Source organism: Saccopteryx leptura, chromosome 2 (genome assembly GCF_036850995.1).
Source record: "Saccopteryx leptura isolate mSacLep1 chromosome 2, mSacLep1_pri_phased_curated, whole genome shotgun sequence".
Classification (NCBI taxonomy): domain Eukaryota; kingdom Metazoa; phylum Chordata; class Mammalia; order Chiroptera; family Emballonuridae; genus Saccopteryx; species Saccopteryx leptura.
In genome coordinates, this window is record NC_089504.1 from 119598853 (window position 1) to 119670941 (window position 72089).

Consider the following 72089-nt stretch of genomic DNA (forward strand, 5'->3'; position numbering starts at 1 on the left):
ACATCTTTACAGAGTGGAATCTGTTGGCTGGGTTCATTTTCTGGCTCCTGTGTTTTCATAGCACAGAATTTCAAAGACAGTGTGAAGCCAACACATTTAAAATTCTTGGTCTCTATCAAAACAAATCTGCCATTTCCTGCTTGCCTTTCAGTGAGGATTATTACAGCCCCAAATTTGAACCTCATTAGAGAATAAAATATACACCTGTCTTTAGATCATTCTTGAAGACTAATGCTCTCCTATTTTATAGTAAATGCTATTGTATAGAAGCTTAAAATATATAATTTATATTACTGAGTAAAAGTGTTATCAGATTTAATTTTTATACTAAAAAGAAAACGTGTGTAAATTCTCGCTTCACTGCCCTTTAAATATCAAACTGAAGTTCAATTCAGGAGGAAACAGGCCAATACTAATTAAATTTTTAACCTAGGCCCTGGTTATGCAAAAGATGTTTTTGCAAAAATAGCATCAGCATCACATGAGAGCTGATTAGAAGTGTGGAATCTAGAGCCCTATCTGAGATCTACCTTTTCTTGATGGACATTTTTAGAAGATTCCCAGGTAATTTGCAGATATATTAAAGTTGAAGATATGCCAATCTAAACCACCATTGGAAAGCTATCTAGCAACACAAAATGTTTCATCTCTTAAAATATACTCTTGTGTGACTAAGTTAGTTAACACTAGTTTTTACAATCCTCAGGATTACAGCATTCCAAGTTAATTCTTTGAACAGGACAGTTATGGAAGAAATATTCTTCAGGAAATTAAATCAAAATGTCAAATACATAACCAAGTAATTCATAACTGTGTTAAGATACATATGCAAAAAACTTAACTACCTAATGATCAAATGAGGACAAGACGACTGGTGGGATTCAAATAATTTAACAACCAATTCTCTGCCCTAATGACCATTTTAAGTATAAAAAAATGATATACCACTGACCAGGTGGCGCAGTGGATAGAACGTCAGACTGGGATGCGGAAGGACCCAGGTTCGAGACCCCGAGGTCGCCAGCTTGAGCGCGGGCTCATCTCGTTTGAGCAAAAGCTCACCAGCTTGGACTCAAGGTCACTGGCTCAAGCAGGGGATTACTTAGTCTGCTGTAGCCCCACGGTCAAGGCACATGTGAGAAAGCAATCAATGAACAACTAAGGTGTGGCAATGAAAAACTGATGATTGATGCTTCTCATCTCTCTCCATTCCTGTCTGTCTCTATCTATCCCTCTCCCTGACTCTCTCTCTGTCTCTGTAAAAAAAAGAAAAAAATGATATACCAAAAGGTAGTTTATTATTTCATACATTTAATATTAAATAAGAACAATAAAAGAGGTACACAAAACTAGATTGTTATAAGAAATAGTTTTAAGATATTAATGAAAAAATATTAAATAATACCTGACAAAAAAACAACAAAACTGTTATTTAAGGTACCTATTTCCATATTGCTTCTTGATTGCATTCTCACTTAAAATTTTTTCCACCTATGGATGGAATGAACGTTATTATGGGTGCTTAGAATATGTTGTTGTGCAGATGAATATTAAAAAGTAAAGAATGTAAATTAGTGATTTTCACATTGAGTATCTACCCAGGCACCCACCTTCGAGAGAACCCTGATTACAAGTGCCATTTTAACAATCAGTTCGCCAAACTCAACAAAAAATTAGGTATCCGTTCTGCTGAACCAGTGCGCACTGGCTGAATCCCACCACTGGACTAGAGTATGATTCAACTAAAACTGATTCAACTAAAACCAAAAGTTTTAGTTGAAAAAGAAAAGAATTAAAGACTCAAAAATAAATAAAACTGGCTCACTTTGTTTTCACTTAATAAATTTTTATTGATAATTTATTTTTAATGAAAATTAATCTTTAATAACATAAATTTATTTCTAAAATAACATACTCATTTTGTTGTTGTTTTTTCTTTCTAAATAGATGTTCTAAAATGCAATACTAAAACTTTATTTGTATATTCAATAAATATTATTCAATGTCAGTTAACTGCTGTAAGTATTTGAGATATAATCAGTGTAAAAAACAAGTCTATCTTTTTGGAGATTATGTTCTTGTGCGCAAACATAGGCAGTAACTATAAAACCTGATCTCCCAGTGACCAATAGAAAAAGAAAGTAAATTGTGTAGTATGTTGGGAGCAGTGAATGCTGTAAGGAGCGGGAGAGGGTTGCAATTTTAAATAGGACTATCAATTATAAAGATACCATTTGAGCAATGCGAGAAGGAAGTCAGAAAAGCAGGAGAAAATAAAGAGAGGCTCAATTCTTTTGGCCAGTGGATGATAAATATCAACTGTTTCACAGTATTTACTATTTTTTTTTACACTTAGGAAAGAGCAGGGGAGGAAAGTGTTCTTTTCCTCACTTGTAATATGATCAATGATCCTCTGCTTTAGTAATAGTAGAGAACCTCACTTTATAATTTTATATATCATTCTTTCTGGTGAGCCATATATATTCAGTGGGGAATAAACTCGGGTTTTCAATTTAAAGTTGCATTTAATGCACAAAAGTGAGATCCTACTTTAAACATAATTACATCTAGAAATTAAAAACATGACAATAACTTTATTATATGCTTACACAGTACAACACATTTCTAATCTAGGGAGGAGATAAGATAATACAGGGTATGGTGAGTCAAGCCCCGAGGTTAGAGAACTGTGCTAGGGATTCAAGCAAGAATTAAAGCCAAAGTCATGGTCCTGGCTGGTTGGCTCAGTGGTAGAGTGTCGGCCTGGTGTGTGGAAGTTCTGGGTTCAATTCCTGCCAGGGCACACAGGAGAAGTGACTTCTCTGCCTCCCCCCACCTGTTCTCCTCTTACAGCTATGGCCCAAATGAGCAAGTTGGCCCTGGGCACTGAGGATGTTTTCATGGCCTCGCCTCAAGCATTAAAATAGCCAGGTTTAAGGAACTACTTAAGGTATTCAGTGCAGGGAAGTTAAGAAATAGTCCATCAAAAACATGGTACATTTAAGAGGTGGATAAGGAGTAATATCTGGACTATGAAAGCTGGGAAGCCAGGACTATAGCAATACTGCCTCTAGAAAAGAGGGTTCAGAAACCAAGTACATTGCATGTTAATACAGACCTGCCTTTTCTGCCTGCCAAGCCCCCAGCAAAGGACCTGGACTGGGTGATATATCTATTTAAATCCATCTTTGCTGGGAGGTGGGGGAAACAACTTCCTCTCTCAGATTTGGAAATGAATCTTAATGCCCCTGGTCATTGTAAGCAGCTGGCAAAATGAGAAGGAAATGGAGAACTAAAATATCAGACAGCACTGTGAGTAGCTCTAAGTACAATAAGCTATTGATAACAGAGAACCTGAGTCATCAAGAATACATTTAAGGAACCAGAGATACTTGTGGCATATAAGAAAGCTTTTTATTTAAAATAGTTAAACTAAAAGTCTGGGACTTGATCTGGCAAGTTTTCTGAGCCCTCTTGGAGAATGCATTTTATGTGGAATTCTCATTTCCGACAACCCAAATAAATCAGGCAAAGCTGTGATAATATTCATCTCTGTGCTTTATAATGAAGCTGCCATGGTAACTCAAAAAGTCACTTTAAAAATGCACAATATTAAAAGTTCATTTCTTACAAAAAGATTAGCACAGCTGTAACATTCATGATCATCTAATAGAGTTGAAAAGAACACTCGGCTCAAGAAATATATATATATGGACTGTTCAGATCTCACAATAGCACAGTCCTTCTGAGAATGATGTGATCTACCCATGACTTTCCTAATCAATGAAAAAAGGGGAACATTAGGTCGGAAACTGAATTAAATGTTGATGTGTATAACCCAGCAGCAGAACTCATTCAGCTTCTACTTAGCTCAGGATGCTTGCTAAGTAAATCACAGAAACACTTGCATAGAAAATTTTATGTACTTGTCATTTTCATAATTTAAAAAGCTAGGTATAATAAATGTTCCCAGCATTACTTATTTAGGAAAGGTTGACTGTACCTTTTACAACTGGTCACAGAAATTCAGATCGAAAGAAAAACAAATGTGACACATGGGAGTTGGGTATATTTCCAAAGTAAAGCCCTCCATCCCTGGCTCCACCCACCACAGCTTTTTGAGAGGAAAACGGCATAAATCAATGCCCAGGGTGTCTGTACCTTATTATGAAAAACATTTTTCTTTTTTTCCTAAAGGAGATTGTAATTTTTTAAAGTTAATTGTTTTTTGGATAATAAATCATGTGTGACTGATATAGAGAGATGTCAGGCTTAAGAAGCGCCTGCTCTCTCTGGGACCCCATGAGCACCAGAAACAGGCACTCCTAGAGGAGTGAGCTGATGAATTCTTGAAGGGGCATGTGGAATTGGAATGTCTTTTTCTCCATTTTTCTTTTTCTGCTTACAATTTAGGATTGAGGCTCTGGCTACAAATTCAAATAAGTCAAATTTAATAAATCTTTATTTAAAAAGTCTTTTATGGCCATCTGCATCCACATTGCTCAGAAACTGTCCTACAAAGTTTAGGTAGTTATTAAACTCACAATTGCCTTTTAAAGAAACTAAGCTACGTGGTCCAGGAGTCAGAGAATTCGACTTCCTTACTTAGCCTTGCTTGCCAAAATACCCAACAGTGATTTGATGATCAGTTTTACCAATGTAGATAAAGAACAATGAAGCTCTTACATGATATCACCTCTCCCCCAGCACACACACAACACAATTCCTTCTATCGTAAGTTTAACCAGTTGTTTGACGTTGTGTGGAAAAACCAATAGAAATATTTTAAGTCATCTGTTTGACTTCAGGTCAAACCAGCCTTGCCATCAAAACATTATTTTGGTTCTCTCAATAATTTTAAAACATGCTGGTGGCAGTGGAAACAGATAGTGGTGGATTGGTGGATAAGTTTCTTTGAAGCTGATTATGTTGCACATAGTAGAAAATAAGTTGAAAACCAAATTAGGCCAGCCAGCATGTTTGATAGACTTTCAGACATATTTGGTTATCAAGGGACCAGGAAATGCTAGCTCGGGCTTCTGCCCTGACAATAGGGGCAGAGTCATTCTACCTCATACACGTAGAAGTTGAAACTTTTATGGGCATCATGCTAGTTTCTTGGGGTTCTTCATTACTCCCATAACTTGAACACTGAGTGATTGGAAAGTTTTACTTAAAAGGGGGAAGCAAGAACCAGTAAACTCAGTGTTACTGCCATTTCTACGTCCCGTATAATCCACGGTTTGGTAACGGCTGGAAAAACTCCACCTCAAGAATTTATAATTAATCACAATTACCCGGTCCTAGATTGTGTTTTAAGTAGTGGGATGCAGGAATGAAAGAGACAGACTCTTACTTTGTGGGAGCTTACCTGTAGGTGAACAGATGATCACTGTTACAGTGGTAGAAATGGACCCTCTTTCCACTCAGCTATTCATACTCATCCATCCCCAGGCACCTTGCTTTCCACCATTTTCCAAATGTTATACTTATTTGCCTTCAAGCAAACCATTGCCTCCTCAATTTTACCAAGAGATCTTACCAACTATTTTATCCGCTGGAAAAAAAAATAAGCCTGCAAAATCACGGATTTCCCTACTTTATGTCTCCTCTACTTCAAAATGTATATCTTAGCCTAACTTCACTCAGTTCCTTTCCTTTGATGCTATCCTTCTCCTTTGCAAGACTGTTAGTCATACTCGTGCTTATGTTCCATATTGTGACCCATGGACACATTCAACTGTTTCCTACCCCAGTACCGCTTTGAACTCTCCCGCTCAGCCTAGAACAGTCTTTCTCACATTTACCCTACAGGAGCATTATTAGTCAAATTTTACAACCCATATTCTGCTCTTCACCCTGTTCCCCCAGTTCTGATTCATACTGAAGTTTAGTGTGTTTTGTTTTTATTTTTGTTTTTTTTACAGAGAGAGAGTCAGAGAGAGGGATAGATAGGGACAGACAGACAGGAACGGAGAGAGATGAGAAGCATCAGTTTTTCATTGTGACACCTTAGTTGTTCATTGATTGCTTTCTCACATGTGCCTTGACTGTGGGCTTTCAGTAGACTGAGTAACCCCTTGCTCAAGCCAGCGACCTTGGGTCCAAGCTGGTGAGCTTTGCTCAAACCAGATGAGCCCACGTTCAAGCTGGTGACCTCAGGGTCTTGAACCTGGGTCCTTCGCATCCCAGTCCAACGCTCTATCCACTGCGCCACCACCTGGTCAGGCCATATTGAAGTTTTTAATACTACTGACCTTAGCTTATTGTAACTCTTCTTAACTCCACTGACACTGTTCTTTTTTTTTTTTTTTTTTTTTTTGTATTTTTCTGAAGCTGGAAACAGGGAGAGACAGTCAGACAGACTCCCACATGCGCCCGACCGGGATCCACCCGGCACGCCCATCAGGGGCGAAGCTCTGCCCACCAGGGGGTGATGCTCTGCCCCTCCGGGGCGTCGCTCTGCCGCGACCAGAGCCACTCTAGCGTCTGGGGCAGAGGCCAAGAAGCCATCCCCAGCGCCCGGGCCATCTTTGCTCCAATGGAGCCTTGGCTGCGGGAGGGGAAGAGAGAGACAGAGAGGAAGGAGGGGTGGTGGTGGAGAAGCAAATGGGCACTTCTCCCATGTGCCCTGGCCGGGAATCGAACCCAGGTCCCCCGCATGCCAGGCCGACGCTCTACCGCTGAGCCAACCGGCCAGGGAAGACACTCTTCTCTTACCGTTCATTTCCACGTCTTAGTCTCCTAAGAGAGGTGTGCTTTCTGCTGGGAAACTGCTGAACACTGTCAATTCATCTCCTGGATGCTTGAGGCATATTTCCTATGCCCTGTGCTTCTTTTTCCCTTCCATTTATCACCTGCCCTTCACACTTAAGACTATCAAAACTGATCTTATTTTCTTAAAAAAATTATTCCATTCTTCATCCAATCGAAGTGAATGGCATTACCACCTACCCAGCCATCTAAATTATTTGAAAACTTTTTATTTTCATTGAGAATATCCTTACACAAACTACTTTACTTTGTGTAAAACATCACATCCTCCCAACCTCAGAACACATGTCTCAAATATGTTCTTATTCACGTAATTTCTATTTCAGCCACTGGTATTGAAAACTATCTGACTTCCCCAGCCAGAAATATTAGTGTTGTCCTCAATTCCTAACACCGCTTCTTCTTCCACTTCAGCCAACCATGACTTCCTGCCACTGCGACTTCCTTCCTGCCTACCTCTGTCTCCTCTGCCCTTCTTCACTTCAGGTTCTCACACTCCCTGCCTGTTATTGCAGTGGTCTCTGGAAGTAGGTTGAATACCATTTTACAAAAATGCATATCTACTTGGAACCTCAGGATTTGCCTTTATTTGAAAATAGTGACTTTGCAAATGTACTAAAGTAAGAATTGAGACAAGGTCATAGTACCAGATTAGGGTGACCATGTCCAATAAAAGACAAAAAAAAAAAAACAAAAAAAAAACACACGCAGAGACACAAACAGAAAAAAGTCCATGTGAAAATGGAGGCTATGATGGGAGTGATACTGCCACAAGCAAAGAAATGCCAGGGGCCTGAAGCTGGAAGCGGCAAGGAAGGACCCTGACCTAGAGCCTTCGGAGGGAGTGCTGTTCTATTGACAGCTTGTTTAACTTTCTTAAACCATAAAGTTTATGTTAATTTGTTATGGCAGTCTAGGAAAGTAATAGAACTCCCAAGTGGCTTTCTCCATAAATTTATCCTCTGTGCTTCTGCCAGAACTATCAGGCCATGCTATGCTATGTCTCTGATTAATGTCTTTCAATAAAATACGAACAAGACTCTTCCCGACCTGGCTTCTCTTCCTTTGCTTGTCCTCTTGACCACCTGTGACCCCTGCAGACAAGTTCTGTCTACATCTGAGTGCCTTTCTGAATTCTGCCTCTCTGCTTGGAGTTTCCTTACCAACCTCTCTTCCTCATGCTGTTAGTCATCTGTCAACACCTAGTCCAGGCATCACCTTCTCTGCATGGCCCTTCTTGACTCACCTCTGTCATGTTCATATCTTGTATTTTCTTCTATTATCACAATTATCATCCAATGTAACTCTTGGTTTATATCCTCTTATTCACCTTTAAGGTCTTTTTATTTTTTTGGCAGAGGACCAAACACATAGCAGGTACTCAATAGATGTTTGTTGAATAAAAAAATTCATTTCCCCTTATAAATGACACATAATTAAATATGTATCAATTTTAATTCAGAAAAATAATTTTTTCATTTTTCTCCCCAATTTGTTTCCAAATATTGTTGGGATTTTTGGTCCAAGAGGTTCACCATCTCTCCTGAATGGTTTTCCTACGTCCATTATCCTTTATTTAGTTGTTTCTCCTTTTGCCATTAATAAAATATTTCTGAAACTCATCAATGATCCTGTCATTCCTTCAGGTGAAAATTTCAACAACCTCTCATTAGTTTCAGGGTAGAGCCAAATATTATTGGGATTTATAAAGTCGCTTCAATCTCTCTCTATCATAAATACAGTTTCCAAATTTCACTAGATTTCTTACAAATCCTTAAACCCTTATCTATGTTTGTGTTTTTATATATTTTTTCTTCAGTTTTTTCTTCTCAGTGTAGTCTCTTCCTCCTCAGTGGGGCTCAAGCTTTGCCTCCTCTTTGAGATTCTTCTTAACCTCTGGGAATGGGCATGAGCTAGAACCTTACTTTTTCTCTTATCTTCCTGCAAAACTCTATTCCAACTACTTCATTAAACCTTAACACAATGTAGTGTAGCTGATTATATATATTTGTCTCTTTCTCCTTGACTTATCCTGACCCAAATTGTAAGAACCTTAAACCTTAGGATTTTATTCATAACACTTATGTCTAGCACAGTGTCTCACATTAGTGTTGCTTCACCATTAGCTATTTTTCTCTATTAAAGAGTTTTCTAATTTGTTTTCAACCATACGTATAAATATACAAACATATGTAAGATAGTTGTGATGGCTAATTTTATTTTTTTATTTTTTTTACAGAGACAGAGAGTCAGAGAGAGGGATAGATAGGGACAGACAGACAGGAACAGAGAGAGATGAGAATCATCAATCATCAGTTTTTCATTGCAACACCTTAGTTGTTCATTGATTGCTTTCTCATATGGGCCTTGACCATGGGGAACAGCAGACCGAGTAACCCCTTGCTCAAGTCAGCGACGTTGGGTCCAAGCTGGTGAGCTTTTGCTCAAATGAGATGAGCCCGCGCTCAAGCTGGCGACCTCGGAGTCTCAAACCTGGGTCCTCCATGTCCCAGTTTGATGCTCTATCCACTGCGCCACCGCCTGCTCAGGCATGATGGCTAATTTTATGTGTCAACCTGTCAAGGCTACAAATTATTCTAGATAGCTCTGTAAAGGTATTTCTTTTAAATGAGATTATAATTTAAATCAGTAGACTTTTAGTAAAGCACTTTATCCTTCATAATGTGGGTGGGCCTCATTCCATCAGTTAAAGATATATATAGGAAAAAAAAATTGACCACCTCGAGGAAGAGATAATTCTGCAAGAATACAGCCTTTGCACAGGAACTGCACCTCTGCTCTGAACCCCCAGTCTGCTGTTTTCCTCTGAGGTCATTGGATTTGTCAACTCTACAATATCATGAACCAGTTCCTTAAGTAAATCTTACTCTCTATATGCAATTCCTATTGGCTTCATTTCTCTGGATACCCTGACAAATAAAATAGTCAAGATATACTTATCACCTGAAAAATTTCATTAGTCCTCTCCACACAAAAGTTTCTAAAATAGAATAACACACACATACAAATATTTATAAATAAAACCCATGAGTTTAGATTTGGAAGTGTTTGTTTGTGAAGTGTATGTGTGGCCAAGCAGCCCTGGAGTCATCCCTAGTCTGAATTTGAATTATGGCTCTAACAGCTAGGTGACTATGGTCAAGTCACATAGCTTCTAGGATTTCTGTGATTTTATTTCAGAATCAGGTTAACCTTACCATGCTACGTGATTGCTTTTGTAAGAATGAAATCAATAAAAACATGCAATGTGCTTAAAACAGTGCCTGGCAGATAGTAAGTGCTCAAAGAATGTGAAGTGTCATGGTTAAGAAGCCTCTCTGTTCATCGAGTTGCTTCAGTTCACTTACTTCCCCTTCCTAATTTACCACTAAGAAAAAATAACCGTTATGGTTGTCTTCCACTTTTCCAGACTAAAAATTGACACACAATAATGAATTCACTTGTTTAAAATTCAAGTATTAAATTTTTTGGATGGTTTATGTTGCTTGATATAGTCATATTATTTATGTATTTCTAAGGGGATATTTTTGGTTACTTATTGTTTAAACAAAACTTTTTTCATTCTAAGATATAAGAAATGTGGGAAGGTCAAATATATTGGTAAAAATAAAGGATTTTTTTTTTACTAAAGCTATAATCAAGACAGCTGCATTGATTAAATTATTACTTAAGGAAATAAAAATGTTGTTTTTGAGTTTGCTAACTATTCTTCCCCGCCAAGAAGTTGTTAGAGTTCTGTGTTGAGGTACAACATATGCAAATACATATGCAATTAGAGCCAACTCTGCATTTTCTTACTTATGAAAGAAAACTGTAATTGGAAAAAAAATCTCAAATTATGTTTATTCTGGAATTGTACCACATGTTTTAGGAAAGAATTAGTAGATTTATTTGTGAGTATGTATGTATGTATGTTTTAATGCTTCATCAAAAACATGGCTATGCCTGACCTGTGGTGGTGCAGTGAATGCAGCATCGACCTGGAACACTGAAGTCCAGGTTTGAAACCCTGGGCTTGCCCTATCAAGGCACATACAAAAACAACTATGAGTTGATGCTTCCTGCTCCTTCCCTCTGCCTTTCTGTCTATAGTCAATAAATAAAATCTTAAAAAAAACAAGGCTAAATTTAATCTTTATTTTTTTAGCACATGCTTGCTATTGTGTAAGAAGTATTTTAGAATTGTCTTAAGAAGACAATGTCAATCAGGAAAGAAAAATGTGTGTGTGTGTGTGTGTTTCACACACAAATCCCATAAGACATTGCTTTTGCCTCATTACTTCCTGTTTTCCATGGAGGATATTGAATTCCTCTTGCCCTTTCTTGATAAAGTATCAAGTCCCTAAGGCATATACTGGTGTTGAAAGAAAATATCCTCCCTGCCCCTTCTTTTAAGTATGTGAAAGATTGATGATAGAGACAAGTTCCATCTTCTTTCATGTAGTTCTTTCTTTAAATCATTACTAGTAATTTGGCAATCAAATGCACTTGAAAGATGTAGATGAAACAATCTTCATTCTTTTTATCAGAGGCGAAGGAATTTCTGATTTTCAAGTGGATCAAGAAACATATGTACACTTGATTTAAATGTATTAATAACTATGCAAAGGATATATAAGTATAAATGAAAAATGAACATAAAGCAATATAAACTAGAAGGGATCATATTCCTGAAGACATTTAAGTCATCTTCTGTCTTCCAATTAAGCTTCATTAAGTCAGTACAGATTGATGAATGTTTATCTCATCTTTGCAAATTTCCAGGAAGGAAGATGTGTCATTTAAGGAGTAATCATTGCTGATATAGGGGTAGTCATTACAGATATATGTACATATATACATATATATGTCTTATATATATATCATATATTATTTAAAAAAAATAAATTTAGTGACTGGTCAATCCAATTTTTTTTAATTTAAATCATTGTTTTACAAAACTATTATGAATAAATAAAAAGCCTCATATAGCATAATTTTTTCTCTTTCATACCTTACCTTTTACATCATAAAACTTACTTAATTCTTTTTAAAAAAGCTGTTTATAATCACATTCCACTGATGCAACATGTTAGGTCTTCATTGTTCATTAATTAATGCAACAATTAATTTAGGTCTTCATTGTCAGCATTTCAGTATGTAAAAATAAGGTTGGTTTGAAATCTTTGCTCTTGACATTTATTAGGCTTGCTAACTAGTGTACATTCATCTGGTGAATTTCCACAGCTTCCAAAAGACTTGAGAAACAAACCCACAAACCCTTTGAAAACCAAGCTCACTCAATCCTAAATTAGTTGTCTGATGTCCATGGTCAGCTGAGTTTGGCTGCTCTCCAAAGGCTGGGATGAGAAACATTCCCTGATAGTTCAATCAACTCCTTCCTTCATGTCTTCCCTTAATTGGGTTCTTCTTAGCCTTCACTTCCCAGCTTTTTCTCTCCGCCTTGACCCCACCCCAACTTTTCTGTTTTTTCTTCTGACCTAATACTAATATCTTGGGTTCTGGTTTGGCATACGCTCATGAAACCCATTTCCCTTTGACTGATAAGCAGAACCCTACATTGCCTTTTTATTTTTCTACTTTGCCTCTCAATGCACACTTTTTCAACTAGGTCTTTCTTCTAATCACTGTTAAGCTCCATTTTCTCCTTCAGCACAAAAGGAGTTTCCCTTAATGTGTTCAACAGAAGCTCCTTCCCAATGCCATCTTTTCAGAGTCCTGAAAAGTGCTCTATTGTGGAGCCTAGCGTACATGCCTGAATATACAAACACAGCAATACCTCTTTTCTTTATTGACTTGCACTGAAATCTGTGCCTATCTTAAATAAAACACTTCGCCATCCCAGTTTTAGACTGCCCATGTGCTGAGACATTTGTCTCCTCTAAATGCATCAGAACTTCCCAAGTTTGTCTCCAACAGTATTCTAACAGATAACATGCTGCCAAAACCTGATCAAACACTTTCCAAATCTACTCGACAGCATTACTGATGACAGATGGTTAGCCTCCATATTTCACCAAACCATAGGGCAGTATTAGAAATAACATCGCCTCTGTATGATTATGTAGGAGGATAGCATATGTAATTCTTGTTCAACTCTTGACCCAGGCAAGAACATAAACATTTAGAAGAGTTCCAAAATACCAGAAGAGCTATAATTGCACATGGATTTATGTGAACTGTTTACTTACTGGTCCCTTAGCCTTAGCCAAAGGAGAATTATTTATTTATTTTTCTTTTCATAGGAATCATAAGTGTCAGTCTACTATATTTATAATGTTCATTCTCCGAGGTTGCCAAGGAAGGCAGTTAATTTTCCATGAGTGAAAATGCTCTGAAAATAGATGTACTCAGGGCTTGAAAAAGCTATTTCTCAGAAGTCTGTTGTTGTTTCCAGTTAGAAATTTTTTAACCAGAGATAAAATAATATGTCATGTTTCCTAATTTCTGTTTAGTCCTCTGTGAAAGTTAATCCTTCATCTGTAAGCATGGAAAAGGTAAAATAACAGTTCATAAAACGTGTTTGTATTGTAGCTACTAGCTGCTTATGTAAAGAATTTAAAATTTGTATGAAAGTTATAAATTGGAATAAGTCTCTTGGGCAACAACATATACTATCATGATAAATAGCTTAAGCTATCATGATACTTGAAATGATTGTCTTTTTTGTAGCATACTAAGTACCTCCGAATATTATCTTCCTGGATTATAAACACCCTGAAGGCAAAGATTATATTTGTTTTGTTTACTTTTGTGTTCCCATTGAGAAGCATAGAATCTGTAACCATAATAAGTTTCAGTAAATGTATGATGACTCTGGATGAATAAATAGGTTGATAAATGATTAGATGGATTTATCTTATGTTAAAGCATATTCCCATGTTCAGCTTTTCTTAAAGAATAACATAATGAAAGTTAGTACACATTATGAGTAAAAGTCTGGCTTTAACTCTGCTTATAGTTATTAGCTTTAAAAAAATGAAAGGTTTTTAAAATCTAGTGCCTCAAATTTCTCATCTTTAAAATGGGAGTCATGGCCTTGGCAAGGTAGCTCAGTTGGTTAGAATGTCATCCTCCGATACACACCAAAACCACATACTCATTTCTGGCCATGGTACATACAAGAATCAACTAGTGAATACATAAATAAATGGAACAACAAATCAATGTTATAAAGTCAATAAAAAATATAAAATAAAATGGGAGTAGTACTACTTTTTACAACACAAGCATATAGAGGTCGTATTGCAATGGCCATATTGCACTTTTAGTCTGAGAAACATGAATTCTATATTTGAATTCATGTTTTATATGTAATAGCTATGTTACCTTGCTCAAAGTTTTTGTGAGAATTTCGTCAGTTTAATCAGCACTTCGGGCTTAGTAAGCGCTCAAAATAATGCTATTTTCATTGTATAATACTATTTTTTTCTTTCTTGGATCAAATGAGTTTTTTAAATTCTTTCTCACTGTAATTAGATTTTAAAAATCACTAGTGTTCATTTAATAACTGTAAATATGAATTTATCAGTCAAGTTGCAAATGTAAAATAAAAGGGTTTTTGGGCTAGGAGTGGTGATTGTAAAATAGCTCTTCCATGTCATAGGACTTTACAGGAAAAGGTTAATTTATTTTCTCTGTCCATCTACTCATCTACTTCACTCATGCATTTATTTATTTAACTATGTGCTGAGCCCTGGCTCGACCGCAGACACTATTTTAGGTGCAACAACTATAGGCAGCAGTTAACAAATAAACATAGTCACAGACTCAATGATGCTTAGAACCACGGATGTTTTGTATATTGTGTGTGTGTGTGTACAGAAAACAGCATGAGCAAAATAAGTACATATATAGTTGATTAAATTCATTTAGTAATTTATGTTAAGGAGAAAGCACCTCAGAGAGGAAATTTGGAGTTTTGTGGTACAATGGAATGATTTTGCTGTCACTTGTAAATCTGAAGGTTTTTAGCAGGGAAATAAAATAATTAAAATTTGGGCAAGATTATTTTAGTTACTGTTTTGAGAATATACAATAAGGAGAGCAAAGGTGGTCACAGTCAGAAGACTTTTGTAGTCATCCAAGAGAGACGATCCGCTCACGGACTAAAATGTTACAGTGAAGATTGTCAAACGTGGACAAATCCTGAAGCTATTATGAAACTAAAATCAAGAAGATTTATTGAGAAAGGAAGCAAGACTTCTCTGAATGTATACTATGTTATGTTTTTATTTTGAAGACATTTAATGTTTTACAAAATTTAAAAAAATAAAAATTTAAAAATTACTAAATATTAAATAAAAAATTAGACAGATGATTTTAACTTTATATACTATGAAAGATAACCACACAGAAAATAAAATCATATTTTCATGAGTTAAAATGCAGTGTTTTACTGTATAACTCTAGTAAAGTGTATTCTAAAGATAAATACATATTTTTAAAATATTTGACTGAATTCAGTAGACTTCTCTTTAGTTCTATTACTGTTAATTTGAACATAGTGTTAGTTTTTTAGGAATCAATATTTTTGTACATAAAACAATTATAAAGTCAAAAAATTTAATTTAAAACCTGTAATTTGAAATGTGATCTGGCAAACCTATAAAATCATCATTAATCCTCATTTTTCTATATTTATGTATATTTGTTTAGCTCTATCAACCAAAAGTTCCTGGAAACAATGACAACTATTATGGACATCCCAAAACCAGACTGTAGTCTCTAACTACTACATTTAAAAAATATTTTATTGAAGAGATTAACACCTGCCTATGATACAAATTATAATTTTTTTCATTGTATTTATTGTAATCTTTGCACTGATATTTTGTTATGAGACTTTGTTATTCTTACATATTTAAATTTATTTTTCAATTAAGATTTCTGGACTTTTATTCACAATTAAATAGGATTTTTTTCTCTAAAGTCATGAAAAAATTTATTTATTTATGTTTTAATCTAGTACTTCTAGGATTTAACTTCTTGATTTTTTATTTTTACACATTTAGAGACTATCCCAGTATATGATTAGAGCTATGCATCTGATTTTGTCTTTTTTTCCAGCTGGCTGCCCAGTTGCCTCAACAACATGTATTTTTAGTCCCTCTATTTGAAAATGCCATCTTGCCTGACCTGTGGTGGCGCAGTGGATAAAGCGTCAACTTGGAAATGCTGAGGTCGCTGGTTTGAAACCCTGGGCTTGCCTGGTCAAGGCACATATGGGAGTTGATGCTTCCAGCTCCTCTCCCCTGTCTCTCTCTCTCTCTCTCTCTCTCTCTCTCTCTCTGTCTCTCTGTCTCTCTCTCTCTCCTCTCTAAAAAATGAATAAATAAAATAAAAATTAAAAAAAAAAAGTTATGAAAATGCCATCTTTATAACAAGCTAAATTTCTAGTTCTGGACTAGATATTTGGATTTAGTTCCGGAATTTATATTTTGTTCGTATTGGTCTACTAGTGAATCTATTTTTTATTATAAAAGCTTTAAAATATAATTTAATATTCACTCAAATTAATACTAATAATTTCTATCATTTTTTTATAGTTTTCTAACATATTTTTACTTTTAAAAAGTTTTAATATGTATTTTTAGACTCACCTTTCTTAGTTCTAAAACAAATAAATCAACAGCTACAAAACATAAACAACCCCTCACATACAAACAGCCTAAAACACACACACACATAAAAAGGCCTGTTGTTCCCTTTGTCAGGTGTATTTTTGTGTCTATCAGAAATGTTCTAAAATTTTCCCACAAAAAGGTTGAGTATTTCTTAAGTATTTCTAACAGTTATTAATGCTGCAGAAACCCCCAAGCTTTGCAGTGTAAAACTACCACTTTGTTATGCTCATAGCTTTTGTGAGTCAGGAATTTAGAAAGAAAAGGGTGGCATGGTTCTCTGTCTTTTCCATGATGTCAGTGAAAAGAATGTGAAGGCTGGAGGTGAATCAAAAGGTAGGACGTCTCAATGGCTGGAGGCAGGAATCACCTGTAAGTAATCTTCATTCACATGTCTAGTAGTTGGTACTGACTATTGCCAAGAATCCCAGCTGGAACTATCACCCAGAAACCATATATGGCCTTTCTATGTCACCTGGGCTGCCTCACTGGATAGTGGCCTTGAACATCATATCTGGTACTCAGGACACAAAAGGCAAGTGTCCCAAGAGAACTAGATAAAACTGTGTAAACTTTGACAACATAGCTTAGTACGTTACTGTATTTCCCCATGAATAAGATGCACCAATTTTCGAAAAATTGGGGGTTTAAAAAACTGGTTGTGTCTTATACAGTGGTTGTAGATTTTTTTTTACTTGCATTTCCTGCTTTTTCATGCAGCTGAGAAATTGTATGAATTTTATGATGAATAAATTCTGAGTTCAATAACTTTATGTAATACATTTTTTTTCTTCAAATGTTGGGTCCCAAAATTAAGGTGTGTCTTATACATGGGAGCATCTTATACATGGGGAAATACAGTACCTAGCATCACTTCCACCATAGTCACAGCCATCTGATTTCAAGAGAGGAAGCATGGATCCCATCTCTTGATAGGAGGTATGTCCAAGTAACATTTATCAAAGATAATGCTGAAGTCATTTTTAGAAAATACAATGTGTCAAAATATCTTTTTTTGACTTATTTTGTTGCCTTTATAAATTGGTCTCTTATTTATGTCCCAAATACTTGTTTATTATTTAATACATCTTTCTGATTTTTGCATATTACTTCTATACCCTACAAATGAAACAGTCTGGGCATATCTTCAGTTATTTTTATGAACTCCTACCTACCTACCTAAGTTTAAAGCTGCTCTTCAGCGATTCCCCAAAGAGCTTTACTCTGCTCATGAGCTGGTCATACCAGCTCACTGCAGTGAACCTAAAAAGTAAGAATGGTACCCTGCACTTTCATGGAGAACCAGAGCCTTGTATAAACCAGACCCTGGCAGCGGTTCTGGGAGCGCTCTTCATTAGTGTGCGCCCTCTTAATGCTTCAGCTCTCTCCCTTTCTTCTTTTCCTCCACTTTGTTTTCAGTACCCCCCTTCTTTTGTATCAGTTGCTGCTCCTCACTTGATTTCTATCTTGAGAGTGGGAGTGGGGTGGAAGAACCTCTTGGCTGGTGACACAGCTCTATTGAATTCTATCACTTTATTTTTTGTGTGCGTTTGATTCTCTTGGGTTAGCAATTACACAATCAGATAATCAGCAAAAAAGAGTTTTATCTCTTTCAATTCATTTTTGGGGATTTTTTTTTTACTCTAACTTCCACAATTGTGTTGCACAATTGTGTTTCACAATTGTGATGGCTATAAACCTTAGTGTAATGTTAAATGTAATAGTTACTGTGGATAGCCTTGCCTTTGTCTGGACTGTAGAGGAAATGCCTGTGTTTCATTAGTTAAAATGGTGCAATTATAAAGAAAATATATTCTCTGTGGTCTCCCATTTTCAAAGTTGTAGTATGTTATATAATATATAATCATTTCTATTATATTTTCATTGCTAATTGAAATCTTAAGTATTATAAAATGCCTTCCCTTTTCCTTCCATCCTTTGTTCCTTCGTTCCTTCGTTCCTGTTTTCCTTCCTTCCTTCCTTCCTTGCTTCCTTCCTTCCTTCCTTCCTTCTTTTTCTTATCTTTCTGTCCTTTTTTTCTTTCTGTCTTTCTTAATACTTTTTGATCTAATTACTTCTTAATCTGATATTAAGATTATCAAACTTGCTTTTCTATTATGGTTTATACTTTCTTCCCTTAAATATCATGTAGGCATTTCTCCACTGTCTCCTAGCATTAAAAGACAATGTAGGAAAAGTGCTCTAACCTGTTTGGGCTGCTATAACAAAATACCAGAGACTGGGTAGCTTATGAGTAACAGAATTTTATTGCTCACAGTTCTGGAGATTGGATCTAAGCTCAGGGTACCAGCATGATTCGGTAAGGCCCCTCTTGTGCATTACTTATTGTATGCTTACATGGGGAAAGGACTAGGGATTTTTCTGGAGCCACATTTATTAGGGCTCCACTCTCATAATCTAATCATTTCCCAAAGTTTCTGCCTTTTAATATCACCATGTTGAATGTAGAATTTAACGTATCAATTGGGGGAGGCAACACAAACATTGAGCCCATAGAAGATATTGTTTATACATATATTTTTTCCATAAGAGTATTGATGTTTTTGTTTGCCCTGTGAATTTTTTCTTTACCTTTAAAGCTCAATAATTTTATTAGGATGGCCTGGCTGGTTAGTTCAGTCAGTGAGAAAGTCATCCTAAAATGCTGAAGTTGCAGGTTCGATCCTCAGTGACAGCATATAGGTGAAACAGCCAGTGAATGCACAAGTGAAACAACAAATAAATGTTTCTCTCTCCCTCTCTCTCCCTTCTCTAAAATCTCTCTCTCTCTCTCTCTAACATCAAGCAATAATAGTATATTAGGATATGTGTTAGGGCCAATTTGTTTTGGTACACAGATTTAATGTATTAATTTCTATCTTCTTGTAGTTCAAATAATTTTTGAATAACATTTTAAAATATGAACTCTTTTCTATTGTTTTTCTTGGAACCCTCAATTATGCTTGTAATAAATTTCCTTTAGCTGTATTTCATATTTATCATTTAATATTTTCATTTTTTTCTTCTTGTTTCTTTTTTTTTACTATATTTTCATGTCATCCTTCTCTTTTATTTTTCAAATAATTTTGTTCATTTGTTCTTTGAGTGTTGCTAATTACTTTTTAATTTTTTCCCAGTTTTCTGGTCATCATTTTTTTTTTGACAGAGACAGAGAGAGTCAGAGAAAGGAACAGATAGGGACAGACAGACAAGAAGGGAGAGAGATGAGTGTTAAGCCTAATCCAGAGAGACTTGAAACAAACAAAATTGAAGACACAAACAAAATCCGTCGATTCCACACCAGACCTATATTGTCTAGCTTGGCCAAGCGGTGGCAACTCCCACAGAGGTCTGAGGGAGAGCGCGCCGGCCCTTTGTTCTACCTAGTTTTTATAGTTTTGCAAGTGGGAAGTACAGAAGCAAAAATTGCAATTAGATGCCTTTTTACCACTATTGGTTATAGTCATATGTCCTTTAACATGATAGGACCATGTTCAATTTGCAAGCCATACATCATTTTGGAGAAAACAAAATTTATAAGTCAACACAATGGTAGAAAGATGTCTCTTTACATATTAAAAGGCATTCCTATATTCTCTAATGTTTATCTGCCATCTATCTCTCTGTCCAAAGTCACATACATTAATCACATGCATTCTCATAGGAGAGGTAGTTTCTGTGGGGACAAATGCCCACAAATGGCTCATTGCTATAAGAAAAGGTTTATTTTGGCTTTTCTCTTCCTGCACCTGGCTAGCCATTCACCCCTTTCCCCACAGGTGTGGTGGAATGTCTGGGAATCCATGTTTTCCTTCCCTTTGCATTTACAATACAATGCCAAAGGCCATCCTGGTTTTAGGCCAATCACACAGTACAGAGATTATTCTCAAAATTTCTCTGCACACCTTAACCCAAATTAATAAAATGTTCTTTAAGCCTCTTAAAATATTAATATTAATTTTGCAGCTTTTGGTACTTGACAACACCTGAGGCTGAAGTAGCGCAGTGGCTCCTCAATGAGAACCATCAATTTTTTGTTGCGGCATCTTAGTTGTTCACTGATTGTTTGTTCATTGATTGCTTTCTCATATGTGCCTTGACCAGGGGGCTACAACAGAGTGAGTGACTCCTTGCCCAAGCCGGTGACCATGCGGTCATGTCTATGATCCCACACTCAAGTCAGCAACCCTGCACTCCAGCTGGTGAGCCCAGGCTCAAGCCAGATAATCCCGTCCTCAAGCCGGCAACCTCAAGGTTTTGAACCTGGGTCTTTCTCTTCCAAGTTCAACGCTCTATCCACTGTGCTACTGCCTGGTCAGGCTGGTCATCACTTCTTGCTGTCTGATTATGTTATCCAGATCTCTTGTATTTCTGTGTTGTGATCTTCCTTTTTTATTGTTTCAATATTTTATTGTTTTGATATTATTGGTTTTAGGTGTTCAGAATAGTGGTTACAGAATCATATACTTTACACAGTGATTCCTCTAAACTGATCTTTAAAAATTCTTATTGGCATATTAGATTATAGTTTTTATCTGCTACATGGTAAGATAATCTTAGTGAGTGTTTCTTCCTTGTTGAAAAATTTTTTATGATTTTTCACATTTGTTATTACACTATTTTTATTTTTTTGTCTTTACCTTTTCCTTTCTTGGTTCTCATTTACAAATGAGAGTAAATGTTCCTGGAAGTGAGTATGAGGTGAAGAAGGATGAGCAGGAATAGCTTTTCTCACTCACAACTCAAGCTCTTATAGTATGGGTACAAGTATAGGTGCTAACCCATTTAGAACAGGTATCTCAGTCAACCACTAAAGATCTTGAGAAAAAAATAAAAATATTCAGAAATGAGTTTCTGTTGCAAATCAACCCTAGGTTCAAACATCTTCTATGTAGGCATTCTTCCTTTGCCTCTGGAAATCTAACTTGGCTTTTCAGGGCTCTCTATCCCAGCTGTAAACCTCCTTAGCTTATCTCTTCTGTTGGCTGCTGTTATCCAGGGACACAGGTTTGCTTTCCAAAGTGATTCACTTCCTTTTAATAAGTAGAGTTTTACTGACATTTAAAAAAACAATTCTCCTCTGCTCTTATCTAGGTAATTTTGGAGTCTTCTGACCTTTTGCTCATACTCAGTTGTCTTTCAATGCTGTTCAGAGCAGCTGGCACAGAGTTTTGGTTAGACAACTCTTATTGGAGAGTAAGTATTTATCTTGCTCTTGGTTTCTAGGATTGACCTCTCTAAAGCCAGTAGTCCCCAGTTTTCTCTATCACTGCATCATGGCTGCTTGAGCTTTTCTGCCTCGCTTTGCTGGTCTTCATTGGTTTTGGCAGCATAAACACATACTAATTGGAAGTTTGTGGGTTTTCTTTGTTTCCTATTTCAAATGCAAATGGAGCTTGTGATTCTTTTTCCTTTTCATTATCTTGTGGCTCTATTTCTAGAAGAAACAAGGAGATTCAGAATTAAGCTGCCACTAGGTTCTTCCAGAATGATAATTAATATAATTGTTTTTGTCATTGTGAAAATAGGAAAGATATTCTCATTTAAGTCAAGTAAATAAACAATGGATTTTTCATGCAAAAATATGAGACTTTCAAAAATGGATCCCTGAGCAAAATGTATTTCCCACCCGTGAGTTTTCAAGATGTGCTCTTGAAAAGAACATAATTGCGAGAGGGCAGGTCAATAAACTTATTAGATAAGCAAATCTATGCAGGGAGTCTGTCACTCTCTGAGAAATGAAACTGGGTAAAGGAAAAAGAATCAGATTTACATGTTACAAAAATGCTGTTCTTTATTTTAATCCACAGAATTGGATTAGGCTCTGGCATCAGCATGCATTTCCCATTGTTTTCTTTTTATATTAACTACAGGAGACTCATTAGAATTTCATGGATGTAATTGTTTCTGGGTTACATCCTCAATTAATGACTATAATTGAAAGAGATTGGATAGGACTGGGATGACGTGACTATAATTTAAGTGTAAGATGTCTGGGCCTCTATTTACATCACATTTGTTATTTTTTCTTCTACTGTGGAGGGGTATTTACGAGAGGCAGCAAGAAATGCATTTCAAATAACAATGTCTCAATCAAAAGAATATGCATACTGTGTTTTGGGTATTGTTTTTCTGGACTATTTTGTGACTCTGCAGCCCTCTCAGCTGGCTATGTGTGCATAAAAGAGCTTGCACTCAGATCTTCTGGAAGGACCTACGGAAGGAGAGTATGCTTCCACAAAGGTGAAGAGAAGGCTGTCTCTGTACTTTAAGTTTTGTGTTATAACAGCTATTCAAAATCCAGCATCCCAGCCTGCACTTGCCAAGGAGTCCCTAAATAATTTTAGATTATGTTATGGGGAAAGAAAAGAGAACTCCACTCCAATCTCTTAATGAGGGCTTTTCTCTGCTTTCTTTTCCTTATATTTCCCCCCAAAAGTAGATAGTAACTGTATTAGCTTTTTGAGCAGTGCATGGTTGATTATCTATACACTGGCCTTGAAAGCAGCTGTTAGAGCAGCTGAACAATTTTCTGGGTTTGTAAGATTTGCTCCAGATTCTGGAGACATAGAAGTCTCTAGAATGGAACTCTTGTTTTCAGGGATGTTCGCCATTTCTCCACCCAATGTCAGATGCGAACTGTGTAACTAGTTTTGTGCCTTTTTCAATAGTGGGTTGTACGGCCAGTAGTTGAGGCCATCACGGCCGCCTGGCCTGTGCAGGTTTACATTTGATTCGGATCGACGGTAATGAAACAACTGAGCCAAGAACTGGTGGGCCACCCTTTATTCTAGCTTGCAATAGGCTGATGAGAAAATACACACAAGCATCAAAACCCATTCACATGTCTTCCCATTCCACAACCAGAAGAATCTTTCTGGTCTTCCCTAGAATCAAAGGCCCCACCTCTGTTCCCCTTCAGCTCCCACCATCTTGCTCCCTGCCTCTCCTCTGCAACCATATGGCCTTTCTGCCCTGCAGCAACATGGTCTCCTCTCAAAATGACCTCCTGGCTCCTCCTTTTAAAACTTTTCAGTGCAAAAGTCCTCCTCCAGCACACATTAGCATAACCAAGCCCCTTCCCAAGCAGAAAGGTAATTAACCCTATCACCTGGGCGAAGGCCATTCATGTGGGTAGTGCCATTTTTTTTTTTTAAAGATTTTATTTATTCATTATAGAGAGGGGGGAGAGAGAGAGAGAAGGGGGGAGGAGCAGGAAGCATCAACTCCCATATGTGCCTTGACCAGGCAAGCCCAGGGTTTTGAACCAGCAACCTCAGCGTTTCCAGGTTGTCGCTTTATCCACTGCGCCACCACAGGTCAGGCGGGTAGTGCCATTTTTAACAATAAAAGTGAACAAAACCAGAAAACACAGATTTTACAAACTTACCTGCCCAACATAGGTCTATTAATCTGGAAGGATTGGCAAAGATAACCACATGGTTGAAGGTGTGATAGATGAGCTGGAGAAGCCAAGGAATGTGGCTGACCAAACCACCAAGGTAAGGAAAAAGAAAGTGGGACAAAGCACAAGTCAAAATACAGAGGTAGGAGACAGAGAAGAGAAGGGGAGGGCCACTGATTCAGAGATGACTCAACACTAATAACTTTTATAGCTCTCATGCTGATACAATGAGCTGAGGAGAATTTGCCAATATGCCACTTCTACTTCACAACACAAGGGTGTTTGCTAGAATGCAGATCATCCAAGCTCACCACAGATCTACAGAAATCAAAGTTTCTGATCATGAGCCCAGGAAACTGTATTTTCCCAAGATGCCAGGTGATTCTGTCACACAGAGTTTGAGAACAACTGGGAAAGAAGCAGTGGAAAGTGGAAGGTGCAATGGTAGTGACAGGTCAAAGAAGGTGGCTGGGAGACAGTGGGCTGATTCATCAGACAGACAGTCAGTACTCACAGATCAGGGGCTAAGAACTAGAGGAGCTCAGTCTCTTTCCATAAGCTATGCATCTAATAAGTCGTAGAGCTATGGTTTATATTTCTAAGTCCAAAGCTCTTTTATTTTTGCCATGCTTAAGTCAAAAATGAAAAGTGCTACAATTTGGATGGCAGATTACAGTTAAAAGACAACATGGTTTGGGATCCAGAATTTGAATTAGTTACATGCTGAGATAAGAATACCTTTCAAGAAAATTGTGTGGAAGAAAAATATGTTTTATTTTTTAACCTCATATTTTGCATTCATCTTCTATTTGACTCCTCATGGATATTTTTGTATATAGTTGCATATTAACTGTAAAATTATACACTCAACTATTTTTTGTTAAATTGATACATTTAAAAAATTTATCATGGTTATACCTTATATTACAAAACCATCATCTTAATATATTAAGGCTTTCTAGCACAAAGTAGCAAATGCTTAACTAATATTTCTTAAGAAAACTACCTGGATGCTAACTTAGAATTATTCAGCCAATGGTACTACACATACTGAACTTTGGATATGTGCTTTAACAGTTTTGCCTTCTGCTCCAAATGGATGCCTCTTTTCACTGCAACCCGGCATTGTCTAGGACCCACCTGCCCAATCTCAAGCCTCCATGTTCACTGGACTGGCTCTTTCAGCATTGCATTCCTAATGACACTGACGTGGTCTCCCTCTCTCCTCCGTATTCTACTTGTCCGTCTCTCCATTTTTCTATTGAGCTTCTCCTTATTTCTGGCTGCATTGTACCCAGGAAATTTGGAGCTCTCTGCCTTAGTGGTCCTAACAAGCGCCCTTCCCTCTTCACCTACTGAATGTGAGAACCTTATGAATAGTCTTCAGTGATAATGCCCCTTGATGACATGGTGTCAGTGAAATATTTGATTGATAATAAATTAATAAACTATTTCAGACAACCGAGTAATATATTTTAGGTGGCTTTTTTTTTCTGTATTTTTGTATTTTTCTGAAGTTAGAAGCAGTGAAACAGACAGACTCCTGCATGCTCCTGACCGAGATCCACTCAGCATGCCCACCAGGGGGTGATGCTCTGCCTATCTGGGGCATTGCTCCATTGTGGCTAGAGCCATTCTATCACCTGAGGCAGAAGCCATGGAGCCATCCTCAGCACCTGGGCCAACTTTGCTCCAATGGAGCCTTGGCTACGGGAGGGGAAGAGAGAGATAAAGAGAAAGGAGAGGGGAAAGGGTGGAGAAGTAGATGGGTGTTTCTCCTGTATGCCCTGACTGGGAATTGAACCCGGGACTTCCACATGCTGGGCCAATGCTCTAACGATGAACCAACCAGCGAGAGCCTTTTAGGTGGCTTTTTAAGTAATCAGATACCAAGCATTAAAAATAAAGAAATAAATATAATACTGATACTTTCTATGAAGAAAATAAAACAAAATAAAGTATTTGAGAGAGAGAAAGAGAGCCCAAAGGTTTTTGCTCTTTATATAGAATGGATGGAGAAGACCTCTTGGAGAGAAAAGGCTTGAATAATGACAGGGAACCACTACGATGGTGATGGAAGAGTGTATGGTGGAAGGGTGTACAAAGACCAGAGATGGGCATGAGTGTGAAGCCCTGGGGGAAACAGAAAACACATTTCCAGAGAGGAAAGTGGTAAGAGGGAAGATGAAAGAGCTAAGCAAGCAAAGTGTCTAACTGTTCTTACAGACCCCAGCAAGGAGGATGAAGTATGCAATAAGGGCAAGGGAAGCCACTGGAGAGTGTACCAAAGCAAGAGCCTTGATCTCTCCTCCCCATCCAGGTTCAGGGGACCCTGGACCCTGAAACTCGCTGAAGGTCCCCTTACTTCAGGTGCCTCAGTTACCTTTGGGTGTGACATTCTTCTGCTTGGTTTTCTCTCCTTAACTCCCTAGTTTTTCTAGTTCATCTTGTTTCTTTTTGACTATAGACTCCTACTCTAAAGAAGCATGATTAATTTTGTTTAGTTTCATATTTATCAAACTTATGTGACCACAGACTTTTTACCTGAAATGTGTATTACTTACTATAGGAAAGCATTCTAGACATTTAAGCCATCCTAGTCCTTCTATAATATGTATAGTTATAAAACGGATAACTAATTCTTCTCTGTTGCTTACCTTTTGTGTCTGTGTGTGTGTTTGTCTGTGTGTGTGTAGAGATTTGATTCACAAGTCCTAACTCTACAGGCTGGAGACCCATAAAGTAGCTAACGTTGCAGTTAAAGTCCAAAGGCCTTTTGTTGCAGAATTCTGTCTTGTTCCGGTGAGGTCAGTTCCTTCTATTCAGGCCTTCAGCTGACTGTATGAGATCCACCCACATTAGGGAGGGCAATCGGTTTTACTTAAAGTCCACTGTTCTAAATGTTATTGCATTCAAAACATCTTCACAGATATATCCAGAATAACATTTGACTACATATCTAAGCACCGTGACCCAGACAGGTTGACACATAAAATGAACCACAACAGTTTCCCTATAAGACATGACAAAAGAAGAAAACATATTTTTATTTTATTTTAAGAACTAGTTTTGTATTTCATCACAGGTAAATTTTGAGATATATACTCTTAGTGCCGCCAGTAAATCAACAACAATGAAATCAATGATATCCTTCCAATAAGAGTTGTATTTATTAAATGCCTTCTCAAAATAAATGTTCAGAGTATAGTTATCAGACTGGAAGACTGAAGTGAACAAGAATAGACCAAGGGTAGAAACATAGACTAGGTCAGTATAAAATAAAAATTAAAAAATTGAAATTTATTGATGAGATTCCTTAGTAAAAGGGACTATAGCCAACTAGTTGTAATCTAAGTTTTGATGATGTAGAATGAGATAATATTTTTTTATTTGCTTGTTGTTGTTGTTTAGAGAAGCTTTAATTAATTAGCACTTTACATAAATGGGTAATGTAGGTGAATCTGATCAGCATGCTGAAAGCTCACAATTATTCAAATGATACAAATGTGTGGAAATCAAAACAACAGAGAGCCAATAATTCCTATTCTGTTCCCCAGAATTGTAGAGTTTTACCCACACTTGTGATAGAAATGCATTTCAACTTTGAAATTAAATGGAGAACACGGCGTGGTAATTTGGTCACCCATTCACCATTTAATTGTTTTAAAGGTGATTTAGGCAAATGTACAACATTGAAGTATGAATATTTTCAGTCTGCAGTCCATATTTATTTATGTCTTGCATGATGGATTCAGAATTTTAGATCATTCTAGTTAATAGAAAATGTATTAAATCAGTTTAATAGTGGTGTTTTGAAAAATTAAAAAAAAATGTTTAATCCAAGCATCACTTTTCCATTCTGAAAAGCTCGAGTGCTTGCAAAGTGAATACATTGGACATGGACTATCTCCTGAACTATATATTTGTATTTCCTGAATTTGAATCCATCTTTCAATCTGCAGAAGACCTTTTCCTTTTCTTTCTCCCAGCCTTCCCCTGCATCAGCATACACCAGTGACATCAATAGCTTAAGGCAGTGGCGCCAGCCAGAGTCCTGGAGCATCACTGAGGAGACTGGCCCTGGAGAATGTTGGTTCTTCACTGAACTGGAGGAGCAATTTGCATCAGAAGGGCCATCTGCTACTTCCCTTTGAGCTGAGTCCCAATTACAATGTGGTCACTGAGACCCCCTTTTATGTGTCCCAATAAAGTTTCATTTAAAGATGTCAGGAAAATGGCCTAATGGTAAATTCTGTCACATAAGAAATAGTAGGGTAAGAGAATATGATGACCTGGAAAATCTACTGCCACTAGTAAGCTGTACAATCAAGGACAAGTTATCAATCTTTCTGTGTTTATATTCTTTCATCTGTAAAATGGATACAACTATCATTTTTGAGGGTGTATTATGTGCTATATAATTTTCATACTGTGCCTCTCCTGATCTTCACAGTAATATTATGAAGTAGGCATAATTATCCATCCATTTTGTAGAGAAGAGATAACTGAAGCTGAGAGATTTCACATATTGCTTGGATCTCATAAGTGGGGAGGCACAATTTGAAAGCAAGCCCTTCATAAGGCTTGACCTTCATTTTTGCACCAACCCTCATATTCTAATTAACAGCTACCTCATAGATAACTTTTTTATTTACCCTCTTCTAACATTCTTCTCATCTTCCTTCAGTGTAATGAATTCAGTCAGCATTACCTAATGGGTGTTTGTCCATGTAGTCAAAACCTTTCATTGTTTCCATTTATTTCATGAATGGACATGTTTTCTCTACTGTTTTAGTTGTTTTATGCAAGGAAAGTCAAGAAGCAACAGGTTCTTGGGTAGAAGAAGCTCAGAATAGATTTTTAGCTCTTCCCCTGGACTTTGAGGGAAACACCTTAGAAGTTCAGTTTTGTCATTTCTGAAAAGAGAATAATGAAGAAGACTTTGAGACAGAGATTTAAATATAAGAATCTATTTGGTAATACTCTTCAGTATGACACCCACAGGGATGAACTAAGAAGTAGGTTTGAGCAGAGGGAAAAGGTGGCTTTAATCAGTTTTAGGAAAGGGCTGAGATGACTCTGTGGGGCACTATAAAGTGGGATGATTCTTCACAGTTGTTTCAATTCAGGAAGAAGGGACTGAGTCTTGCTAACCCTACAACAGCCACCTTGGATGCAGGCTGCCCCCGGAAGAAGGCATGGTTTTAGGTGAGTTGGCTTTCTTTAGACAAGAATAAGTTCCTCAATTGACTGACAGAGTATTCATAGCTACTAGGGAATTATGCCCCTTAAAGGAGCCTGTGATGCTTTCCTATTATGGGAAGCATAGTACAGTATCCACTAGAAATAGTGATGGTCCTGCTTTATCAGATCTATTTATGAATCTCATCTACATCTTCCTCACAAATGATTATGCAGACTCAGGAAGTCATTACCTCATGACTACCTGTTTACAGATATAACTTCATTATATTATGTTGAACCATGTATTAAACTGAAATCTAGCTCCAAATTCCTCAATCCTTACAAGGAGAAGATTCTAAAGAAACTGAGTGAAGAGCTCAATCTGGCATTGAAACAAAATGAGAAGTATAATACTTGGAAGTTATAAATGCTTTATGGAGGAATAAATTGTTGAGTGAAATGCAAAATTTATGTAGCTCATGGTTATAGCACCAGTCCTTACTTACAGTCCAAGTCTTCAGTCCCTGAGTAAAAATATTTATTGAATATTCACTACATACTGGTCACTATGTTAAGCACATTATATTAAGTATTTTGATATTACAGTAATTCTTTAAAATGGGCTTTGTAACCACATTATAAAACACATTTCATAAATGAGAAAGCAGGCTAACAGAGGGTAAAATTTATCCATATATTCACATGATTAGTAAATACTAAAAACTATAACAGTCTCTTACATTTTGTAATGGAAATGATAGTAAAGAAAATTGGCACCTTACATTTTAATTTTGCTCATCTTCCTAATCTTTTTTGTTTCTCTTTGCCATGTGTATTAGTTTCCTGGTGTTACCTTAACAAAGTATCATAAATTGGACAGCTTAAAACAACATAAATTTATGCCCTCACTGTTCTGGGGTACAGAAGTCTGAAATCAAGATGTTAGCAAAGTTGGATCTTTCTGTAAAGCTCTTAGGGAAAGTCTGTTCCATGTCTTTCTCTTAACTTATGGTGTTACCAGCAATCCTTGTCTTGCAGACACATCATTCAATCTAGGCTTTAATTGTTGTGATGGTGTTTTCCCTATGTTTATTTTTTCTGTATTTTCTCTTCTTGTAAGGACACTGGTCAGGATCAAGGGCCACCTTAACAGAGAATGGCCTTATTTAAACTTGATTGTATCTGCAAAAACCTTATTTCCAAATAAGGTCACATTCATAGGTAACAAGGTTAGGAATTCAACATATCCTGTTGGGAAATGCATTTTAATCCATATCACCACATAATGTTCAAGATCAATCTCAGGGGAAACATTAATTTTATTAATATATATTTCTTATGTATCTAAAATGTGTCTAGCATTGTGCTAGCCACTAGAAGTAGAGTGGTTAACAAAACAAACTCTCTACCAGTCAGTCAAAATATGTATTAAGCATCTAGTTTTTATCAGGCACAGGCCCAAGAATTAGAATATAATAATGAGCAGAATAAAGTCTCATTCTCAAGGAGTTTAAGTGTGATAACGTGGACAATAAACACATAACAAATAGGATTATTTCTGATACAAAAAGGTACTATGAAAAATAAAGTAGGAAAATAAGAAGAAGAGTGACTGACTGTGGCAAAGTCGGGCAAGATCTCCCTGAAGGGTGACATTTGAGTTGAGACTTAAGTAACTAGATAGAAGGAGGCAGTCATGCAAAGAACTTGGAGCAGAGAATTTAAGCAGAAGGGCAGCCAAGGGTGCACACCCTGATTGGGAATATGCGTAGAATGTTTAGGAAAGAGAATCCTAAACACTCTATCCTAAAGTGTATGAACTAAGAGAAAATGAATAGGAACATGCTAGCGAAGTAAGTGGGAAAGGGGTTTGGCTTTTACTATTCTTTCTTTCTTTATTATTATTTTTGTGTGTGTGTGTATTTTTGTATTTTTCTGAAGCTAGAAACGGGGAGACACAGTCAGACAGACTACTGCATGCGCCCGACCCGGATCCACCCGGCACGCCCACCAGGGGCGACGCTCTGCCCACCAGGGGGCGATGCTCTGCCCCTCCGGGGCGTTGCTCTGCCGCGACCAGAGCCACTCTAGCGCCTGGGGCAGAGGCCAAGGAGCCACCCCCAGCGCCCGGGCCATCTTTGCTCCAATGAAGCCTTGGCTGAGGGAGGGGAAGAGAGAGACAGAGAGGAAGGAGGGGTGGGGTGGAGAAGCAAATGGGCGCTTCTCCTATGTGCCCTGGCCGGGAATCGAGCCCTGGTCCCACGCACGCCAGGCCGACGCTCTACCGCTGAGCCAACCAGCCAGGGCCTTTTACTATTCTTTCTATTGAAAGTTACTTATGGGGTTAAAGCCAATGATTTGAATATAAGTTTTAGAAACATTCTTCTGGCTGCTTGATAGGGCAGATTATAGAGGGATAAGACAAAGACAAGAAGGCCACATAGGCAGCTACTGTATGAATTCAAACAAAAAATGATGAGAAATTGGGGCAGAGTTGTAGGGGTGAAGTTGGTGAAAAAGAGTTGGAACAGAGATATACTGCTCACAGAAATTAGCGGATCAGGGAACGTGCAGACACTCCAGTACTTTCAGCCTTTTGTATAGTGCATTTTCACCAATGAAATAAAAGTTGGTTTTGCATCACATTTGCATAACCAAACAATTTTCTTTGACTTGTCTTTTGCTTTTTTGATGTTCTTGTTTAATTTTTAAAAAATCAACTGTTTCTCTTTTTTTATTGCTTCATATTCATTTTGAAATGTCCCCTAAGTTTTGTGAGCCACAGAAACTTTCTCATGAATGAAAAAAAAAAAATCAACTATGAGCCTTCTCCATCAAAGAGCCCACAGTATAAAAGGAGAGTCACAGAAAGAGGAAGTTTGAATTTATTTTAAGATGTACTACAATAAGAATAAGTCCAGATGAATTTCCCCAAACTATTTGGGAAACCCTGAAAGGAGGCTAGAGTTCTCTCAAGAGTAGTGGGCGTATACCTTTCATAGCTGGTATTTTGTCCTACTCTCATTTCAAAGGCTGCTATGCCTATGAGAAATAGGTTATACATCAAAACACCATATCTTTTGATACAGACTCCTGTTTCACATTTCCAGAAATATGATGTGTAGTATTGTAGTATTTGAAAACCAATTGATGAGTGGACAATGGGTTAGAATCAGAACATGAGATTGACCCTGATTGTCTCTCTCTGATTCTAGAAGAATAAGACTTGAGGCAGTAGGGTGCTGGTCTTGAAAGAAACCTCATGTGAGAACATAATAGACAGACACAGTTCATCTAGGGCCAGCTTCTCAAGATACTGTGTACTAAAGAACCCTCGGTCTCTATAGTGTGTCAACAAAGGCACTGTCAAAATGTGTGATATTTTGAAGAGGACAAAAATGTTGCCTAACTTCATAAACCCCTAAGTTACATTTCTCTAGACAGAATCATCTGTATCAGTATACAACAAACTATTGATAGCATTGTCATTATCATTATAATTGCTCTGTATTAATCATTCTAAAGGGAGAAACACTATTGCCAAATCAGGCACAAAAATTTCTATAATACTTAAACAGATTGTGTGTGTGTGTGTGTGTGTGTGTGTATGTGTGTGTGTGTGTGTGTGTGTATGCTGCCTCGTGTTTAGCTCATTTTATCTTTCCAACACCAAAGATTTAGTTTTACCTTGGCCCAGGATATTAGCTTATTCTGATGCTCCTTTGGGCTTTTGACCACTCAGTCGTGGGTTGCTTCCCTTGAGGATATTTCCCTTTCACGACATCTTTCCTAGCACTGGCCGTCCCACTGATGTGTTGTTGTTAGAATCAGAGACCGAGGGTTCTTTAGTACACAGTATCTTGAGAAGCTGGCCCTAGATGAACTGTGTCTGTCTATTATGTTCTCACATGAGGCTTCTTTCAAGACCAGCACCCTACTGCCTCAAGTCTTATTCTTCTAGAATCAGAGAGAGACAATCAGGGTCAATCTCATGTTCTGATTCTAACAACACTGGGGCTATATTTATCTTGCTGCATCTGTAAGCTAGTCCAACATGCTTCTTGTCTATCTGTGATTAAGGGGGCAATTTCTATGATATATATGTATAAAAATATATTAAGTCTTTCAAACAAACCATGACCTCTTGGAACTCTGCCTAAAATACAAATTGTTATTATCATTTGGGATAATGTGGTACCTTTACTATTCATCTGTCTTGTCACAGATTAGAAAGCGAAGCATCAATCGATATTTTTATCATCAAAGGTGCTTTTCTATAAAAGAAAATTTCTAAATAAAATAATCAGTATAAATATCAAAGAAAGCAAGCTCTAAAGAGAAGGTCTAGAAAAAAAGGTAAAATGGAGCAAGATTTAAGCAATTATGATTGGGTAGACACAGATGAATGCATTTATTCTACTCTTAACCATATAAATATATATATACACATATATATAATGCATATAATATATGTATATATAAGATGAAGCAAAAGTAGGTTTATTGTTCTTTGTATGAAAATAATGCAATAATTATTAAATAATGATACAAGAATAAACTGTTTTGCATATTCATGACTATAAATGCACTTTTGCAACACTCTGTATATATCTATATGTCTACATATTTATATATGATCATATATGTATATGTAAGTATATACAATCAAACTTCTGATATTATCTCAGAATTCATTTCTATATTGTGACTTCTACTCTTGAAGTTCATAAATCTTTCAGTTTTGTGCTCAGAATCTAGTAGTATTGGAAAGCTTAATGTATATCTACTTTTATATAGGTACTCAATCTTTAATTAAGTAAAAAGTATTTAGCATTTTTATAATTTCAGTTCTCCCATTAAGCCTTCAAGTACCTACCTATGGCCACCGTGTTTTCATTGATAAGGGAAACAAAAATAAATCTCGGTGTAGTTTTCTCTTAAGGTGTATGGAGAACAGATAATTAATGTGTGTCAATTATTTTTTTTCTAGGACTGATTAAAGAAAACTTTGTGAATTCCAGGTATTTGTCCACTTTCTTAATTTTTGCTTTTACTTTCTACTTCTGAAAAATGATCATTAGTTTTCCTTTAACAACTTAAGCCAAAGCTTAAACCCCTGCCACTTAATTTTAAAGACAATAAACTCTGCCATCATGAAAGTTTTAACACATCCTAAGAAAATCATACAGCAATTATTTTAAGTGAAACCATAGAATGCTTTACCCTAAAACAGTAACTAGTTTTCCCAATGGAGATAATTATGTCTTTCAGTACAGTTAGGAATAAAAATTAGGACCAGCAGTTTAGAGCAGTGTTTTTCAACCACCGGCCCGCAGACTTTTCTGCCAGAAATTTCATGCTAGTCCGTGAAAGAGCTAACTACCCAGGACATTATTTGCTGATTACGGACCCAATAATCTTAGTCAAATTTGTTTATGCTCAGGGTGATTTCTGACTTAGAAATTCCTTAAATAATTTTATTTTCACTGGTCCCCAAGTGTAAAAATGTTGAAAACCATGAGGATAAATAGCAATATATTGTAGGTTGTCTAAGTTTTGGTGAGTACAAGCAGGATCACATTCAAAATCAAGTAGAAATTATAAGTAATATATATTTTATAATGTGACCTGAAAGCCTACTCTAAGACCTTACAATTTCTAAAAGGGAAATAAATTTCACAGCAGCATGTATAGGAATTTTAAAAAAATCTGAATACTTAAGATTTACTTCAGGGAAACAACTACTGACTTATAGAATCTTGGACGTTACTGCAGCCAATCAGAAAAACCAGATTTTCCTAGAATATCAGATTAGAACATAATGCATAATTAAATTCAAAGGCAGGCATCAGCCTTCCTGCCACACACCTCTCCTGAAAAGCAAAAGATGAGCTGGAAGGATGATGACATGGTAGCATGGAGAGGTCATCTAAAGGAATCGTAACTAATTAAGCAACCACCATTAAAAATGTATTATTCTTGTGTTGTCACTGTGCACATTCCTATTAAATGATCTCTTAGATATTCAATCATGTCTAATCTTTTCCTGCAGGTGTTGGTGCTTGATGCTTTTTGATAGTAAATGAGAAAAAAATAAAGAGAAAATGACATTGTGCATTAAGTCATCTAATAAATCCTTCAAGAAGAACACTATTTGAGAAATGTTTATTTCCCACATCCTTGTGCCCTTTTGTACACTGCTCTGTATTAACTGTCAAGTACTGTGTTATTATGATTTATAAGAAAAATATTTATTTGGTCACTTAGATAACCTAAATACATTTCTCAAATATATTTGGTTTTAGTCCAAGGTTACTGGCTGGCTCATAGCTCACAAATCCTCTGAAATTTCTAAGTGTTCAGAGTAATAAAGGTATCTTTCCTTTTTATGTTAATAAAGTGATTTTTGGATCCCACCTAGGGATAAGGGCTGGTTGCCAGTAGAACCACCATGTGATTAAACAGTGGGACTTTCCTTCCTCTTGCCCCATTCCTGCCAAGGGAGAAGAGAGGGGCTGGAGGTTGAATCAATTTTCCAGTTGCCAAAGATTTAGACAATCATGCCTATACAATGAAGCCTCCATAGAAACCTGAATGGAATGGATTCAGTGAACTTCCATGTAGGTGGACATGTGGAGATTCAAGTAAAGTAGTGTTTCTTCTTTTTCTTATTCTTATTCTTATTCTTACTCCTTTTCTTTTTCTTTTTCTTACTCTTATTCTTTATTAGGTTTTATTTCCTCATTTTTAGAGAGATGGGAGAGAGAAAGAGAAGAGGGAAGGAGCATGAAGTATCTACTCCCATATATGCCTTGACCAGGCAAGCCCTGGTTTCCAACCAGTGACCTCAGTGTTCCAAGTCGATGCTTTATCCACTGCGCCACCACAGTTCAGGTGGAGTGGTGCTTCTGAAGAGAGCACAGGAGCTCCATGCCCCTTCCTAAATACCTTGTTCTATGCATTTTTTTTTCCACCCGGTTGTTCCTGAGTTTATTCATTTCTAATAAACTAATAACATAGTGAGTAAATTGGCTTCCTGAGTTCTGTAAGCTGATCTAGCAAGTAATTCTAACTGATAGATATGTGAATTCCAAGCTGCCCTCTTGATGTTCTGTTTATCTGTCAGACCTTACCTTTACTGGACTATCGCCCCTGAGACAAAGAAATTCCAAAAAGCTGACAAGCCGCCCCAAGGAGGGGCTCCGGACATACCAGGACTTTTGATTCAACACCCACATGCTCGAAATTCTTCTTGACCCCATATAATTTGTCCCCCTAGCTTGTACTGGTGCACTTCTCCCAGAGGAGTGCCCCGGCAGGTCTTTCTCCTCTAATAAAGCCTGCACACCTGGTGATCGAGTGCAGTCTCATTCTTACACTAACCTGAGGAGAGGGTTTGGGGAACCTCCCTTAGAAGTACAAGGAATGTTATGAATTTGCAATTGGCAACCTGAGTCAAAGGAGTTGTTGGGACCTCCAGTTTGTACCCAGTTGATCAGAAGCACATTTACCAGCCTGCGCTTGTGACTGATCTCTGAAGTGAAGAGTGGTCTTGGGAATTGAGCCCTTTATATGTAGAATCTGATGTTATCTCCAGGTAGATCTGTCAATATTAAGCTGAATTTTTGGACTCTGTTGATGTTTGAGAATTGCGTATTGGTGTGGGGACACCTCCACACACAAGTTAAAATCAGGTCCTAGGATATGAGAAAGCAATCAATGAACAACTAAGGAGACTAAGGAGCTGCAACGAAAAACTGATGCTTCTCATCTCTCCCCTTCCTGCCTGTCTGTCCCTATCTGTCCCTCTCTCTGTCTCTGTCTCTGTCTCTGACACACACACACACACACACACACACACACACACACACAGAAATAAGGTCCTAGGAATCCGTTTTAAATACATAAACTAAAATATCAATATTCTAAATGTAAGTTTCATATTCATGGCAACTAATAAAAATTAATATAGATTTTTGTATGTTGTTTTAGAAAGTAAGTCTATATTTATATATCATTAGTATATAATGCCATCATTCAGAAATTTGAGAAAAATGAAGCAAATTTCTATTAATTAAAATATCTTTCTGAAAAAATCCACTGCCAAGTAGTTCAATGTTCCTAAGTACGGGGTGGCATTATCTTCTCAATAATAATTAAATAAAAATTCAATCATTCTAATTTTATCATGGAAAAATTTGTTGTAGATTGCATATAGAATCAATTCCTCTGTTGCAAATTTTATCTTCCCTTTGAAATTACTCTGAACTTAACCATTAAAATAATTTTAAGGGACATAATTAAAGTTGTGTTTTCTTCTGATGTTTGGGAACATTAAATATCACTGTTTAGTTCTTTTGATGTTTTTTCAAATTTGCATTTATTTCAATGCTTAGGGTGCTTAGTTTATTTACATGACTAGGTGACAGTGTACTTCTTTCTATATGTCATAAAACACTGATAGAAAAGGTGAGAGGTATATAATTCATTATGATGATACTTGCATATGAAGAAGTGTTAAACTGTAGAATAGTTGAAGAAAAGAATTATGTGTTCTGCCAATAGTATTAATTTTAAAAATAGCTTTACTTTTTAAAATTATAAAAGAGACTTTTCCATGGGTATTGTTTTCTCTATATTTATCTGTATAATACATCAGTTTATGTGTGCTTTTTATTGAAATATATGTGGGATTTATTTTGAAAATCAAGTAAATAGAAGCAGTTTTGTTGGAGTAAAGAGGGAAATGAACAGAGGAAAATAGTATAGCTTTTTTATTCCTTCAAAATTTTTGTTTTTATTATTGTTTTGGTTACTTAGTATTAGAGAAGCTATTTTGATGAAAGACTTTGGAAATTTGTGTGTGCACATTTTGTTTGGTGCCTAGGTACCAAAAATTAGCAAAAAATTAAAAAAGCAGTTTTCACTGTTGATGCTGAAAAACCAACAATGTTGTGGTTTTGATAACATTAAAAGGCATCCCTCTTGGTGCTGATGTGGTTATCAGGGGTAGCAGTAAGAAACAGGCTCTTTAAGTAACTTACTGGGCATCATTCTTTAAAAGGGAGATCCAGAGCAGAAGCTAAATGTGATGGATACCACATGTGTTTTATGGCTGATAGTTTGGGTTGCAAACACACTTGTATTCATTGTGGTATATCATAAAGAATCTAGGAGTTCAGCATACATTATAAAAGCAATTATGAGAGTATTGTTTTATTAATTTTGTTTTGGGTTTATTTGTAGCCAACAGATAATATGGCTTGATTTTAGGAGTTGTACATTTTAGCCTTAGTTTTCATTTGAAAGCTCTGGACATAGTCATAATAAATCCTTGATCTCAAAATATTGTGTTAGGATACTTGCTATTAGCTGTCTCAATGACATGACATGAAAAGGTTGGTTTCTCACTCGGTGAAGTGTAATGTAGGTCAGATATCTTCCATTCTGTGTTATGCAATGCAAAGCCATGCCTTTTCTGTTTATTGCAGCAGACAGAGAAAATGATAAAGGAGGCACCCCATAACCCTATCAAAATCGGTATCAATAGGGATCTTCAAAAAACAGAATCAAGAGAATCAATATGATATAGATAGATCAGATTATCTATCTATCAGCCATCTATCTATATCTATCTATCTATCTATCTATCTATCTATCTATCTATCTATCTATCTATCTATCTATCTATATCTATCATCTAGCTATCATCTAGCTATCATCTATCTAACTGTTTAAAATAGATTTATTATAAGGAATTGGCTTATATAATTTTGGAGGTGAGAAAGTCCTCAAATCTGCAAATAGAATCAGCACCTGGAGACCAGGAAAGCCAATGGTTTCATTCCAACCCAAAAGAAAAAAAAATATCCCAGTTTGAAGAGAATTAGGCAGGAAGAATTCTTCTTTGCTCAGGGGAGGGTCAGACATTTTGTTCTGATTAAGCCTTCACTTGATTGGATGAGGCCCACCCACATTAGGTACAGCAACCTGCCTTACTCAGTCTACTTACCGATTTAAATGTTAATCTTATCTAAAACACCCTTCCAGAAACACCTAGAATAACGTTTGACCAAATATCTGGACACCTAATGGCCCAGTCAAGTAGACCCATAAAGTTTATTATCACAAGTTTACCCCTTGTCATTTAGGCACCTGCACACATCTTCTTAACCCATTTTTAATTGTCAAATATAGAAAACACAAAGATCATCATTTGATGTATCTTGATGCAACTGTCTTTCATAGAAATGTACTAACTACTTCCCCAGAAGAAGAGTTAAGATTCTTGACTAATGTTTACTCTTCTTGTTATCCTATAACTTATATACTATGATGTAAAGTTAACAATACTTAAGTAATATTTTATAAAATCAATTAATGCCAGTTGTTACATAATAAGGAACTAAGAGAGGAAAAAATGTATTCTTAACACACACACACAGACATATTTATAACAAAATAAGGAGAAAATACTCATGACAATTATTGTCCTTGTTTCTATAACTGGTCATGTGGTTTTAACCAGTATTTATAACTACCTTCTTTCACTACTCATTCTGTATTTCTTTTGGCTTCAGCAAGTATCTCAGCTGGTCATGATTTTTTATAAAGTGGGATGATTCAAAACCTCTTTTCTGAAGGAGTGGGAAGGGATGCTGCACAAGGGGGAAGAGCACGCTGCCTATTTGGTAATCCTGAAACATCTACACTATGGTAGCTGAACTTCAAAAAGTGAAAAACAGATATGAAAATTATTTGTACGAAATCTAGAAAACCAAACAGACACTTGTACTTTTGGACCATATGGAGCAATTTTTATTTGAGGATTAATTTTATGTTCCTTGCCTAAGTAAAAATACAAACAACAAACAAACAAACAAACAAACAGAACTGGTTTTTTATGCCTTAGTTCTAGACAACTCTCTTATTAATTTTTGCCCCCCACTCTGATGACCTATACGCATTGGCTATTTTCTTAGGGATTCTCAGGCATATATACAATAGAGTCTGTACTAACTGTGAAGTGTTCCAGGCTATTTGTTAAACAAGCCAAAAGTCCACAGTAGACTCAAACTTCATGTGGTCATTTTTGAGCCTCTTACCAAACATTTCTCTTCTACTAAAAGCACATTTATTATACAGAAATAAAATTGTAAAAAATAAGTGTATTTTTATCCTTAAGGACTTTCTTCCATGAGTCTTATGTTATATCCAAGACTAAGCCATACACACTAGGTATGCTTAAAGATTTTTTGTATATGTTTCTCCATAATGATAATCCTACCAATAGTAAGTTTACTGAAAAGTCACAGCTGAGAGGGAATGAGTGGAAACCTCAGAAGAAAGAAAGAAACAAGTACAATTAGAAAGTATGCTGACAAATGAGCTGGTGCTAAGGTAACAAAAATTAAGGAAAGTATTTTACTATCAAACACTCATGTGGTTTTCCTTTACTTTTCTATTCCCCAGTAGTTTGACTATAGCAGTTAAACTTCCCGATCAGCCCTGTTTACATGATATTAAAAAATTAATAACTTTACTAATGAGAAAATTAAATTTATATTTGTCTTCATGTGGCTAAAACAGCAGGCATTTTCTGGCTTAACATTATTTTACTAAGTTTTCTTGGAATCAAGGGTACATAGCTTGACCCAATTAACATGCAGAATGAGCTTCTCTCCTTCAACCCTTATTCCAATAGAATATGTCCATTGGGCAGTATTAAGTAAGCTGCCTGGTTCTTGTCCATTTCATAGTTTTAGATAAGCAAACCCAGAGTTACACACTTGTTATAAATATTTTCTTGGCATTTTGGAGGGTGTAGAGGGTATGTGTATGTGTGGATATGTTGGTATGTATGCTTGTGTGTATGGAGTCTGATACAAAACAAGATTTAAATTTAGTTTGAGATTAGACACAATCAAATCTCTAATTCCTTTTTCTTTCCTGCTCAGTATGTTTTTTCTTGAGCTATAGCCTTATCTTTAAGCTTTGTTCTGAAAGAATGTGGTTGATATCACTATTTTGTGACAATACAAATTGTCAGTCAACATGTTTGGGGTATGAACATTTTTTATAATACTATATTTTTCTTCTTTGATGTCTCTGACTCCATCCTTAGATAGGATTTCTTGTGTTATTTTCTTCTTCCAGATCAGAGAAATGTCACAACATATAGGGACTTTATATCTTAGTGTACAGAAAACTCAAGGGCACGAAGTTCAGGAAAATTTAAAAAAACATCTAAGTAATTCAACTTTAAATAGCTAAGTATTTCTTACAGGTTTATGCTATCACACAGGGATGAAGTAAAATCAGATGTGGAAATCACAATATATTTCCCTGGTATAAAATACACTTTAAAGAGAACATTTATGCAGGGTATAGCAAAAACAGGTTTATGGTTGTAAGTACACAAAACACAGAGTTTTTTCTTGTATTATTAGTAATGAATTATTGTATTATTTTTCATACAAACAACTGTAAACCTACTTTTGCCCCACACTGTATTATCAGCTTATGTTATAGTTATAGCAACTCTGAAGGATAGTAATGCAGATATTATTATTCTAATTTTATCAATCATAAAATCAGGATCCAAAGAGTTTAAATAACTAGTTTTTTATCAGTTTACCTATGATTAGACATTTTCTAATCCAGTGTATTTTAAACATTGCTGGTCCAACATTATACACCTGGTCATGGGTAGTTCTTGAGTAAAAACTGAGATACAACAATTGGAGAAACCAGAGATACAGATGAGCTCCGATGGCCTAGAATGAGATCATGCCTGAACAATGAAACCAGTGGTCAGAGTGCTCTAGTAATAAGATGAAAGTGGTTCAGATAAGCAAAAGAATACCGGGTCAGTATGGATCATGTTGGTGTAAAGGTACCAAGTCAGAACAGACAATAGAGAGAAATAATTTCTCTAGATATAATTTCTTGACTGTGAAAGGAAAACTTGGTCATCAGATACACTGATTAAATTAACATTTGACCTAGAACTGACTCCCCAAACTCTGAAAGATAAAAATTAGAAAAAGAGTAATAACAGTGGTGACTCAGGGGAAGAATCTGGATCAAGTCACGGTCACTGTTGGATCATATACACGATTTAATACCAAGATGACATTAGGCACTGGATGAGCACTGGATCACTGGTCACGCAGGTATGGCCTTGGGGAGTTGACATACATAAGAGGATAGTTAGCTCAATAGAGATCGTTGGACTAGGGAGGACAGTAATAAAATACTTAGAGCTGTAAAGTCCCTTTTACAAAGGATATCGCACATGGTTACCCAGTGTGTAAAAGTGGTAGATGTGGGCTTGATTTGGAAACGCTTATTGGGGACCCAGACTCCTGCCTTCTCCCACTCACCCTCCAAGTGGTCCCTGAGGCACATTTCAGAAGCCCACATGCTCCATAGACTATTATTTAACAACCCATAGATTAGATGATTTCTAATCATACTTCCACTATTAAAAACACTTGGAGACTGTGGTTCTAGAACAGGTTTTTCCATTTGCTTATTAGGATAGAAGAGCTATGTCACTGCTCTGGTGTAAGATGTGTTTCTATGGCTTCTTATAGACCTCTTTTACAGAAAAGAAGATCCCAGCCCTCATCTGGCTTTTACTGGGAAGCTCTTAATTTAGAGGATATAAAAAAGAAATGAGGGTTAAACAGGCAAAAAGTATGTCAATGCTACAATTCTCTCCTCTCAGGGTCGGGGGATTCTTTGTCTTCCAGGGAGGCCCAATCCTGGCCTCCAGACAGCCAGAGGAATGGGACATGAGCAGCAAAAACAGCATCTGCTGTCACATCAAGTATGATTTTCTGCTGCATCTCATTCCCAAGTCAGCTATTTCCTGACTGTGGGATCTTGGTTGTATTATTTGACTCAGCAGTTAGCATGGCATTTAGCATGCCACCTGAAGAGTCAGGGACCTAGATCTGTAGCCCCAGTTTGCTAATTCTTAGGTCTTTGACCTTGGGCATCTTAGGATGGTTGGAGGAGAAAATGAGATGAGTGGCAGCGCTAATCATACTGCCAAGCGATGTAAATGGTATCTAGAAATGATAGGTACTGTACCATCCACAACCATAGTACTAATACAATTTTTTCTCTGCAACTAGTCTTTTCAGCAGCAAAATTATGATGACAAAATGCTTAATAAATCCTTTTCTGAAGGGTGAAGCATCTTTTATTTCTATCCAAAAAACTTTGGTATCTCTCTAGAGGTAGAGGTTAATTCTAAGGGAATGTAGAAGTAGAGTTTCATGGATCCTGTTAAACTCAATTTCAAAAGGTTCTTTGAGAGTAACTTTGTCACCTACTTTCATGTTGGTGGAGTAGAAGGAACAAAGGTAGGGTTAGTTGCTATACACTTTAGAGGCAGGCATGGGACCACGCTCTAACATTCTTGAAGACAAAAACACTCTTACCTGAGATTATATCAGAAAAGTATAGTGGTCTTTTCTTGGTTGTTGATATAATAAACAGGTAACATCAAGCCACAAAGGACACACGGGTTCATGGTGCACAAATATTCCCTTGATTGTTCTGTGACTGAGAGGAAATATATAATTGGCCTTTCTTCATTCACAAAGCCTTATCATTTGCATGATTTCAGATTTTATTAATATGATATTTGAGAGAGGAAAACTAAACTTTGAGGGAACCACATAAAGAGTCATCCATAGTGTGGACTCTTAGAGTATTTTCTGGCAAAATCTGAGAGAGTCCTTTCAAATAAATTCAAACTGGGAAGAATCAATATTAAATAATATTAAATGTTGCAGTGGAGTTTGGGAGACTGAAGTTGATTGGGCTTTTTTTTTTTTTTTTTTTTTTTTTATGTTCCACCGGGCTATTTTGTTGAGAGTTTACCATTAAGTGGTCTAATTGTGTCAGCGGATGGAGCCTTTTTGATTTGCATAATTTCCTCAAGGGACTGCAGCTGCTAATTTGGTGATTAATTATCCATATTACACATTGTTTATTTGACCATGCCTAGATTAATTTCTTTTCCCAGCAAATCACATTTAGATATGAATTTGCATATCTTGATTATATTTTAATATCTTGGCTATCATTGTCTCTTCCCAGGACACCTCATCCGATTACAGAAAAGTACTCAAGCAGAGAAAGATGGAATGTCTTAAATGACATTGCACATCAGTGGACAGATAATGCACATGACTTATTTTTAATGAAGAATGTGTGCCTTCATAATCAAGTGAGTTATGAGATTTACTGTACAATATATTTTTTGTTGTTACCATTTCTATCTTACAATCAGTAACAACAAATTTCAACCTTTGAAATGTTGCTCTCTCTCTCTATATATATATATATATAAATATAAATATTTTATTTCTTTTTATGTGTAATCTTGTATTTTGTTGTCAAATACTTTTAAGCTGTGTTATTATTTGAGATCTCTAATTAGTTAATTTTCTATCCAATTTTTTTCCAGCCTTGAAAACCACTAGTACTGGTATTATAGTGTAGGTTCCTTATAGTCAGGGAATGAGTCATAATTTATCTTTTATTTAAATTATGCAATAGAGTGGCTTTAATGTTGTTACTACTTATGCAAAAAGTATGTGATAATTAATATTCATAACTTTACCTTATTGAGCATTAGATACATTCCAGGTAGTGTTAAGAATTTACTTGTACCATCTCCTTTAGTTGTTAAACCATCTTGAGAGAAACTATCATTTTCCTTAATTTTACAGAAAGACAATGAGTTTTAGAGACAAGGGAGAAAGAAATTTGTTCAAGGTAAGATAAGTAGGAAATAGTGTAGACAAAATTAGAAACTCTCTATTAATAAAACCTGTGCTTTTAACCGATTGTGTGGGTACAGAATACTAAGTGATAAATACTCTTGACCAAAAATAAATAAATACTTTTAATCAATAATGAATGAATGGTTTTAATCAGTTGAAGGGGCAGATAACATGAGTATACTAATGTTTTTATCAGCAATAAATGAGTACTCTTCCCCAACTGGATGGACATAGGACATTGAGTGTGTGGGCACCTTAATAATGAGACCAGGATGTGAGCTTTGGTTCTCATGAGAAATTGCAAGCAGAACCAGCTCCCCTGACTCTCTGGGCTGTGTGCCCTAGTACCAGCTCCCACACATATTCGGGCTAGCTGACTTAGCCTTAGTTCCCAGGCATTTCTAAGTCAGCCACCCAGAAGACTACTTCTTTAGGTATAGGCTAGCTTGCTCAGCAATTTGACATCACCAAACTGATGTAATGGTTGATGTGATATTGGCTCCATGCCACTATTGTCCTTAAGCTCTATATTTACCTGTGCCAGCACTGTTAGGTGGAAGATGGAAGACATCAGAATTCAGGAGATGGGAGACATCAGGATTCAGGAGACAGGACACATCAGGATTCAGAAGACTGAGAAGACTTCAGGACTGAGAATTGAGGAGACTTGAGACTTGTGACTGAGGAGCATGGGTGTATGGGGGGGGAGGAATCAGAAGCAGAAGTAACAGCAGCAGCAACAGGAGCATCAGCAGCAGCAGAGATGAAGCAAGAATAAAGCATTGAGAAATGTACTACCTTTCCCCGGCTCCTCATGTTTTACTTCACCTTGGAGAATCTCACCGCCTAAGTCATCCCTTGTGGAGCAGGTGAAAGTGAATTTGACAAAGTGAATGAATGAATGGATAAAGAAATGAATGATAGAATACTGTTTTCTTGAATCAGAGACATGACTGTATAAAGACAGTCAACTTCAATTCTTCCTCCAAATATCAAGATAGGAACAAATAGGGTCAGGTCCAAGACCTCACAGGAATAAAGCTGGCAGGCTTGAAGTAATGAGCAGGCTGTGGTCAGCCAGCTTGAGTATAGCTCCCCTCTCTCTCAGTGCTGCATTTCCCAGATCCCAGCCCTGGATGGAACACAGAAACTTGGGACTCAAGAAATCTCCATAAAGTACAGCCCCTGACCAGTGTTTTTGTTTTAAAACCTACAAGTAAATAATAGGAACTATTACTAAAGAACTCTGCTGGTTTATATGGGGAGGAACTTTTTGATACACTGCATTACTCCTCTCTTGTTTGCAGAAGAGGTTATGCTTCAGCGACTTGAAGGCTATTTCCTACCTTCTGGTGCCTGACAGGACAGTATGAGGCCTGTATGAGTTAACCTCAGAGCCTGTACACTTAACCTCTTCACTGGGACAGTTTGCACCTTGTCCTAGCTATGCTGCAGTGTTACAGAAAACTATTTAACTTCTCTGTACTTTAGTTTCTTTATATATGAAATAAGAATAATAATATCAAGAATATATTTGTATTATATTTAACATGTTAATTATATATGTTATGTGTATGTAAACATTTAATGTTATATCTACGGCTCCCTCCAGCTTAGTACAGCATTCTTCTAAGAACTATGATGTTTCTATTCATATCTGCAGGCCTCAATTGATTCATCAAAGTATGCAGGATATCTTTGAAAGCACACTGTAAATGTCTTCTGGGAAGAGTTCCACTTTAATAACTATTAGGACAACAGGAACACTGTGTCTTTTATTAAATTTGTTTGCTGGAGCTGATAGTATCTTCTGAATATAAATTGCACAATATAGTATAATAAAGCACAGTTTAGAATTGTTTTCATAATGGTGCATGCCATAGTACTCAGCCATAAAATAATAGAAAAGTACATCTTGTTCTGTAAACTCATAATTTTCAGCTGTCTAAAAACTAGTGTAAAAAGGAAATTAATAAGAAAAACACATTTCACAGTATGAATGTGCAGCTTAAAAAAAAGGTTATGTTCTTTGTAGAAAGAAAAGCAGGAATGTCATTCTTCTGGAATTTAGTAAACTAGAAAAATATTTGTATTTAAAAATTTTTTATTTGTGTTATTATCACTCACATTTATTTATTCATTCACTTATATTTGAATTATTTTACAAAGCATTTGTTTAGCAGTTAGTAAATACTCATTTTTACTTTAGGATCAGCTGAAATATATAGTCACTTAGATATTAAAAGAAAACATGGAGGTCCTGGCCAGGTAGTTCAATGAATAAAGCATTGTCTTAGCACTCTGAAACAGAACATTTGATTCCTGGTCAGGGCACATATGAGAAGCAGCCAGTGAATGCACAACTAAGTGATACAATGAGTTGTTACTTCTCTCTCTCTTCCCCTTCCTTCTCTCTCTCCCTCTCTCTTTTTAAAATTACTGGAAATAAAATTTAGAAAGAAGAGAAAAACCAGGAAAGAAAAGAAAAAGTGGTGTTGGAAGCTTGGATGACACTGTGGATGATTGAATATCTAGCTAAAGTTGGATGCCTTTAATGTGAGTTTTACCTTCTGTAGGATTAGTTTAAAAGTTATTTTTTCTGGCAATGGTGTTCAGTTACCTTTGAGAGATCATTGCTTATCAAAGCCATATGGTAGATAAAAGGTCCAAACTGGATACAAAATGCTTGTTATGACAATGTAGTTCTGTTCATCACTTTCTTGTCATTGAGACTAAAATTATAGGTTTGATTTTTCATGAATCTATTGTAGATAATATAATAACGGGTTAATAATATCATCATTTATTATATACTTGACATATACCCTGGGCTTCATTCTTTCATTCTATAACCATCATTGTACCATATTCTTGTGAGAAAAAGGGACAAATGAAAAAGTCATTATCTTCAAAATGTTAATGTAGAGGCTCACAGTGACAAAGAAGTATGATAAAAGCTGAGAAGGATGCTATGGAACAACATACTAATGGTAACCAGTTTAGCCTTTGAAAGGGTAATTGGACAAATTTATACATTTTACATTTTGACTGCTTAAAATCTTTTAAAGTGGACATAACTATCCACATTATACAGATAAAGAAATTGAGGCCAGACATAAGTGACTAGACCAGGGTCACACAGCTGGAATTTTTTAACCTCTAGTTCTAAAGTTCTTGCAGTATTGATTATAACAGAATTATAATCCCTATTTCTTCTACAACTGCTTGCTTGCTGATAATCATGGGGAAATGATTGAGAAAATGGTAGTAGATTAGTAAAAAAGCAGAGATACAATGACAACTATACATGATTATGCTCACTTACATGCACACACATAATACATATGGACACAAATATTTATTTACACATAAATATTCACACATTGCATTTCTAATACATGTAAACTGAAACTGACCACTACCCCCTTTAGGGGTTCTAGCTCCACATCTATAGAATGACATTACTAACAACAGTTACTATCTCCACACAATGAATATTACACATTTATTAATCTAATTGTAAGTCAATGTAAACATTAAATATTCTACAAATATTAGTTCATATTAAAGATGGTGAATTGTGTGAAATTGTCAGAGGTCAATGTTAATCTACCAGCCTCTACGTTTAGAGCCCAATCTAAGAGAATTTGAGGCAGCAGGAGATATAATAAAAAATTAACCTGGACTTGTTGTCTTTGAATATATGTATCCTGATTTATTGATGTCACCCCATTAAAAAAATAAAATTATTAAAAAAAATTAAGCGAATAATTACATTCTTCTTGCTACAGTATTTTTGAGATCCATTTTTATACTAAGATGCAGTATAATATAAATAACTTTTGTGTTTTTAATGCAAAAGACAAGTTCTGTATTGCTAGATTAGAATGATTATGTCTCAGGTTTCACCTTACTATCCAGAGCTTTTACACAGTGATGACTCTGCCAGGAAACATATTTGCCTTATTTTCCTGCCTTTATAGACACTTCTTCTGAACTCTCTCTTAGTGATTTCTTATCATCTGCTGGTGCTCTAAAAGCAATAGTGTTCCTGGAATAAGGCCCTGGACCTCTTCTCTTCCCAATCTACATCTGCCTCCTTGGTGATCTCATCCATTCGGATGACTTTTCCATTGAGACCTTGAATAGTTATTTCGCCAGCACAGACTTTACTTCTCAGCTTGAAACATATATCTAATGGCTGATTTGGCATCTCCTCCTGGATGTCAAAAAGGCATCTCAAATTTAACATGACTCAAACTGACCTAATGCTATTACTACTGTTCACTTCTATTTGTCTTTCAATTTTTCCTCATTTATATTAATGGAAAAGCATTTCTTTGGTTGTCAGGCCAATAACATTTATGTAATCCTCGACCCATTTCTTTCCCTCAAATGTGATATATTAGCCATCCCCATATTTGTTTGACTCTATTTTCATAATTTTGCCAGTTCTTAATTCCAGTGCTGCCATCAAAACTATCGTCACCTTATATCTTGATTACACAAGAACTTATCTGTTGCCCTCACTTCTGCCCCTGTCCTATTCTCAACACAGCTGCCTCAGCAATTCTTTTACAATGTAAGTTGGAAAATAATTTGTTTGGAGAAAATTTTCCTTTCCACTTAAAATAAAAGTCAAAGTTCCAACAACAATCTACATGACTGTCATCATTTGTAGTATCCATTTCTCATCTTTCTGACATCCTTTTTTTATTTTTTAATCTCAGTTTTCTCTATTTCTCCTTAATTCCTAATGCTCCTTGAAGTCCCAGGCACACTCCTTTGGGGCCTTTAAGCTAACTGTTTCCTCTGCCCAGAATGATTTCCCCGTGATGCAAGGGAGACATGATGGTAGCTCACACCGTATGTAGTGGTATATTCTCAGGAATACAATTGCTAAATTTCAAAGTAGACGCATTGAAGGTGTTGAGTTTCTTTTCAGAAAGCTATTTATCTATTTAGTTTTTACTAGCAGTTTCTTAGAGTGGCGCTTTGTTTCTTTCTTCATACCCTAGGTAATCTTGGCTATCACAATTCTTTCTGATATTTTGTTAAATTTTTATTATAGTGCAAAAAATTGCCAGACACTGCTACATTTTTTTCCCTAGAAAACGTCATTGTTGTTATTTTACTCAATCCAAAGTAACTGATACTTTTCTATAATTGACTTTTTATGCTAAAAGGAAAAGTAGATGTTTTAAAAATCTTGGAAAATTGATGTTGGGATGGCATTGATTTTGTTCTGCCTGAGCTATTTGATTTGACATAAAAAAATATAGCTCATCAGCCACACTGGATAAAGAGATTTGGTTATACAAACACAGACTTTTTTTTGGATGATATTTTGAAGTTTGTGAGATCTGACAGAGATACTAAAATGTTTTACTATAATTTTCAAGGCCTTTTGATCCATCACTAGGCCATTTCCCTTGGTAGGAAGAAAATCAATTTTATTAGAATATTTTCCAACCATAAGCTGTATTTCTAGTGTATGTGTTTTATATCAAGCTACTTCAAAGCTTGTATTAATAGAATCATCAAGGCCTTTAAGCCCAAGCATACTGGTAAATTGCTAGTGTGTCCTTTTATTTTTCCAGATCTTCTGATGTGGAGAATGGATAAAAGTTTGGAACCATTTTTAAAGACATTTAAAATTTCATCCATGAAGATGCAGATTTCATTTTTATTTCTTTCACTCAGAAGCATTTTTTATTAGATTTATCTCTCATTTTAATGTATCCTGAACATTCATATTTTAATTCTGTTTACCATTTTTGATGCCCAGTAAACATGTAGCCTCAAATAACTAGAGCTAACTCTCGGTCCAACAGAGTGAGGTAGAAAAGTGGAGGCCAGTTGTTCCTACTTTCTTCTAGAAACCTACTCTGGGTACCTCAAAAGAGGAGGAAATCTTCTCTTTCCTCCTATTCTCAAACTCCCCTTTTCTCTTTTTCATTTAACTATAAATAAAATGAAAAGAGCAGGATGCCTGACAATTTCCAAGAGCATTGTTCACTCTGCTAACACAGTTTAAATAATAGCTAACACTTAGGAAAGGGTACTATTTGCCAGAAAGAACACTAAATATATTTCATGTATTGACTTCTCTTAACCCTATGCATCTTAGTTTGCAGATGAGAAAACTGAGGCATAGATGGAATTATGTTTTTAAAAGTTTGAAATTGAGCACACTTGAAGAGAATACCTTGGTCTATCTCCCTCTCTCTTTTTATGTAAGATCTTTCTTTCTTTCTTTCTTTCTTTCTTTCTTTCTTTCTTTCTTTCTTTCTTCATTTTTATTAGAGAAATAGAGAGAGAGAGAGAGAGAGAGAGGAAGGGGGAGGACCAGGAAGCATCAACTCCCATATGTGCCTTGACCAGGCAAGCCTGAGCTTCGAACCAGCGACCTCAGCATTCCAGATTGACACTTTATCCACTGTGCCACCACAGGTCAGGCCTTGGTCTATCTTTTTTAACCATTATGTTATAATGCAAAGAGAAGGACATTAAGAAACATAGGATCCACATTTGACTATGTTTTCAGGAGACAACTATAATTCAGTGACCAGTTTGTATTTTTTTTGCCTTTTTTTCACCACACCACTCTTATGCCACTCTTGAGACTCAGTTCTGCTTGTAATGGTTTCAGTAAAATAAGGAGAGATAATGCATTGATTGATAGGCTCTACAACTGGGTTCAGTTATGGTTTGGTAGCAAAATTCACTTTGCAAAAATTGGCTATAGTCAACTAATTTTAAATAATAAAAAAAGATTTTTTTAGATTAATAAAGAGAGGAAAAAGAAAGGAGAAAAAAGAATACTCAAGAATTCCACTAGAGTATATCAGATTCTAGCATAAGAATAAAACTTAACAAGTAGTTAAGATACACTGAACGGAAATAAATTTCTTTTAGTAAAGTTTTTCTAACAAGTTCCTCATTCATTTTATATAAAATCATTCTAGTTAAGTTTAATAGCAATTTTAGTAATGGTAATTTACTAGTAGAGTAGCACCTAAAGCAGTAGTATAAGCATAGAATTTAGATCAGACAGACCTGATTCTAAAAAATTATCTTTCCTTCACAAGTTTTATGATCTTAAAAATGTTAATGTCTTCCAGTTAATTTAATTCTAAAATGAGCATACAAAATTATCTCACGAGATAATTAGGAATAAGTGAGATATTTAATAGAATCATCTAGAATGTACTTGACACATAGTAGGTCTTTAATATTAATTATAAATGTTAGTTTCCCTCTCTTCTTCCTTTTCTTCTTATTCTCCTCTCTACATCCCTCCATATTTCTTTTTTCATTGTCACTCAATTTCTTCAATTAGAATTGAAAGAACTGGGTGTCTTACAGTTTTCAAAAATATGGTTCCACCTTCAATACTGGTGTGTTGTTGCCTGTCTCCCATACCACCTACTCCCAGCACTTAAAAAATAATTGCCCAACTGCTTTTTGTAGCCTTGGTATAATTTTTCTAGGCTTACCTAAGAATCTCCTTATAACAAATGTATTCAGTTTGCCATTTCCTATAAATATATATCATCATGGAAACGAACATTTACAGATTGAGTAAAGTAGAATGTATTAATCCCTCTAAGTCTAAGACTTTCATTCTTATAAGTTTTTTTTAGAGCATTCCCTTAAGACATTTATTTGTTTGTCTCTTGAGCCTCACACACAAGGGCAGTGTTGTTTTCCTTTGGATATTAAGTTACAAGGTGAGAACTAGAGCTCGGTATGTCCAGTGATCACAGTAGTTTTTGCCAACAAATAAAAGTTTTCATCAGCTCTTAGGTTGTAAATACTTTTTTACAAAAGATAAAGCAATGAAACACTAGGACAAATGAGGGCCAGCTCAATTCTTATTAGAAACAGTGACACACAGAAATCGAAAGCTGCAACTTGCTTCAGGCATAAAAATAGACAAAAACTTATGTTAGCTAATGCTTGCACACAAAAAAAGTATATCAGTCAGTTGGATGAAGAGAAGAACAATGAGAAGCATAATTAGAAGGGAGATGAGAAGACTAGAGCATCAAACTCCTAAAAAGATTAGACTCCAGGAATTTCTGTGGGTCTAGATAATAACTACTCAGAATAAACATTCCCCAACTGATCATTTTTTTCTGCCCTTAGGCTTCTCAAGATTTAAAGTTTGAAAGAGAGAATCTGATTAAACTTGTGGGGTTACGGGGTAAGGAGTGGAGATATTGAATAACAGTACCACTGTGCATCATGGAGGCAAGATAATCCCTGGCCGGTTATCTCAGTTGATTAAGAGAGTCGTCCTGAAATGACAAGTTTGCAGGTTTGATTCCCAGTCAGGGCACACGTGGGAAGCAACCAATGAATGCAAGACCAAGTGAACAACAAATGAATACCTCCTTTTCCCTCCACTCTCTCTCTCTTCCTTTCTCTGTCTCTCTAAAAATCAGTCAATTAAAACAACAACAACAACAAAACAGGTTCGATTCCCTGGTCAGGGCATGTACATGAGCAGTTTGATGTTCTGTCTCTCTCTCCCTGACTCTCTTCTCTCTCTCAAAAAAAAATAATAATAATTTCTTAAAATATTAAAAGGGAGTGGGTGCTAAGCAAGCTCAAATCAGAAAAAACAATTTTTTTATGGAAGATAATGAGTCCTTTCTGGCAATGATCAATTATTTGAAAACATATTTTAATAAAGTGTTTTAAACAAATTTTTTAACAATCTTTCAAAAGTTATATTTAATGTAGAATGATGTATAATAAAACTTACTGAATAAGCAGTGATTTTTAGCCATTTTTAGCTATGGAAGGAATAAAAATTTATTTCACAGTTCTGGCTCTGCCACCAACCAGCTGTGTAAATTTTTTTCTGAATATCCAATTTCTTACCTACTTAAAATGAAAAAGTTGGATGAAGATCTCTCTCAGTATCAATAATGGCATAAGAACTATCCTTGAACTACACTGTTTTTTAACTTGAACCAAAACTGATAAGGTGAGAAGTTTATGGTCATGCTTTTAAGCTTTGGCCATTGTGAGCTGTATTGGCTCTTCTTGATTAACTCATCTTGTTCCAATTAAAAAAAAATCCATAATTTTTCTTGGCAAGCATCCAAAAATATGCCTCACTATCCAGTTCCAATTAATAATGTGTGACTTGTTAAAAACAGATTTTGTTCATTTATAGGTTTTAATAGCACCTAGTTTCAACTTAGTTCTCTTGGGAAAATATTTAGCATGCATATAACTAGTTTGACACATACAACTAATTAATTTGTCTAAAGCAAATTATTATATGAATCATAAACAAAAAGTGGAAATTGAAATAGGGCCAAAATTAAAGCTTGAGGTACTTTATACTTAATTAGCCATGATGTGCTTTTTTTCCCATCCCTATTTCTATTAAACAAGGTACATAGATTAATGTGTGCCATTTTCAGATGGGAAAAGTAAAGATGGGTGCTATTTATATATTTTCAGAATTTGGAATAGCTTTCAGAAATATGATATAAAAATATATCTAAATGACACAGATCAAATAATGATGAACAGGAGGACAAACTAACATGAATTGCTCTGCCTCACTCTCTAGCCCAAACCTAGAGATGCAGAAAAGCAAAAGGGAGGTTGAAGACTCTAAGTAGAATATTTGCATAACAGACTTATTAAATACTTAATATTTTTTCATTTCTTGGTAAGAATATTAATTTATTATAAAAAGTCCTTCAGACCCTAGCCATTTGGCTCAGTGGTAGAGCATTGGCGTGTGTATGTCCCAAGTTTGATTCCTGGTCAGGGCACACAGGAGAAGCAACCATCTGCTTCTTTACCCCTCCACCTCCCTATTTTCTCTCTCTCTATTTATCTTTCTCTCTCTCTCCCACCTGCAGCCATGGCTTGACTGGTTGAAGTGTAATGGCCTCAGGTGCTGAGGATGGCTCCCTGGAGCCTCTGCCTCAGGCACTAATAATAGGTTGGTTGCGAGCATGGCCCCAGATGTGGGTTGCTGGGTGGATCCTGGTCAGAGTGCATGCAGGAGTTTGTCTCTCTATCTCTCCTCCTCCCACTTGGAAAAGAAGAAGAAAAAACAATCAGAACAGAAGCCGGTTATATCCCAGTGCAAAGTTGCTAATAGTCCCCAAAGTGGAAGAGGACCAGAAATAATGAGAAGCAGAGAAATACAAATACAAACTTTTACTTGTGATTTTACCCCACTCCCTGCCTGCCCCACTCCCTGTAGACTTTAGATTGAAGATTGAAGGGATATGATAATAGCATCTAGCTGAGGTGAGGTTTAGATAGCAAGAAGTATAAGTAGACTAGCTAGCCCTTGTCAACTTCTCTCATCTCTTTTTCTAACCCTGAAGGTAAGACTGCTAAATCCCAGTAAGATATTATTGGTGGAAGTGTAAGAAGTTTTCTGATGTGGAAAAGTTTGTAAAGACTCTCTACCTTGAGTTAATTTTATTCCCAAGTTCTTAAATTATAGAAGGCTGCTAAGTAGGTTCTCAGCTGCATTAGCTACTTCTCCCCATACTCATCATCAGCCCACTGGCTGATATGTCCAAGATAAAACTGACCACAGGAAAGCATGCAACTTATCTGAGAAGAGAGTCATTCCAGACAGAAAACAACACATTAAACAATTTGCATGAGAAGGAGAATTTCTTAACCTGATGGAAAAGAATAAAAAAAAATTATCTTCAAAGAGATAAGGAAATCCATTGGTTTAGGAGAAATAAGAAGTTATAAAAAAGAACTAAATTAACATACTGGGTATAAGATATATAATAATTTGAACAAACAATTCAATAAATAGATCATACAGCAGAAAGAAAACAACCAAAAAATAAATTAATGAATTGAAAGATGAGATTTAGAAACTCTTAAAAGGAATTGATAAAAGATAAAGAAATGGAAAATAAAAATGAAGAGTTAAGACATATGGAGACTAGAAGTCTCAGCAGATGTATAACAGATTTTCCATAAGAAGTAGAAAAATAAACAGTGAATAAAAGGGAGGAAATAGTTGAAGAAATAATTGATATTATTTTTTCAGATTAAAAAGAAAGGAAATAAATTATTTTGAGAGAATTAGAGTGTCAAACAAAAAAGAATAAATAGAAAAATGTAAAATTAACAAAAATCTTTAAAAACATTAAGCTGAATTTTAAGAATATAATTTTTTTGAAGGGGTAAGGGGAAGCTCTAAAAACAGAGAAAAAATAAATTATTTTTATAAGTTTAAAATTTAAATTAATATTAGACTTCTTAAAAATTTTAAATAGGAATATAATTAAATAATATTTTCAAGAGAAGAAACTTTCATATAGAATCTTTTTATTTATCTAACTTCATACAAATATGAGAGTACATATACTTATTCTCAGGCATAAAATACCTGTGAAGATTTAAAAACAAATTTTAAAAGAAATCTCAGAGTATTTCATTAAAAAGAAAAGTAAGTATTCTAAGAGAATGGGACAATATATACTGCTTACAAAAATTAGGAGATATTTCAAAATGAATATGAAATGATAAAATATCCCTTAATTTTTGTGAGCAGTATATATGGAAAGTAAGGATGAGTAAATAATTTAGTGCAATTTAATATTTTCTTTAAAACTGTGCCCTAAAATGTGTAAATATGAGCATCTAGAACTAAAATTTTATGGTACAAATAAGAGGAATAAGTAGGACACATTACTAGGTACTTATCTTTTCCATGAGGAAGATATAAATCATAATACAATACATTTAGAAAATTGATATAAAATATGAAATATAAGTAAATCTTAAAGCCCAATTCTAAAAAAGTACTTATATGTGTGTAACTTTTAAATGACCACAAAGTTTTTTTTTAAAAAAAGAAGAAAAAATATAGAGAATAATGCTGAATAAGTAACATAAAATAAGATTGTTAAAGACAGGCATGATTGCAATAGGTATAAATACGTTAAATTTACTGATCAAAGAGTTTCTCAGATTAAATAAAAATTATCTGTCAATCTCACAATTTCAGAGCCCCAGGAAATAGGCTTAAGCAGTGATTATTATTCAGGTGTTTTATTGGGGTGAGCTCTCAAGACCAATATAATTATAGGGAAGGAGGGAAGAAGCATTGAGCAAAGGAAGAAGTTGAACTGTGATACAATTTAAATAAAATTCTCCTCTGATTTTACAGGGATTTATGATGTTGGGATGGCCTTTCAGATATGGCCAAAATTGAGGAGGTAATGGGGTTGGGAATTTGTACAAACATACTGATTAGATAGATATTGGGCATGGATTAACATAAGGAGCTGGCATAACCTTGAATGAAGCAGTTCTCTTTGGCCAAGTGTAGTTCCTGGAGAAGGATTAAACTTTGAGTCACAGACAAGTAACATAGCCATAGTAATGACTGAAAGAGTGAGTTTCTCAGTCCTGAAGAGGAGAGAGTGGTGTGCCATTCAGTTTACAATGCAGTCCCCCTTGTGTTAATCAATTTTACTTGTTTTATAAAATACATTCACTGATCTGGGAACAGCTTCTCCAGAACTCTAGTTGATCTTTTTTTTTCTGAGTAAACTTTAATAGAATGGTTGGTCAGACAAATTATAGTCCTTTCTATAGTTAATCTTGACACTACAACTGATACGCATCATCTTCCTGTACTAATACCCATTTTAGACATCCCTTAAGTTAATTTAGCATCTCTACTAGTCTTAGTGACATGAATATTTGAATGGGCTCTGAGCTCATAGTTCAGGATATGGTGTTACATTTTTTCATTTATTGTTACTACTGTTAAGGGCAGAACCAAGAGAAGCCGCCATAGATCACTGGGGGTCAAATATATACTCTGCCTCCAGCTGTAACAGCAGCCCTGTCTCCTCTTCATGATCAGAATCAAATTCCCCCACCAGGGTTGTGTCTCCTTTCTTGGACTGCTGCTTTTTTGACATGAGGATCCTGACGTAAGTAGAAGGCAGTCATGGCTTAAAATTTCATAGCAGTATTGTGGTATCCTCTGGTGAAGTATTTCTTCCTGGGAACCAGAACTCTAGTCCACAGAGCTTGGAGTTTCTGGAATTAAAATAATACATTCTCCAAACATGAGGATAATCTCCTATTTTTATCTCTTGGTTCTTGGAATCATATATTGTATTCTATTTGTTGGGGTCACCATACAATTGTTGTTGATTTAGGATATGTATCATGACCTGGAAGATGAGATCCTATCTCTTCTGGGTATCACCCTGAAGCTGATGTCTCACTTAGTGAGAGGTGCAGTGTGTGGTAAACCAGTAGATTCCATGATAAGGTGTCACTGTTGTACCTCCTTTGCTATAAAGAACATTCCTTGTACAGAATTGATATTGTGTGGGATACCTTGGTGGTAGAACAAACTTTGAAAACTTTCAGATAGTGATGTGAAATGACGTCCTATGGACAGCAGAGTCAAACCCATACCAAAAATATGTGTCAGTAATCAAGATGATTTGTTCCCCTTCCAGAGTAGAAGGGGTCTGATGTAAATCAATCTACTTGCCACCAAGTGCTGGTTTGTTTTTTGAGGTATGGTACCATATTAGAAGCTCAGTTGCTGGCAAAGTAGGTATTCTGAAGTTGTGGTACTTGGATCAGATTTGGTGAGGAGGAGCCTATACTTTTGCCATGGATAGCATTCATCATTGGAACCTTTGGGCCAACAATGGGGTGGTTGATGCAGGAACTGATTGAAATCAACTGGCCAGATTACTTAGCTATTTATTGCCTCTTCCATGATGAAAAATCTTTGGTAGTCATAATGTATCAGACTAAAGTCCTTATGCTTTGTGACAGCTGCTATGTGTCTATTTATATGACTCTTCTCAAGGCCTCCTTATCCTCTCACTATGCCTGTATACATGTATATTTTTTTATTTCAGTTCCCTGCTGAAGCTTTCAGGCCATCTGTCAGTTCACATGGCCCAAGAGGCCCAGGTATTTGTACAGGAGCTTGCATTTGCTGCAAAGCCCATTACTACTCTGGGCCTTAGTGATGGGAGATATAAGATGTAACAAATTGACCTTTAATTTAAAAGAGATATTTAAATATTCCCCAAACCAGAATGTCCCTAAAGTATTCACTGATGTGGTAGGTTCCTGCTTCCTTCATAGAGCATGTGTCTTATCAAGACTTTATTGTATATGCCATTTATTGCTCACCCAGTCTGATAAAGATGGTGTCATTGATAGAATGCACTATTATAAAATTTTTCAAGAAAGTTCACATGGTCCAAATTCCTTCAGCCTCTCTTATGACAAAAAAATGGGAGTTAGCAAAATGTTTCCCAACCCATATGAAGGCAATCTGCTTTTGATTCTGCTTCTTGTTCTGGTTCCCAAAAACAATGAAAAAATGCCTTTGCCAAATAAATAGCTACATAAATATACTAAGAGAGCTTTAATCTGTTTTGGTAACCTTCACTGCATCTTTAACAGCAGTTATGATTCGGTAGAGTTTGAAGTACTCTACTGTAATCCACTAACATCAGTCTATTGTCTTTTTGTTAAGGACCACACTGTTTTTGGAAATATTATTAGAACCATCACATCTGTATCATTTAGGTCTTTACGTGGGGTACTAATCTCTGCCAGTAATTTCTGCCAGTATCCAGGATATAATATTATTTGCATTCAGTATTTTAAGCAGGTTATGAGGGAAGTTTTCAGTCTTCCTCTTAGCTTTCTTGGCTCTGATAGCTCTTATCTCACAGACCAAGGGACCAATGCATTAGTTCTGCCAACTAGCAAGTATGTCCATTCTAATTATTCATTTGATGGCTGGGGAAACGACCACTGGGTAGATCCATGATGTTAACGGAGCTACTGGTGAGCTGAACCTAGACAAGAATTCTATTACACATCCTCATTCTAACAGAGGCATAATTATGCTTCCAAGTTCCCAAATATCAGTATTAACTCAGATTCTGTATTCAATTTTTTCAAATGTCTGAGTAATCTGAGCTGAGTGTTCTTCTTTTCCCATTGCAGTTATTTGCATCAATGGCCACGGTTTTCTTTGAAGAAAGACCAAGGAAATAATTATAATGTACACTTCTAATGGTTTTACAGAGTTCTCCTGAGCATCTGGCCTCTCTTTTAGTCATGGGTTCTGGGTTTAAAATCTAGTAGCAAGGGGTCATACTTTTTACTGGAGTGTATGTCTTCAGCTTTGATCATCTATCTTTGAATTATTCTGATTGAATAGATTGAACAAGAACCTTGAAAAAAAAAAAAAAAAAAGAACCTTGTAGGTTGTCCATCCATCTTGCTTCTAGGGCAATGTGTTCTATATAACTATCCCCATATCTCTCTGTAGGCCAGCACCACTGAAATTTTCTGGCTGCCATTCAGACTTTGTTGCTTATTTCTATAATTGTAGCCACCTGCCTTCTCACAGTTAAACACCACCAGCTGGTCTCTATTATTTTGAGATCTTACTCCCCATTGATACCAGTTTTGTAACAGCCCCTTCCACCACCAGATGGCAAGCATCTCAGTGATGTTGGTGTCCCTCTCAACGGGGCCTTTCTTCGAGCTTTAGAAAACAAAGTATCTTTGTGTTTTCCCATGGAACATTGTTGGATGGTAAATTTTCTAGCTGTTCTTGTTATCAGGAAAAGCTGTAAGCTGAAGGGAATTTTTCATGAATATAGGTTGAGAAAGAGCTGTGGATTTTCAGTGAGTGCAAAGAACACCAGTAAAAGAAATGATGTAAACAAAATCAGTTGGAGAACAACAGACATTATTCTGCTCACTAAATTGGCCCTATACCTTTCTTTCCCTTATTTAATATATGCACAACTGACTTTAGCCAAATGATGGTAATAGAAAAGTAAAAAAAAAAAAAAAAATACTTATTTATCAACTTTAGAGCAGAATCTGTATTAATGCTAAACCTAAATATTTCTGATGAAATAAGAATTAATCTGTTCATTTAGTCTATTAGGAACTTATTGACCCCTTTGTAAACTTCTCACTATAAAGTAAGAACCTTAGTTGTTGGGATGTTTTCCCTCTTGTTCACTTACCCCAAGATCACAAAGACTTTTCTGTAATTTTATCTAGAGGTTTTATAGTTTTTGATTTCACATTTAGGTCTATGATCCACATTGAGTTAATTTTTGTGTATGGTATAATGTATGGATTAAAATTTATAATGACTAAAATTTATTGATTATTACTATTGCATACAGAGATCTAAGTACTCAAATATCACCCCTTGAAAAGGCAATCATTTTTCACTGATTATTCTTTTCTCCTTTGTTGAAAATTAAATGACCATGTACGTGAAGGTCTATTTCTAGACTCCATTTTTTTTTTCAGTTTGAGTTATTTATCTATCCTCATGTAAATATCATACTGTTTTAAAGCTTCTTTTTCCTTGTGTGTTTTTATTTTTATTTCCTTACCTATCACTCTAGCTAAAACCTCCAGTGTAGTGTTGAATAGAAGTGATAAGAATGGATATATTTTTCTTGTTCCTGGTATTAGAAAGTAAGATCAGTTTTTCAGATTCAAGAATGATGCTGTCATTGTCTATCTAGAGCACTGTCCATGTAGAGTACAAACATGATGCAAGCCATGTATGTGATTTTGTATTACCTAATATCCACATTAAACAAAAGGCAGAAATATTTTAATGGCTTTACTGAAGTGTAATTGTATCAAACACTGCATATCTCTAATGTATAGAGTTCACCTGTCAAGATAATAAGCATCACCTTCCAAAAAATTATGTTATGTTTAAGTTTATTATAGACTCCCTTTATTAAATTAAAAGTTTCTAATAATAGTTTGCTGAGAGTTTTATTGTTTTAATTAAAGAATAGATGTTGAATTTCATCAAATGATTTTTCTTTATCTAGTGAGATGATCATATATTTTTGTCTTATTTAGTATGCTGATATAGTGATTACATTGATTTGTTTTCAAGTGTTAAAGTAACCTTGCACTTTTGATATAAACCCTTGATGTATTATCTTTCTAATATATTGTTCAATTCAATTCTAACGTTTTATTAGACATTCTTGTACTTTTGCTTGCTAGAGGTATTGGTCTAATAGGCAGATTTCTTATAATATTTTTGCCTGATTTTAATATTAAAATAATACTTGCCTTATGAAGGTGTTGGAAAGTTTTCTTCCTGTGCCATTTTCTGAAACAGTTTGCATGGAATTTGTATTATTTCTTTCTTACATGTTTGGTAGACTTAATCAGTGAAGCTATTTGAAGTATTCTTTTGGAAACATTTCAACTTGAATTCAATTTGTTCAATAAATATAGTACTATGAATATTTGCTGAGAAGATTCAAATTACTCTGTAATACTACTCACCAGGCAGTCTTGCTTCTGAAGAAAATAGGACAAAAAAGAAAATTCTCCAGCATTAGAGACTTGTAAGGAATAGAGGAAAAGAGAAAGAAGAATAGAATAGCTAATTCCAACGAGTTTTTAAAATTTACTATGAATTATGGCAGTGGAAAAAAAGTATTTCAAGGTGTTTTATAATCTAAATACATCAGAGTTTATAAATTGAATCTTAATTAGACTTTATTAATTTGTTATATAAAGTCTATAGAGATGGATAATCATGATTAGTAATAAAAACATTTCATATTGGCAGTTATATAATCAAGATAATATGTCAAGAAATAAAATTTATTTATTAATGCATTTATTCACAGTTACATATTTATTGATTCAGTTTCTTAATGCATTCATGAACTTATTCATTCCTAAATATCTTTTATTTAAAGTCTTTTATGTAGTAGGCACTCTTTGAAGGCCCGGAAATTTAGCTGTAAACAATAAAGATCAACATAAGTTAACAAGAAAAATTTAGATGATCATATGAATATTATGATAAAAATAATGTCAGATTACATGAAAAAAATTGACCTCAGAGCTGCTTTTGACTAAAAGATGAGGCCTTGGCTAATTGGGTCAGCTTAGAGCATCCACCTGTTGTGTGAATGTCCTGGGTACAATTACCAGTCAGGGCACATAGGAGAAGTATCCATCTGCTTCTCTACCCTTCCCCCTCTCACTTCTCTCTCTCTCTCTCTCTTTCTCTCCTCCTGCCCCTATAGCTTGATTGGAGTAAATTGGCTCCCTGGTGCCCAGGATCACTCCATGGACTCCAACTTAGGTGATAAAAAGAGCTCGATTGTTGAACAATGGAACACCACCACAGATGGGCAGATAATCGCTCCTTAGTGGGCTTGCCAGGTGGGTTCCAATTGGGGTGCATGTAAGAGTCTGTCCCTGCCTTCCCTTCTCTCACTGAATAAAAAACAGTAGAATGAAAGATCAGAATGTTATTAATAAGGTGATGAAATATAAGCTGACTCTTCAATGACAAAAAAGAACTTGTCAAGGTGGGACATAAAAGTGAGACTAAGAGACATTGATAAGAGTGTGGTGGTTACAGGGGGAGGGGGGAGAGGAAGAGGGAAAGGGGGAGGGAGAGGGGCACAAAGAAAACTAGATAGAAGGTGACAGAGGACAATCTGACTTTAGGTGATGGGTATGCAACATAATTGAACGACAAGATAACCTGGACATGTTATCTTTGAATATATGTATCCTGATTTATTGATGTCGCTCCATTAAAAAAATAAAATTATTAAAAAGAAAAAAAAAGAACACATTTAGAGGGCGAATAATTTATGAAAGAGAAACAACTCATGACAGCCGGGTTGACTGAGGATCTCTGAGGTCAGTGGATTTGGAACAGACTGAGAGAAATGCAGTCAGATGAAAAGGAAGTAAGAGAAGTAGAGAAGATCTCCGTCTAAGGAATTTACACCAAGGTAAAAGTGTAGAACAGCGGTTCTCAACCGGAAATATTTCCGATGGCTTTGGGCGACCCCTGGGTTTTGGTCGTTCGACCCCCGCCGGGGTCGCCACCCACAGGTTGAGAACCGCTGGTGTAGAAGATAAATTTCATTTTCTTGCATGCAGAAAAGTGACATGTGATTTATATTTTTAAAGATCACCCACAGGCTAAGTGGAGAACAGACTAGGACAAGAGTGGTATAATGATGAAATGAAAATGGTGACAAATGATGGCAGCTTGGACGAGGGTGATGATAACAGAAATGGAGATATGTGAATGGGTATGTGTTAATCTTTGGATATATACAGGGCATGCCTGGGGGTAGATTAAGGTGCTGGGGAAAATGTTCCTATAGTTGATTTGCATGGTTTTGATCTAAGCAATTGTGTGTGATATTGTTTTGTCTTGAGATAGGAAGTCCTGAGAAAAAAAGATTTGAAGAAATAGAAATTAAGGTGTCTCTTGAATATGTTAAGTTTGAAGTATCTAATTAATATTTCAATGTAAATGTCAAATAGTCATTTGTGTATATAAATTCAGAATTCAGAGGGATGGCATTTATTAACTCATCTACTCGTTCTACAAAAACTTATTAAGAGATTATAATATTTTAGATAACTGTACTAATGGTAGTGAAGTTAATATAAGTAACTTTAAAAAGTTCACCTATCATGTGAGACAGACACATAAACACATCATTATTATACAGTGTGAGAAGCACTACAAGAAAGGATCAACAGAGTACTTGGAATATCAGATGATGGAGTAATCATTTTTGCTTGAGAGGATTGGTGAAGGAGTCACTAAAATTTTGAAGTAGATAGTATTTTCTTTTTAATACAAAAATTATGCCAAATTACTGGAGTAAAATTTCTAAAAATACTCTTGTAAATATACATGAGGTCTTTGAAAGCTAAACTTAATATCTTAATATCTTCAGGAGACACCATGAGGAGTTACTCCAGAATACACACAGAGACAAATGCGTCACATGCACTGAAAGAATATTTCACACTTGTTGCATTTTGTCCAATTTATTTGATCACTTTTTGGGATAATATACTATCTGAGGAGTAATTCAATAAATATTCATTTTCTTTCCATCTCCTTTAATATTGCATAGGTAAGTGAGAATTTTTCAAGGCATATTTCAAAAAATAGCAATAAGTGCCTACATCCTCCAGGCAGTTTCCTGGCAACACATGTATACCCAATATTATTTTCAAATGCTTGCCGATGTTATAACTTACTCTACTTAATTAAGAACTTCGTTTCTTCTTGTCCTACCTCTGCTTGTTTATGCTTCACATATAGCTTTGAAAGCAGCAGGGAAGCTCCTAGAAACTGAAAATTTAATTGCTTCTTGCATCCTTCTGCCAATTGTGAGTATAAAGGGAACAGGGCAATTAGGTAAATAAATTTTTCTCAGTTGGGTGGGATATATATTCCCAGCACTGAGTTAAGAAATAAGGAAGCTAAATGGAGGAAGCAGGAGTGGTACATTTGCCAGTATTCTGATCCCTTTTCAGGTGTTGGTCTAAGACCTAAAATTAAGGCCCAATATTGTTTGCTGTCTTGACATCTGCTAAAGTGAGGAGAACCTCAAATGGCATAGTCTCAAGTTCCCCTCCCCATTCTCTTTCCATTGTTTATCTCCTCCTGCAACAACCCTCCTTATCAAGGGGAGCGAATCAAGTTCCTGCTTATGCCTGAGTAGTGGGTTTCAGTTCCCTGTCCCTCAGTGGTACTATTCAAACAGCCAATCTTCTCCTTCTGCAGTGCCGAGGGTCATCCCCCCTGGATACTACAAACCTCCCAGAAACCCTGGTTGTTCACCTTGATCCTGAGTGCAACCCCATGTATTCCCACATCGCATGTGGTATTCTCCTGACCTGGACTGAGAGTAATGTGACTGATGAACTGCAGTCAGTCGCACCTGTGTACTGTCAGGTGTGGTATGTTTAGCCACAACCCTATGGCAAGAATCTCTCCCTCATGAATTGGGTTAATGGAAGGTGATTAAAACAAGTTGGTACTATGACACACACAACTCTTTGCTCTGGACAGGAACAGAGCACTTTAAGAACAAGAAGGGTATGCCTTTACTCCAAGAAGTGTGGGTTGATAGCAGCTCATTTTCAATGTAACCACAAGAAATAATTTGCCTTCTTTACGGTCCTAATCTTCCCTAAGTGTTTTTGGAACTTGATGTTACAAATCCACAGCACAAGCTTTCTTCCCGTCTCCTTGCTTTTTATCATCCTTCATGGCACATTTTGGTTTGATCCTCCACCTGTATCAGTGTCTTAAATCTCGGTTGTGCATGAAGTAGTCCCTTTTCTAAGTATACTTTCCTTTCTGAGAGCCTTTCCAATATACACATCAGGCCTCCTTACCCTGTGTTGTGCTGGGTGTTCCAAAGCAGGGCTTCTGCAACAGATCCTTTTCTTCCTCACTTGGCCTTTGGCTTCTACAACTATGATCCTTCAAGTTTTGATTGAAGTCTATTCTTTGGTTGTCAACTCCTGTCAACTCCAGTAGTTAAGAGGCTTGCATGTGGTCTCACTATTTTGTTTGAAGTAGTATCCATTTTTAGATGACCAGGCAACTTTCCCTCTAAAAATATAAAAACATCGCTATAAATTCAAGCAGAAGTGATAGATATTAGATTTTTTTCCCTGCACCTTGGATTAGCACAGAGCGAATTAAAAGTTGACTAACATCCATTATTTACATGGGTATATCTGTGAACATTTCCACAATAGGCCCATTTGCAGTCACCATCAGTCTTCAAGCACGTAGTTTTTCAGGACTAAATGTTGATGGCATCAGCCTGGTAGCTATTTTCATACATACGGGTAGCCACTCTGTAGTCACACACATGCACACATATATGCACTCTTGCTTACTCCATTTTCACAACACAATAGATTGTTTGTTCCACCTTCTTTTTCCCCTTCTGAAAAAATATTTCATTTCTATTTGACTCTAATGGAAAATGTTCTCCTGAGTGAAAGAGAGCTCTTGATTATCCAACGAACTGAAGCTGCAGTGATAACGCAGAGCTGTCAAAGAGGAGGAGATTGATTTCTGCAAATGGAATCAAATGGCAACCAAAAGTGATAGCTTCAAAACTATCTTCTCCTTCAGTTTGACATCGATCTTGCCTCCATGTGCCAGCTCATTATCTGGTGGGCAGAGGGGAATTGCAACTTGACATAATCCGTGGCAGTTTTACAGGGGAGAGTGGAAGGATACTGTCTGGTACAATACTCTGATTGACAGAGGTTTGTAGCCCATAAATGATGGCATGATATACTACTCACAGGAGAAGAAAAGTATTTAATCATGGACTAAAGTTACATTAACTAGCTAGAGATCATGTTATAAATAGTAAGAAAACCCACAATATGCAGTTCTAGTCCAGGCTAGTATTTAAAAGAATAGATTATATAATGCATTAACATGGCATTGCCCTGCTCATATTTTGGTCTACTCTGTAGCTTGGAGACAATTTAATTTAAGTTTGAGTCTTTGTAGTGCTTTGGTGCATTTCCTAGGGCAGATTAAAGACAATTCATGGACTGTGGACTGCATCAGAGCTACCCAAGTTAGGACTTGGTAATTGGTACAAAAAGATAAATGCATTTACTCTAGGAGGGTTCTGAGATCAAACAAGTCTAGTAAAATTGTTTTAAATAGATCCTTCACCTCATTTAAAAAAGAATGTCTGTAATCCCGTTAATTTACTTTGAAAGTTTCTTTTGACCTTCTGGAAAGATCAGTGCGCACATTTATTTTTGGTAATATTGAGTAGATGCTGCCCTCTATTATGTGCATGTCTGTCAAAGTGTGCTGTCAGTGTCTGGGAATTTTGCTCCTCAGATTTTTTTGCATTCATACTGGAGATAATTTAGCTTTAATGGAACAGGAATTCTAAGGTACATGGAACAAAGATCTCCCTGCTTCTGGGAAGAGTGTACTAAATAGTTCGTTCAAGTACCCTGCAGCATAGGCACTCTGAGGACACAGATTCTGTTTTTAAGACATAAGTAATTCCCCTGTCATCTTGATGTACCAGTAAATCTTACATTTTAAAGCATAGGTCACATCTTCCTTTCAGTTTTCAACCACTCTTGACTTCTATGCCCCATCTCTGTGACCCTTACTCTCATCAGATAAACACATCCCTATAGATGAAAAAGAGAAAGGCCATAACAAGCCCAAATCTTCACAAATTCTCTCATCTCGCACACTCTTAACATATACTTCTTCTAGAGGGAATCACACTACATTCTACTCACTTGTCTTCTACTTATTTGTTCTCTGCCCAGCTTCCAGTCACACTCTTCCGCTAAAAAGGCCCCCATTAACATCAGCGAGACTTTCTAACTGGCAGATTAAACCACAGTTCCCCTGTGTTGTTCCATTACATCTCTGTGGCATTTGGCATTACAGTTCATTCTTCCTTAATCCAAAATACTGTTTTCTCTTAGTTTAACATTTTTTCTCCTATAGATTGTTTCATTTTTGTTTGCTCTAGGGACTCCTTGCTTGGGATAGAGATGAGGGGAGGTTTATATGTGGCTGCGAGTAACCTTGGAGTCCCATGGCTCACGGAGCTGGAGGATTCCCCCTCACACCCAACTGCTGGCTCCTCTGACATGTCTTCTGTCATGCCTGCTGTATCCCCTCTGTTACTATTTTACTTCCAATTTTCTCGACAGGATTGAGGATAAAGATGCTCATTATCTGGTTTATATTAACAGCTTAATTTAGATCTGCTAATTATGGATGGATTTAAATGATCTAATATAAATATTTTAACATTTTCTATAATTTGCATTTTCCATTAATTCTCAATAATGCTTCCTCATCTTTAAAACAATTTAATTTATATCTAAATCTAAACTATCCATGGGTTATTCTATTTTACTTCTTTTTTCCCTTCTGTAGTAAATCATATCTGTATATTAAATCATGACTTGGGCCAATAGCTTTTTATGTATTTCATCAGTTTCAGTAAAGCCATTTGATAATTTCCTGTATAAAAATAAATATAATCAAAGATCAAAAATCACATAAAAATTTTGTGGTGAAGTTAACGGTATTTCTGAAATGAGATAAAATTAGAAGTCACATATGAGCTTTGATTGGACAGTTAGTGGGCAAAAAAAGTTGTAATCAAGAGTAAAAATAACCATGACAAAGCATTTGTAGCTTTTTTTTTTTGTCATCTCAGAGATATGATCTACTACCAAAGCTTGTGAAAGGTTGTTAAGGAGACCAAACAATGGTTAAAGAGATGACTGGATATGAAAAAGTAAAACAAACAAACAAATGCAGAGAAAAACAAGGCAGTGAGGTTTAGTAGAAAAATATAGAAGACTTAGATTCAAGTTATACCTTTAGGATTCAGAACTCCCTTATAACCCAAACCCTTTATATTGGACCTTGTAAGTTGGGAAGAATTCCACGTAGCTATTTCTTGGTGGTGGAAAGTTCTTTGTGAATAGTACTGTTATACACACGTAAAGGACTGTTTAGACCAGTGGTCCCCAACCTTTTTGGGCCATGGACCGGTTTAATATCAGAAAATATTTTCACGGACCAGCCTTTAGGGTGGGACAGATAAATGTATCACATATCCGAGACAAGCGTCAAGAGTGAGTCTTAGATGGATGTAACAGAGGGAATCTGGTCATTTTTTAAAAATAAAACATCGTTCAGACTTAAATATAAATAAAATGAAAATAATGTAAGTTATTTGTTCTTTCTCTGAGGACCGGTACCAAATGGCCCACGGACTGGTACTGGTCTGTGGCCCAGGGGTTGGGGACCACTGGTTTAGACTACCTTGCATACAATGAACAAATTATCTGTTGACTAAACTGAGTCATCTTTTGCCTAAAAGACAATACCCTCATAGACCAGCGAGCTAAATCCCATACTGCTCAAGGTAATTTATTCTTATACTGTTAACTGTTACTTTACCTCCCCAACTTTTACTGTGTTTATATATATATTATGAACATGAATGGTACCTCCCTCCTGGGAGAGTTGTAAGGGCGAATTGAAGTAATGCATGTACCTGGTTGGCACAGAGTAAGTATACTGAACATCTCTGCCTACCTTTCTGGTCTCCAGTAACTCTTTCTTATGTACCCTGAGAACCTTTCAAACTGGCCAGTGTTTACATTCAGAAATGCCACCCTCTCTCATGCCTCCATGCTTTGACACATATTCTTTCCTTTCCCAGGAACATGGTTCCTTTTATACTCCCTTCTACCCACATTTTTCTTGGGGGAAAAAAAGTCTATATCTTCAATGACAACTCATTTCTCCTTTAGGTACTTGTTACTTTCAGCCACCAGCCAACTAAGAACTAGATTTTCCTGAGTCTGTTTCCAGAATAATATTTATCATTCCAAGCAGCACCTAACTGTGTAAACAATATTTTCACCAGGCTTTTAAAAATGGTAGGCAAGGTAGGAAATCATACAACATATGCCAATACTCATTTTTTTCTTTCTTATTCTTATGAAAGTCTTTTTTATAGTGCTAATATTTGAAAAATACATAATATTTTAAAGCCTTTATTAGACATACAGCACTATAAAAATTCTAGAAAGGGAAAGATACAGAATGATGAAAAAATTGGTTTAATGTGAAGCATTCAACTTTAAATGATTTTATTTTACCATCTTAAGCATTTTAAAATGAACAGTTTAGAAGTTAAATACATTCATATTGTTGTTCAAATAATCTCCAGAACTTATTTCTCCTTAAAAAACTAAGATTCTATATTATGAAATAATAACTGCCTACTCCTCTCTCCTGCCCCCAGCCTCTGGCAAGCACCATTCTATCTGCTGCCTCTATGAATTTGATTACTCCAGGTATTTCATATATAAATAAAATCACACAGCATTTGTCTTTTTGTGGCTAGTTTATTTTATTTAGCATAATGTTCTTAAGAGTCATCCATGTTGCATATATCAGAATTCCCTCCCTTTTTAAAGCTGAATCATATTCCATGTAAATGCATATGTTTATAAACATTTTATTTATTTTTTTTTATTCATTCATCTGTTAATAGACAATTGAATTGAGTCCATAGGTTGCTTCCATCTTCTGGCTGTTGTGAATATGCGGCTTTAGACATGGCTATGAAAATACGTTTTTGAGACTCTGCTTTCAATTCTTTTGAGTATATTACCCAAAGTGGAATTACTATATCACATAGTATTTTATTTTTAATTTTTTGAGGAACTGCCATATGGTTTTATACAGCAGCTGTGCCCTTTTGCATTTTGGCCAACAATAAACAAGGGTGCCAATTTCTCTAAAGCCTTAGCAGCAATTGTTATTTTCTGCCTTTTTTTTTTTTCTTCCTGATAGTAGCCATGTTAGTGGGTGTGCTACATTACTCTCATCAGGGTCTGTCACTGATTCTCTTCGTAGAATTTTTCTTCGTCAACTCCTGGCTCCCTAGCACAAAGACCCAATCCAGAAACCCAGAGGGAGCTTCTTGTGCTGATGTAAACCTCAAAAAAACAACAACCAAGATTAGCAGATGTCTGTGACTTTTTGGCTACTGAACTCAAATATCCAGCCATATGCTTCACTTCCTCAGGATTTTTGTCCTGTCTCTATTTGGGTTTACACTAAGTTAATTCTTTAGACTCAAGACTGCTCAATTTTTCTGCTTTTTATAAAACATCAATTACTTTCTTGGGCAAATTAATACATCTCTTTTAATTTTTTGCCAAGGTATTCTGTATATTACTTGAGTTAATACATGACAGTATAGTTGTTTGCTTATGTATTAGCCTCTGAAACAGACCTAACAGATCCAATTACTATTGTCCTCTTTGTTGCCACTAAAAGAAATAGGATTCTGTTTTGAATAGCCTGGATCCAGCTAAAAACCTGCATTGCCCAGAGCTTCTGTCAGCTAGGGTTACTCACGTGACACACTTCTGATCAATGAGAATAGCATAGAACATTGGTGATTTCTGAATGAGTTTTGGTTTCCTAATATGGACATATTAGGAATATAAATAAGAGGTGAGACACAGAGCAGCCATTTTGGACTGTTTGCTATAGTCATGTAGCAATCATGAAAGTAAAAGCTCTTGCAGGCGTCCCCAAACTACGGGCCCGCGGGCCACATGCGGCGGCCCCCTGAGGCCATTTATCCAGCCCCCTGCCGCACTTCCGAAAGGGGCACCTCTTTCATTGGTGGTCAGTGAGAGGAGCACTGTATGTGGTGGCCCTCCAACGGTCTGAGGGACAGTGAACTGGCCCCCTGTGTAAAAAGTTTGGGGACGCCTGAATGGAAGGATGATGAACAAAAAGATAAAAGGGAGCTATATTGACATTATAAAACTACCGTACCA